Source organism: Peromyscus maniculatus, chromosome 4, assembly GCF_049852395.1.
Source record: "Peromyscus maniculatus bairdii isolate BWxNUB_F1_BW_parent chromosome 4, HU_Pman_BW_mat_3.1, whole genome shotgun sequence".
Taxonomy (NCBI): domain Eukaryota; kingdom Metazoa; phylum Chordata; class Mammalia; order Rodentia; family Cricetidae; genus Peromyscus; species Peromyscus maniculatus.
In genome coordinates, this window is record NC_134855.1 from 130,346,921 (window position 1) to 130,408,521 (window position 61,601).

The window sequence follows — 61,601 nt, forward strand, 5'->3', positions numbered from 1 at the left end:
CATGCTGATTCCAGTGGTCTGCCTACCTCCTGGGGCTGTTTGGGTCCAGAGGCCACACTGCTGCTGGTGCCTGCCAATCTGGGTGGTCTCCACTGCCATCTGGGGCCATGGTGACAACCAGACCCAGGCTGCTGCCGTGGACCAGGTTTGGGTCCAAGGTCCTACCACAGCCGGGATCTAGGTTGATGTCTATGGCCAAAGGCCACATGAAGCCTGGGGTTTGGGCAGCAACCTGTGGCCTTGATGGTGTTCAGGGGCCACGCTGCTGCCAGAGCCATCCTGATCTGAGTAGCTGGGGTTACCACCTGGAGCTAGGATGTCAACCAGGCTGAGCTGCTACCTGGGGCCATATCTGGGCTACAGCTGGGCTCTGTGTTGAACTCTGTGGCCCAGGATGGCAGTAGAACCCACACAGAGGTCTGGGGTCTGGGCTGGAGCCTGTGGCTTGGCTCATGCAACAGCTCATGTGGGGCCATGCAACAGCAGGAGTCATACAGAATGGGTGGCCTGTGCTGGCATTTAGGGCCATGGTGTCATCCGGGCCCAGGCTGCTGTGGAGGGCCATGTCTGGGTCCATGGCCCTATCTCGGCCGGGATCTGTGCTCATGTCCGAGGCTCCTGTTACCATCGAATATCATCCATACACCTGAGATCGAGGGCCGTGATAGTGTCAGAGGGCCATACTGCTGCTGGGGCCTGTGTAGACCTGAGTAGTCTGCTCTGCCCCCTGGGGCAGTGGTGACATCCAGACCCAGCTGCTGCCAAAGACCATGTCTGGGTCCATGGCCCTACCGTGGCTGGGGTCTGTGCTGACATCCAAGTCCCAAATTGCCACCAAAAGTCACATAGAAGCCCAGGGATTGTTGGAGAGATGGCTCAGTGGTTAAGAGCACTGACTGTTCTTCCAGAGGTCCTGAGTTCAATTCCCAGCAACCACATGGTGGCTCACAACCATCTGTAATGAGATCTGGCGCCCGCTTCTGGCCTGCAGGGACACATGCAGGCAGAACAAAATTGTATACATAATAAATAAAAAAGAAGCCCAGGGATGGGGCCATGACCTGAGGACTTGGTGGTGTCCACCCAGGATGTCATCCAGGCCCAAGTTGCTACCAAGGGCTATGTCTGGGTCTGTGGTCCAGCTGTAGCTGGGGTCTGTGTTGACGTCTGTAACTCATGTCACCTCAGGAACTCTTAGGAACCATGTGAGATGAAATCAGAGGGCCATGAGCCAGGCCCACCCTTCGCTGGCCCTGGGAAAGCTGGCCATGCCTCTTGCTGGACAGTACAGCAAGAGAGCTGGCCCTGCACTCTGGTCCCTACCCCTCACCACAGGTGAGGGTGAACAGACCCTGAAGGCTGCATGGAGGGGAGCTGCCTTTATCCCTGTGCCTGAGGTGGGCGGCCCCAGTGGCCCGGACTGACCAGCTCAGGTACTACCGCAGCCAGGCCTTGGGTTGGCCCACCCACCCATCTAGGACCTGCTGGAGCTTGTGAAGGGACTGGTCCTGTGGAACGATACCCGCAGGAGCTCCGAGACTCAGGGTGACAACAGGATATCCCAGAGGAGTTTGGGTGAGGATCCAGGGATGAGGGTGTGCCGGAAACCAGAGGCCTTGAACCAGACCGGTGACTCATTGCAATGGGCATTTGCCAGTAAAGCTGGTGGGATAAAGGGTGTGTAAAACCTGGCACACCGAGGTGCCCAAAGCCACCAGGACGAACCAAGAGGTGCTGGCGAGGTGGGAAAGAAGGAGAAGCAAAGAGGCTTTTTGTTGTTTTTGTTTTGTTTTTGGGCTTTTTTTTTTGTTCTTGTTTTTGTTTGCTTACTTTGTTTAGTTTTCTTTTGTTGGGGGGTGCTGCAGGGGTGAGGGGAGGATATGGGGGGACCAGGAGGTGAGCAGAATTGGGGTGCATGATGTGAAACTCCCAAAGAATCAATAAAGAAGTTAAATTTAAAAAAAAAGAAAAGAAAAAAAATCATTAGTCACTACCATTCTGAGGCCACTTCCTCATAAGCACCTCTTAGTTCAGTGATGGAGAGACCAAAGAAAAGCTAACCCGACCCCCGTGCACGCACTCAGTTTAAAATGACATAAAGACAGAACAGCAAGGGCTCTATCTAAAAGGGGAGGAAGCAAAGACACAGAGCTTCAAAACTCCCAGTGGGCGGGTGTGAAGATGGGCCAGACCTGCAGAAAGCATGGGTTCTCCAAGGAAAATCACACGTCTTCCCTATTTGCTATGGTGCAGGGCTCCACAAAGTATGAAGTTCCACTTTGTGTCCCTCTTGCCTACATCACAGATTGGGGAGCAAATCTCCTACCGAGGGGGTACAGCCCCGAGAGCACCTGACTGACATTACAAAAGGCAGAAACATTCGAAGCTGCCCATGCTACCAGGTGAGAATCAAGTGGGTTCGTTCAGCAAAGCCCCTCCTGACTCCCGCTTTGCCTAACTCTCGTAGAAGAATTTCTGTGCTGACATTGGGTTTCTGAAGTTAGCTCCCACTTCAACAAAGCTTCTGAATAGCTTAGTGAAAGCGATTGTCCAAGGTGCACACTGCCTTTAGTGTCCCGGGAGACATGCCCACAACACAATTAAAACGGTGTCACTAATCAAGGGCTTCTTCAGAAGCTGAGAATTTCAGGCTGAATGGTGAGTCCATCTAATTATTCAAATGAAAGTTTCATCACTAAATTGAGATGAGTTTGATGGTTGGAGCTAACAGATCATTGTGACTGCTTTGGCGTGACGACTGGGGATGAGCTGGAAAGAGAATGCCTTCGGTGTTTCTGGACAGAGAAACAGGACAGAGTGTGGGTGCGCATGATTGGGGAAGATGAGGAAAAGGCCAGGCGGGACTCTGAAGATCACCTGGAGCATTTTGAGTCTGAGACAGAAGAGAAACCAAAGAAAATATAGTGAAATACAGTCTGGTATGCGGCTCTGGAACCAGCATTCACTCTGGGTTGAATATGTGAAAACAGAATTAAATGGGACTCTGGGTGTACTGTCAATGACCATGAGATACAGAATCTGCCCAAGATTCCCTAGCTTCTCAGCAGTAATGGAAGAGACAAACCCTTCAGACTCTGACTCTGTCCATTTGCTTTGTCTAAGATGAAAAGAAATCAGAGAAGCAGGACTCTGAACTTTGAATGAAGAATTCCACAAATTTAACAAATTCCTGCCCTCAACTCTGCCTGCCCATCTGGTTCTAGTTCCTCTTAAGGACATTGCATCAGACAAAGTGGCCAGTGTGAGTCCCAGGGAAGACTTGTTGCTATAGCTTGGCTCTTTGAGCTTTCCTAAGAGGATATCATGATCTCTCCCACGTGTTCACTGCATCATCTGGAGTCAATCCGATTGTTCCAGCCCTCCTACAGCCTTCAGAATGAGGTCAAGACAGGACATGAAAGTCAGCCACTCTTTTCTCAGCAATTCTTTATACCCCACGACGTACCCTGATGCCCCACCTGTGTTCTCTCTCTCTCTCTCTCTCTCTCTCTCTCTCTCTCTCTCTCTCTCTCTCTCTCTCTCTCTCTCTGTAGATCAGTGTTCTCCCCCATACTCCAAGGCCACCCAGATTCCAGACCAACCTGTCCTGGCCAGTGATGGCCACTCACAGAGAGACACACGTGAGAAGGAGTGCATTTTTATGGGGGAGAGCATTCCAGAACATGGGAAAAAATTACTACAAGAAGGGACGATGTTGGTGACATTGGAACTTGAGAGTAGCTTGAAGCATTTGTGGTGGGCAAGCTAGACTCCTTCACAGAGTCAGAAACTGGTCATTCCCTCAGGGAATCTGAGGCAGCACTTTCTGTTCTTTGGGCAGGTTGAATACTGGATCTCATATTTCTGGCAGGAATTTCTGCATATGCCCCCGTAAAGCTCACACGGAATCCAGGGCACTCGCCTCTTGCCTCTGCCGAATCCGAACAGGCCACCTGGGAAAGACATAGCCATGCTTAGTTTCTGTGCGGCAGCCATGCTAGAGGTGAGAAACCATGATGGACATGAAGCAGTCCCTTTGAGCACAGCCCCAGGGTTAACCTGAGCTCTGCCCTCTGCTAGCTCCATGCTTGTGTGGCTTCCTTCAGCCCCTGGCCCTCCTCCGCATCATCTTCACAATGGAAGAAGCAACAGATCCAAGTCCCCAAGGTTTTTGTGGTAATAAAATTATCACATATGGAATGTCCATCAAATCATCAAGTGTTTAATAAGTAGTTAAACATTTTAATTATATAATTATATGAATAATTTATATTGTAAATTATTATATAATTTATTATTAAATGTAATATTTATATAAATATATAAATTATAAATATTATACAAATTACTAATGTAATTAAATTATTTATTGTAATTAAATGTATGGCACCATTGATGCAAACATTTTTCCTGAATACCTTGGATCCATAGCCTGCACCATGGATACATACCAGACATGCTCTGTGTGCCTCTAGTGATATGAATTCCAGAAGGAAACACATGTTTGAACCTATGGGTATGCATGACTTGATGTTATGAAATAGATACAAACATGTTCCATACATGTCTCTGCACATTTCCTCAAAGAAACAGGTATAGTGCATGCATAAGCCACACACTGGTAACAGACACAGGGGCCTACTGATTTTACTCATGCGTTTCCTCCCTGAAAACAGTATATAAGGTGCCGTATATCTTAATAAACTTGCTTAGCATAAGCATAAGACAACTTATGCAAGACCTCTTGACCCGGATTCCCATCTTCTTCGTCTTCTCATCCCTGGCCCTCCTGCTGAAAACCCTGTCACTGAAGAATGACCTGCTGGTCTGGGTCACAGAGGGATGGCTGGGGACATAGATACTGAGGACTAGCAATCACACAAGCTGTCTTATCTTATTCTCTCCTCTTCACCGTCCCAAGAAGATTCCGCCTATAGTGGCTCAAAACGTAAGTAATTTGGGCGATAAAGGTTTACTCACAGACACGCACAGCCTCCCACCCCTGCTCTTTCCCGACGTTGTCCTTCATCACCACAGATGTTCACATGCTGTCACATTCAAGTCACATTTAATGATCTCCAACTAGAGCCACAGGAGCGGGCGGGGTTGGGACCCGGCACTGCCTTTGAGCCGCTGGGACAGTGCTATGTCCCAACTCTCTAAATGTAGTCTTGCCTCGTGAGAGATGGGAAAGGGGAGATTCACATCAGGTCAGAAAACTTCGACTATGTTTGTGAAGGAGGCTAAGGAGGTCTCGCAGCTTGGGGATGACTCCCAGGCCCCAAGTGTAGCTGATTCCGTATGCCCTTAGCTGAAGCCGGAGCAAGGGCAGTTTATAGTTGCTAACACTCGTGGGCTCCTGCCTGAAATGAGAGCCTAACCCTGGAAGCCCTCCCCAAGTTCAGCCACAGACGCTGCCAGCTGAAGTGTTTTAAGAGCAAAATAAATAGTCATAAATCAAAAAGCGAATGACACAAGGCCGGTGGCTGTTGCAGAGGATGCGGGGGTTTGGCTCTCATCACCCACGTCAGGAGACTCATGGCTGCCTCTAACTATAACTCTGGGGGATTTGTCCTTCTGGCCTCCATAGGCCACACACATGAGTTATGCACATACATATCCGTAAAAATAAAAATAAAATAAAATGTTCTTAAAAAAGCAAAAGATGCGCTCTGGACCCTTACTTTTTAAATTTTTATTTTATTTTTAATGTGTTATACCTGTGAATTTGTGCATGTGTGTACACGTACCTTCAGAGTCCAGAGGAGGGCATCTGAGCCCCTGGAGCTAGAGTTACCGGTGGTTATGAGCTACCCAGTGTAGGTGCTGGGAACTAAACTTGGGTCCTCTGCAAGAGCAGTGAACATGGTTAACTGCTGAGCCGTCTCTCAGTGCTGATTTGGCCCTTTTAACAGCTCCCCATTGACCCCAAATCAATATGACACATCATTTTTCAACCATCTGTGTGCCCGGACATAGCCGTCTTCCTAAGGTTCTTCCTAGCCACGTAGGTTGGCCATAGGTCATTCACATTTCCTTCATCCATTCAACCAGACATTTTCTCCATCTGCTCTATGCAAAGTCCTCAGCTCAGGGCCAGGAACACTAAAAACAGTCTCGGCATCAAACAATCCAATTTGATACGCATGTTTGGGAGCGAAAAAGGAAAAGATGCCTTTGATTGTCCTGGTGGAAAGGGCTGCCAGGAACAGCTCCTGCTCACAAACCCTGCCTGGTGGCAGTCATAAGGCCGCGAGAAGCGGCACTGGGTACGGCTTTTGAAGCATGGCGTGCTGTCCTCACGTATCATTTCCCACCAGCACCCCTGTGTTTTCTACCACTGTTCCAACACGAGCTTTACTGAAGAGGAGGACAAGGGTCCTCTGTAAAGTGGGTAGAAGAAGGTGGGAAGTAACCTGGAGGAGGACATAAAGAAGAAATAATAAGTGAAGGAGAGGAGAAAAAACGCTAAGGCAGGGCAACAGCTCTGGACACAGGGACTCAGAACTCACTCAGAATGAAGGAAACCACCCGCGAATTCCACAGTGCCAGGTCAAAACTGCATCCAGTGCCTCTGTGTGTGTGTGTGTGTCAGAGCTTGACAAGAGACACCTCAAAAACATCCCCTTTGCCAGGCATGGTGGCACACGCCTTTAATCCCAGCACTCCAGAGGCAGAGGCAGGTAGATCTAGAGGCCAGCCTGGTCTACAAAGCAAGTTCCAGGATAGCCAAAGCTGTTACACAGAGAAACCCTGTTTTTGTAAAAACAAAAACAAAACTAAAAATCCCTTTCTCCTGGCGTCATGTCTTCATGCCTAGAGTTATGTACTGCTCTTCACTGTGGCCGAAATCCACACCCAAAAACCTTCCTCCACATTGGAAAACAGTAGATACTTTCCTCCAATTTATTCTTCCTCTTTATTTCTAAAACCACTTGGCTGGGAGCATTATTGTTCCACAATGAACTGTACATATTTAACAATACATCTTGAGTTTGGAGATAAGCATACACCCATGAAACCATCGCTAGTCTCTATTATCAAAGATTTCCTCTAACACCCTTATTTAATATTCTTTTTCTTTATTAATTATTCCTTATCCCTTGTGATCTTCTCTAAGCCATCTTATTTATTTTGTTTTGCTTTGTTTGATTTTAAGACAGGATCATTCTTTGGCTGCCCTAGAACTCACTGTATAGACCAGGCTAACCTCAAACTCACAGAGATATGCTTGCCTCTGTCTCCCCCATGCTGGGATTAAAGATGTGCATCCCCACTCTAAGCCATTTTAAAAATAGACTATGTGATGTAAATACTTTCTGTCGTTTGAGCACCTATTTACAAGAAAATAGTCTCTTTGATGAGATGGGAAAACTGTGTATCTCCACATAAAAGAACAAAGTTAGACCCTTATGCCACAGACAAAACGCAACTCAAAATGGACTGAGGAATCGAAATATAAGACTTCCAGAAGAACACACAGGAGGAAAGAATCTTGATATTGGCCTTGGCAACAGTTTATCTTCGTGGATCACAAAAGCACAGGCACAAAGACAAAAATAGAAAGTGAAGGCACATCAGCCTAAAACCTGTGCAGTCAAGGGCATTACCAACCATGGAAACAGCAACCAACAGCCACCAACAGCTCATTTGTGAATCTGCAGCTCTCCATATCAGTAACAGCTACAGTCCTACTTTGATGAATTCAGGGTCTTACTGAAGCTTAAGAATCCCCCCCAAACATAGGCTGAGTCCAGATAAATATATCTGACCTCAGTGAGACAGACACCTACTGCCATTGGCCATGTAACGTCAATCAAACTCTTCCCATCCACTAACCACTCAAGTCTTGCTTACAAAACCTAGCACAAACAAGCACAATAAAAGCCATCCAACGCCCATTCACAGCATCATCCAACAGAGTCAAACTACAGACCTTTCTCTATCCCAATTCCTAGTTTCACTAATCTCCTCCCAGCTCCACTCAGCAGCAAACACCACTCGCTCTCCAGATGACATCGGAACCTCAGCCAAGCCTGAGTTCATAGCAGAACTGCTTGTTTCAAGCTCAACCATACTCACTTTCTCAATCCTCCTCTTTCTCTATCCATGCCCAACCCCCGACTCACTATCCCATATACAACTTATCATTCCTCCTCTCAACCTCCCACACCCATACCATGAATCAGGTTCCCATCCCAGTTACAGCCATCCTGATGCCCTTCATGCTTTGAGTCTCCATCGCGCCAGGAAAGCAGGTCAACAACCTTAAGTTTGCCTTGAGAGAGAACAAGGGGGATATTGACAGAGCTGATCCTGTGTCATCTATAACCTTCCTGAGATATTTACCTACTCTATTTGACTGTCTCAGAGGTCACTGAGACACCAATAGTTCATGTGAGATCCCAGAACGTTAGAGACCTGAGTTACCTGTAGTCTTGTCAGCCAGGATCAGCAGGATGACCATGGTCATGAAGTATGGCTTTGCGGCTGACATGCTGAAGGGCATGAGGGCTGTCTTGCAGGTGACTGGGTAGGGTGGGGTGGGGCCCCGAGCCCTCCCTCCGTCAGTGTTGGAAACGGGCCAGGGTTAGTGGTGGCGAACTGAAAGGGATGGTAAAAACCGAGGTCAGTCAAGCAGAAGGATGCCATGCCTCAGCAGTCCCCGCTGGGAGTGTCGTGTGAGGGCAGGAGATAGCCCAACAACACTCACAGCAAAGCAGGCCCACCTTCCAGACACATGAAGACAAAGTTCAGCCGGTTGACACCTTGCGTGAGATAGACGGGAACGAACGAGTCACTTACTCGATGAGAAAATTAACAGTTTTAACAAGTAACCTCCAGACTTCTACGTGTCTTTACTAGCAATTTCTCTGCCAGAAAGAAATGAACTAAATGGCATCATAAAAATGCAAGAAGGAGCCGGGCGTTGGTGGCGCACGCCTTTAATCCCAGCACTCGGGAGGCAGAGGCAGGCGGATTTCTGTGAGTTCGAGGCCAGCCTGGGCTACCAAGTGAGTTCCAGGAAAGGCGCAAAGCTACACAGAGAAACCCTGTCTCGAAAAAACCAAAAAAAAAAAAAAAAAAAAAAAAAAAAAAAAAAAATGCAAGAAGGTCTAGGATTCCTTACATGAATGCTCAATCACTGTCAATTTTACCTCAGTAAAGCTGGACGGAGGGACTGGAGAAATGATTCAGTGGACAGAGCACGGGCTGCTTTTCCAGGGGACTGGAGTTCAATTCCCAGCACCCACATGGTGGCTCACAGTCATTGGTAACTCCAGGGGATCCTCTGGCCTCCGTAGGCACCAGGTACACACATGGTGCACAGATATGCATGCAGGCAAAATACTCATACAGCATCAAATGAATCATACCAAAGCGATATTTGGAAACAAGTAAACAAAACCCCCAAACAACAACAAAAAGCTGAATGGGACAAAGGACAAAGGACTGAGTAGACGTGTTGCCGAAGAAATATATGAATGGCCAATGAGAGCGTAAGAAGATGCTCCCGGGGTTGGGAGAATGGTCCATGGGTAAAGTGCTTCCTATGAAAGTGTGAGGACCTGAATTCAGATCCCCTCCTGTGGGGTGTGTGTGTGTGTGTGTAAGCAGTCGATGTCAGGCGTCCTTCTCAATCACTTTTTACTTTGTATATTGAGGGGAGGTCTCTCACTTGGACCCCACCCACCAACTTGGCTAGTCTAGCCAGCCAGCTTGATCCAGTTATCCCCTGTTCTTGCCTCTCAAGCTGGGATTGCAGGTGGCTGCACATCCTCCTGATGTTCACAAGGGTGCTGGGGATTCGAACTCGGTTCTCACACTTGTGTGGCAAGTTTTTTACCCACTGAACCATCTCCCCAGCCCCAGTGGATGGCTTTCTCCTGTGGTCAAACCAACAGTATCACTTAAAAAGAGCAAAAATCTTGGAATCTCGATACATCTACAGTTAAGAATCAAATAATTCAGGGCATAATGGAAATACATGCTATTTTTAGATAGCAAGCTAAATATTGGCAGGCTTGAAGGCATTAGGGTCAGGCTCCTTCTCTCCCCCCATAACCATTGACTTGTAAAACCAAGAACAGCAGCAGCAAGACTCTAAATGGTTAGTGGATGGGATCTGAGTCTTATCACCAGCCGTGGGAAGGGACATGACATCCCGAGGGCTGTTAATTGATAACTATCTAAAACCAGTTCCAGGAATCTAAACATAAAGTTCCTACCTAGCCTCAGGTTTTCTGTGTCTTTGCTCACTCTCAAGAGTGCTGGTCCGAAGGTGCCTGTCAATCACTGGACAGGAAAGTGCTCCTCTAGAAAGCTGTCTGTTCTATAAACTTTAGAAATAGTGTAAACCTACCTAAAAATGGAGGTTAGCTCAATGCTCTCTCTGGCCACTGTCAGCTCTCACCCTGTGGAAGTCCTCTGCTCTTCACTGCTTCCTTACTGCTCTCTGGCACCCCTCAGGTGACCCCATGTTCTGTGATAAACTGCGTCCTTCTTCTACCCTACACTGTGTGTCTCATCGGCATGATTTTAACAAAGATCTCAGCGGCCCAGGAGCCGAGACTCTCAGAGTGGGAGGCCAGCAGCACTATGGGACTCCTTTAAGCTAAGCCAAGGAGTCCCCAGGGGCAAGGCCTCCTGGGACCTGGAGAGAAATGCACATTTTCCCCCTAAAGTTTAGCAACAGAAGGTAAGGAACACTGTATGGCACCTGTATGCCCGAGGTCCGCTTTATGATGTCACATTCTCAAACCGATGGTGACCGAGGCCTTAGAGAATTATATCTGCTACACCTAGCCCGTGCTGTGCCATGAGGAAGGAGAGAGACGATATTTGTGGGTTCCAGAGATTTTTATGATTCACCACATAAGCAGGTCACTGATCGATCAGGGCCGCAGGATAAGGACTCAGGAGCCTTGTTTCTCCTGACAGCCCAGAGCAGGGGCAGAAGCGGGGTTTATAAACACAAAATTCAAAAACTTTTGTTTCCAAGTTACAGTTACAATTTTCACCAGTCAGAAATCAAAGATTAGGGACTTTTCTTGAGTGTTTCATCGTTGTCAACCGACATACAACGCAAGCCTTTCAGTCCAACCAATCAGATTCATTTGTTCCTTCTGTTGTTAGGAACAGCCATGATGTTTCTAGAGAACTAAAGGTGTATAACGACTACTTCCATGGTTTAGGGAGGAAGTGGGCCAGCCATTGGAAAGTTCTCGGCTCCCATGGGGCTTGGGAACCTGAACTTTATTTCACCCTACAGGCAAAATGGAGTCTGAAGTCAAAATGTCAGTACTCAGGCCAAGGTGGTTTAGCCTGCTCCCTTCACATCAGGTCAATCTTTGGAATTCTTGCACAGCAGGAATTGTAAATGGGACTCTGTTTCTACAGCAAATCAAGAGTTCAACGAAATCCCACAAACATCAGTGATATCCTATGGCTTACCGTCTCCAGCATTTTGAATGAGGGGGGTGAATGACTTAAAGCATTATTTGGCTAAGTTAAATCGAGCCAGAGCGTTATTGCTAATTCTATGAAGAACTAAGATCGACTCCCTTTGGCAAGCATGTCTCTCCCTTTGAACTGATGCCTGATCTAGTGAGGGAGTGCAGATTTTCACTGGGTTACAACTGAAAGGGAAGCTTCGTTATTCCATGGGCTCATCACACCATCGTGTGGCCTTGTGGTGGAATAACAATCCTGAGGAGGTGTCTGGTGGATAGACTTAAAGACGGCATAACTTTCCAGCGGGAGGCAGGAGGATTGAGAGTTTGAGGACAGCCTGGACTACATTGCAAGGTCCCGACTCAAAAACACAAACAAAATAAAAAGTCAAGTGACTCAGTCCCACAGAATTTTTGTTCTGCCTGTGAAATCTCTTCACCTGTCTATAATGTTCTGACCTGAGTCTGTGGTTAATATTTAAAGACAACAGAACATTTCAAACCTTTCCCACAGATAGAAATAAGTATTGCTTGAATACTAAATAATACATGAACTATCACCTAACATTGGGTTTGAGAATGTACCAGTTGGGAGGAATTGTTAATTAATCAAACTGAGCATAATTATACTAATTAGATCCCATGAGACTCCAACTGTAAATCTTTCGGAGCTCTTGGAGCCTCTTAGTTTAACAAAACTTAAGACAGATCTAAAGATGAGGAAAAATATCTAGGCCAGAACAGTAGGATTGGTTTCTATGAAAGTCCAAAACATAACATAAGAGCCTGCTGGTCAAGCATGAGGACCTGAGTTCGATTCCCAGCTCCTACATAAGATCCAGCTGTGCCTGTAATCCCAAGTGCTGGACAGGCAGAGCCAGGAGGATCCCCGGGGCTGGCCGTCCAGCCAGGCCAGCTGAATCGGCCAACGTCAGGTTCTGTGAGAGACCCTGCCTCAAACACCAAGGAGAAGAGTAAGTGTAGAAGACAGCTAACATTGTCTGCATACACACATGCATGCATGCCCGTACAACACATGCATGCACATACACACACACACACACACACACACACACACACACACACACACACACACACACTTATCCTGTTTAAAAACTAGGAATTAGGTTTTTACTCTCCTAGGAGAATTAGAGATAAATATTCCGTTACAACTACTAATGTCAGTCTATTATTTACACACAGTGGGCTTTTCCATTACAGAAAATCATTACAGAAGGCTCAAACTAGGGCCATGGCTGGGGGCTGTGGAGTGACAGGAAAGATACATACTGTGTTGGACAGAATCAGAACCAGGGCCATCATTACAAATCTTTATACAAATACTGAGGAGGTAGCACAGGGGTCAGGAGAGCTGGCTGTTCTTTCAGAGGACCAGAGTTCAATTCCCAGCACCTGAAACTCCAGCTCCTTCTTCTGGCCTCTGAGGGAACTTAAAGATGTGCACACACAGCCAGGCAGTGTTGGCACACGCCTTTAATCCCAGCACTCGGGAGGCAGAGCCAGGTGGATCTTTGTGAGTTCGAGGCCAGCCTGTTCTACAGAGCGAGATCCAGGGAAAGCACAAAGCTACATAGAGAAACCCTGTCTCCAAAAACAAACAAACAAACAAAAAAGATGTGCACACACACTCATACACATACATCAAAAAACATTTTTTAGGGTTTTAGAATAACTTAATCCATAAATCCTCTCTTAAACAAAATATACTCTTTTTTTTTCTTGCCAGATATGATGATACATGTTATTAATCCCTGTGTTCAGGAGGCAAAGGCAGGTGGGTCTCTGTGAGTTTGAGGCTAGCCTGGTCTCCAAAGCAAGTTCCAGGCCAGTCAGGGCTACACAAAACAAAACAAAATCATATCTGCTTTCTCTCTCTCTCTCTCTCTCTCTCTCTCTCTCTCTCTCTCTCTCTCTCTCTCTCTCTCTCTCTCTCTCTCTCTCTCGTGTGTGTGTGTGTGTGTGTGTGTGTGTGTGTGTGTGTGTGTGTGTGTGAACCATGTGACTTTGCTGCTGGCCCTCCTCTGTTTTGCAGTCCCGCGGGTTAGATTAAGCCCTCATGCAGGCAAGTGCTGTATAACTGAGCTATATTGTTATTGTTTTATATACCTAATAGTCACAATTTAAAACAGCTAATGGACATAGTGCTTGTGCTAACAACTTTTAAAAAATAACTATCCTATTCAAATATACAAACTGTACTTGGTAAAATGCACCAGTCTGAAGTATGCAGCCTGGGAATTACCCACGGTAAACACGCCTGTGGAGTTTCCACTCGGGTCAAGAAACAGAAGTGTTTGTAACTGAGAACCCTTGACTCTGTCCTTGCCTTGTAGCTACCTATGCTTCCCCTTTCTCAGTGAGCCATTCTGAGTTCCAGTCTGACCCCACGGGTTTTTCCTGCTCCCGGCTCTCCAGCTCACCAAGATGCTTGCTTGTAAGACTCATGTGTGGAGTGAGCAAGTGCCCATTTGTTTTCATTACTGCGTAGTATTCCATTACCATCACAAATTCACCCACATGCCGACCACAGACTGGTGTCTCTGAGACTTATGGCCATTACAAACACATGCAGTCCAAGCAGCCTTGCTCATGACTTTTTCTGCACTTGTGTGAGCATCTCTGTGGGGAAATGGCAGGCCTTACATGCAGGTGCTCAACTCTTGTACCTGTCACAGTTAATTTCTCAAAGTGATGCCCTGTTTTAAGGCACACCCGCTGATGCTGTCTTTTGTTTGTTTGTTTGTTTGTTTTGTTTTTGGGTTTTTTTTTTTTTGCTGTTGTTTTTGAGACAGGGTTTCTCTGTGTAGCTTTGCGCCTTTCCTGGGACTCACTTGGTAGCCCAGGCTGGCCTCGAACTCACAGAGATCCTCCTGGCTCTGCCTCCCCAGTGCCGGGATTAAAGGCATGTGCCACCACCGCCCGGTCAATGCTGTGGTTTTAACGTGTGTTTCCTTAATGACCACTAAAACTAAGAAGGCTTTTCTGTACGAGGACTTTCATATATTTCTTGGCCATTTAGATGTTCAATCCAAGACTTCCTTTTTTTTTTTTTTAAATTGTTTCAGGCCTTTGCCTCCTTTTTTTTTTTTTTTTTTTTTTGCATCTGAATTTCCAATATTAGTGTGTTAGTCGGGGTTTTCTAGAGTTGCAGAACTTATAGAATGAATCCCTATATGTATATAAAGGGGAATTCATTGGAATGACTTACAGGCTGTGGTCCAGCTAATCCAACAATGGCTGGCTGTGAAGGAAAGTCCAAGAACCCAGTAGTTGCTCAGTTCCACAAGCCTGGGTGTCTCAGCTGGTCTTCTGCATATGCTGGAATCCTGAAGAAGCAGGCTCCAGTGCCAGTGAAGGAATGGATGTGCTAGCAAGGCCAGGGCAAGGAGGCAGAGAGCAAAACCTTCCATCTTCCATGTCCTTATATAGACTTCCGGCAGAAGGTGTGGGCCCCATGAAAGGTGTGTCTTCCCGAGCAGAAAATCTCTCCCAGGTGTGTTCTCCATTGCTGGATTGTAGTCCGTTCCAGATACAGTCAAGGTGACAACCAAGAGTAGCCGTCACAATTAGTAATGATGTAATGTGTCCAAACACTGTCCTTTCCTCCGTATTGTAGCCTTGTCATCCACCAAAGTCACGTGACTGTGTGTACGCCGGTTTCTTTCTGGGCTCTCTTCTGTTTCATTAGCCTGCATGTCTACTTTTGTGTGAGCACTGCACTGTTCTGCTGGCTTTGTGGGGAGTCTTTGTTGTTGTTCCAAAGTAGACTCAAAAATCCATGTTTTTATTCCATCATTTCTATATTCTATGCCCCCTTTTTCTTTTCAGAGATCTCTGAACCTAATTTCTCTCGTTCAGTTTTTTTTTCCCGACCATGACCAATAACAATTTGTAACCAACCCCCCTAAACAATGACAAACATCCATAGCCTTCTTGAGGTGAACGTCTGGAGTTCTTTTACCAGTTTATAGAAATTCTTTATATCTGGGACTGGAAAGAAGGCTCAGGGGTTAAGGCTGCTTTGCTGCTTTTCCAGGGGACTAGAACTCAGTTCCTCGTCACCATGCCAGACTGGTCACAACTGCCTGCAATCCAGCTCCATTGTTTAATAACTACATTATTAAAATAGAATATTTTTAAAATAAAAATATACTTAAAATATTCTTGGTATATTCAAAATGCCCTCTTCTGGCCTCCCTGGGCACTGGTGAATATGCGCGCGCACACACACACACACACACACACACAGAGGAATACAAAGTTGGGGGCAGTAGGGAGGTGGGGTGGATCTGAGAGGAGTTGAGGGAGGAATTATAGGTGAATAGTATCAAAATACATTGTATGAAATTCTCAAAGAATCAGTAAAAATATTTTTAAAATAAAAATATTTTAAAATTCTTGATGAATTAAAAATTCAAGATCTTTATTGGTTATATGCTTCTAAAATGGCTTACACAAATTTTATTTAATATTATTTATTTTTATGTGTATAGATGTTTTTGTCTGCATGCATGTCTGTGCACCACATGTATACCTGCTGCTCATGAGGGCCAGAAGAGGGCATCAGATCTCCTGGAACAGGAGTTACATACCATTATGATGTACCATATGGGTGCTGAGAATCGAACCCAGGTCCTCTGAAAGAGTCCCTTTAACCACTGAGCCATCTCTCCAGCCCCGTCCATAATCTTTCCGCTTGTCTTTTCTCTTTTCCAAGGGCATCTTTTTCACTCCTAATTTTAATCAACTCCAGTTTATCAGTCTTTTGCTTTACAGTTCCTACATTCTGTGCTTTGCTTAGCTCAAGGTCACAGACATGATCTCCTGTAGTCACTCCAGGAGCTTTTTAGTTTGGTCACTATTATTAAGATCTACAAAGCTCCATGGACTTGAGGTGTGAAGGAGAAACCCACCATTTAGTCTATTAAAATGCCACCCCTGTCCCAATACTCCATGGTGGCATGTTTCTTGTATAAGCACAGAGGTCTAGTTCTATTTCCACTTTGCTTCTTGTTTATCTCTGCATTAGAAGCACCCCTCCCGCCTGAGGATGTAGTTCAATGGTAGTGTGCTTGCCTAGCATGTGTAAGGTTCTGGGTTCAAATCCAAACACATCTTCCTCATTACTACTGGTAATCCTAGTGTTCAGGAATAAGTCCTATGCTGAAATCAAATTAGCTATTCTCTGACCATTTATACCCATAAACCTTTGAATGAGCAGAGAGCCACACTGTACTTAGCACTGTGATGCTAAGTACTCAGAGTACTGGTAGGAACCTTGGTTCCCTCTTTAGATTTGAAGGGAAAGGGCCTAAAATTTCTTTCAAGGCTTAGTTTTGGAATGTTTTTGTTTATGACAGTTTTGCTTGCATGTACATCTCTGCACCACATTCATGCAGTGCCTGTGGAGCCCAGAGGAGGGCGCTGGATCCCCTGGAACTGGAGTAACAGCCAGTTGTGAATTGCCGTGTGGACCTGGGAACAGAACTCAGGTCCTCTGCAACCTCTCAGCCATTTCCCCAGCCCCACCAGATTTCTTGAACCCATTCCTTTGCCATATGGCGTTCAATTTCCAGCATGCTCGGCAGGTTCCTCTTCTCAAGTAGATAAATTATTCCACCATGATTGGCTTCCAAAACATAACATCATTTCCATATGATCTGAGGCAACAGGGGCGGGAGGGAATATTCCTCACCCTTTGTCTACTGAGGCAGAGAGATGCATTGTTGGATTTTTCTGGCATAACACCATCCTCACACATTTAATACATATCCCAACTGGTTATAGCGTATTAACCTCTGGTCAGCTGTGGTTACCCACAGCTTTAGTTAGATTTTAGAGGAGATATGGTCCACTGTTTCCTGTGGTGATATTGTGTCCCCCAATATATTGTGCACCCTAATAAACTTATCTGTGGTCAGAGAACAGAACAGCCACTAGATAGACATAGAGGCCAGAAAATGGTGGCACTCACACCTTTAATCCTAGTATTTCAGAGGCAGAGATCCATTCAGATCTCTGTGAGTTCAAAGCCACACTGGAAACAGCCAGGCATGGTGACACACACCTTTAATCCCAGGAAGTGATGGCAGGAAGCAGAAGGGTATATAAGGCGTGAGAACCAGGAACCAAGCGTGAGAAAGCCTTTTTAAGCTTTTAGCTTTTAGCAGCAGTTCAGCTGAGATCCATTCAGATAGGACTCAGAGGCTTCCAGTTTGAGGAAAACAGGATTGGCTGAGAAGTTGGCGAGGTAAGGTTGGATGTGGCTTGTTCTATCTCTCTGATCTTTCAGCGTTCACTCCAATACCTGGCTCCGGGTTTGTTTTTATTAAAAAGACCTTTTAAGATTCATGCTACCATTTCCTAGTTCTTCTTGTTCTTTTTAATAGAATATTTATTAATTCTTTGAAAATTTCATACAATGCATTTTGATCATATTCACCATCAACTTTTCCCAGATCTCTCCCCATCTTCCTTCCCAACCATCCCCCCGTGTCTTTATAAAAATAACCCATCAAATCCAATCCATGTTGTCTCTATGCTCCTGGGTGTGGGGCCGTCCACTGGAGTGGAGTCAACCTATGGCGGGGGGGGGGGGGGGGGGGACGGACGACACGACCACATCCTTAAACAAAACTGACTCATCTCCCTCCCCCGGAATCCATCTGATCTCAATAGCGTCTCACTAAGGGGTGGGGGCTCAGGAGCTCTCCCCCTCTTGTACTAAGATGTTGATTGGCTTGATCTTGTGCTGTAGACTCAGCTAGTGTGAGTCTGAGTGCGACTGAGAAGGCACTGTTGCATCTCAGCCCTCCTCAACCTCTCCAAGCCCTCTTCCTTCCTGAGGCTTGGGGATGGTGAGGACAGAGGCGTTCCCACTTGTGTCTGAGCACCCCCTGTCTCTGAGTCTCTTCACTCTGACCGGTTGTGGGTAGAGGTACAAAACCGGACGGTGGTTTGACACTAAGACTGTTTAGCAGACCCGTGGTTGTAGGTTCACCCCTGGGGCCTCTCTGTTTTTATCTGTCTCAGAAATCGCAGTAACACTAACCTCCCACACCCACCGGGCAGCTTGTGCACTTGCCCTGTGTTCCGGGACAGCTCGTTCAGCACAGGAATTAGCCGTTCCTTCCAAGTCTGCTAGATCTGAGGTGATCACACAATTTATCTACGGTTTATGTAACCAGGACACAATAGAGAATAAATGAGCTGGGGGGGCGGGGAACCATGAGAAAGAGAGACTTTTCTCTCTCAGCTAGTATTCAATGTTAGCCCTTCACGCGTCTGGTGCCTAATGGGGGAGCAGAGGCCTCTCTCGGGGCCATTTCTGTCTCTTCTGTGGTGATAACTTGGTGGATTGCTTTTCTTTGCTGTGTTTTCTTTTCTTACACGTATTTACTCACCATAGAGATGTTTGTTCTTCGTTTTGGTTGCTGTCTAGATATTTTCAGCCTTCTGCTGTTTTGAACTTTGTCTTCATTTACCTCTTGGGGCAATGTCGGGAATCTGTTCATTTTATTTACATTTAGAAGGAATCACAATTCTGATTTTGTTACTCCCTTTCTGGAGTACCTGCAGTTTTGCAGACAACTTCTGTTCATTGGTTTGGTTGCATTAAAGTCAAGTGTCTAGGCTTAATTACATCTTACACTGCTATTTTTCTGATGTTTAAAATCTAACGCCCATGTCATTTTCAAACAGTGGTTTAAAATGCAATGTATGTATTAAACTACAGCCAAGCACAAATGAATACACCACTCCCTATAGCCCAGACTTCACCAGCCAGCACCTGCTGAATATTGCCAGGTAGCTCTTCCTATGCCTAAGTTCTCCTGGGATGAAATCTTACTATATGGACTGTTTTAGAATCTACTTTAGTTAACTGTTTCGTCTCCTTCAGCTTTACAAAGTTCGATGCTAACATACATCGTGAACTGTTTCGTATAATCCAGATGACAGCCATTTACTCTCTTCTTTTCCTCTTCCGTTTTGGGGGGTGAGAATGTGTCAGACTACCAGCACATTGCAGGTCCATAATGTTGCTGTTATAATCCCCATGCTTTGTCCCCAGACTTGAGAGCTTTTTTCACCCCGCAAGGCTGAAACTTTGTGCCCCTGACCAGGTCTCCCCACTTCCCCCTCCCTGGCAGCCTCGGAGTCTGCTTGACAATAGATTCCACAGATAATTGACACCAGGAGGTCACTGTCCCTGCCTGGCTTGCTTCACCTAGCACGTTGTCTTCTGAGTTTATCTGTGTTGTCACAGAGGGAGGCTCTCCTTCTTCTTCTTAATGGCTGGATAGTATCTCAAGTTAATCGTATTCTGTTATTATATACCACAAGCTTACCCGGGTTTTTGATATCAGATCATCTGCAATAGACATGTGGGACATTTGTCATGCCTTGGCTACTGTGACATGAGAGAATAAACGTCTTTAGAAGACACTGGCTTCCTTTTCTCCAGGTAAATACTCAGCACTTGGACTCCTGAATCATACAATAGCTGTTCTGAGTTTTTCTAAATATCCCAATAAATACTCTTTCCTACAAGGGCTGCACCAATTCGCATTTGTCAAACTGAAAAAAAAAATAGTATAATCATTTAAAACACACACACACACACACACACACACACACACTTGTCCTTTGCAGTTAGCACGAGTAATCATGGAAAGTTTGGGGGCGGGTTGGTGTATTTTTAACTGATACACAAAAGCACATAGATAGTCATCTTGTGGGGTCCATGTGGTGTTCTGATGCAGCTGGGCTCTGTGTAGTATTTAAATCAGGGGAAACAAATCCATCTTCAATTTTCAAGCAATCACCATCTCTTTCGTGGTGAAAAGCTCCAAACCCCTTCTTCCAGCTTTTTGAAATGGGACATGTATTCCTGTCAGAAGAAATCACTGGAAACGACAAACTGCCCCCTTCTGCTGTGAATGCTTCTGCAGCACTTCTCAGTACCCAGCCACGTGCAGACACCAAAGGGAGCAAAGGGTGGGAATGAAAAGGGGAGGGAGATAGAGAGGGGAAGAGGCACGGGTCTGAGTGCCCAGTGTCGCAGATGCAGGGGGCGGGGCTCAGGAGGGCCGTGTTGACTTGGGGGGCGGGGGGACAGCTCCAGAGAAAAAGCGCCGGGCATAGCTTTATCTTGAACAACATACATTTTCCTCACCAAGACAGGAAACAAGTGGTACAGTTGTACCTATATTTTCTTTATAGTCATTAAGAGTCCAAATGTGCTTAGCTCTGGACTTAGATTAGAAACCTCTGGGGTCGTTTTTCTTGCTTCGTCTGTGTTCTACAGAGGAATTGGAAGAGCCGGTGAACCTCTCTGATTTTTCCATCTTCCAGAAAAGATAAAACATCACAAATACTATCAATGTGACAACATCTTTTGATTGTCTTAATGGAAGGAGATGTGGGTTTAAAACTTGAAATATAGGCGGGTAGTGGTGGTGCACATCTTTAATCTCAGCACGGGGGTGGGGAAGTGGGGTGGGGGACAGAAGCAGGTGAATCTCTGAGTTCGAGGCCAGCCTGGTCTACAGAGCGAGTTCGAGGCCAGCTAGGTCTACACAGAGAAACCCTGTCTTGAAACAACAGCAACTACTACGGCAAAAACAAACTAGAAATAGAGAAATAAACACAGATTTTTTTTTTTTAAACAATGGAAAACTCAGAGCGTCACCCTGACAACGTTCCTCCCTGTGGCCACTAGGTGGCGCTGTACCTCAAACTTGAATTTGCAGTAGCGGCTTTGCTCCAGATTCCTCTTCCCCACGTGCTGCGCTCTACTGGAATTTGCCGAGGCGGAATTTTGTTGTCTGCAAGTCAACAGATGTTTGCAGCCGTCCCTAAGCATCGCTGCTGGAGTTGTCTTTTCAGCACCCTCGAAATACTGTACATATTAAAGACAAGAAAGCACAAACTACGTGGAGGGCAAAACTCATGGGCAGGGTATAACGCTCGTCTGGAAAGTCTGACCACTGAGCCTGAGTTTGATCCTCATAAGCCACGTAAAAGTGGGAGAGTGCCTAGTCAACAAAGTTGTCCATGGTGTGTGTGCATACACGCTAATCTCTCTTCTCTCTCTCTCTCTCTCTCTCTCTCTCTCTCTCTCTCTCTCTCTCTCTCTCTCTCTCTCTCTCTCTCTCTCCCCCCCTTCTCTTCTCTTCTCTCTTCTCTTCTTTTTCTCTTCTCTTTTCTCCTCCAGGGAAACTCACTAGTAGTGGAGAATGACTTTGAACTCTGATCCTCCTGCCTCCAGCTGTGGATTGCAGGATGTACCACCACACCTGATTTATGTGTTACTGGAGATGAAACCTGGGACTTTGTGAATGACAGGCAAGCAATCTCTCAGCTCAGCTACATGCTCAGCCCGGTTGGACTTTTTTCTATTATTCATTGAAAATATCTTCCGAATCTTTCCTTGGGCCCAGCCCACCCATCAGAGCCCATCCACACTTCATCCCCTGCTCTCCTTTTCTATGCTCAAGACTTCCTGAGAACACTCTGTCTTAATCATCATCACCATTGCTCCTATCACTTTTATATTCCACTCTGTCCAAGAGAGTAGTCCCATAGTTAACCGTCAGGATGCTCATTTGGGGTGAGAATTTGTAAACTGTGGGTTGAAGCTACCCATCAGCGGCAAAACTGAAACCTCTCAGGTCCATACGCCGTGAATTAACAGCTCATGTGTGGATTCAAAAAGGAAATAGTGGAGGGCTGGAGGGATGGCTCACCAGTCAGCAGCACTCACCAGTTGTCTTGCAGGGGACTCGGGTTCGATTCCCAGTACCCACATAGTGGCTTGCAACCATCTGTAACTCCAAACCCAGGAGACCCAATGCCTTTTTTTTGGGCATCAGGCAGGTGCAGACAAAACACTCATACATACAAAATGAAAACCAATAAATCTTATAAAAAAGAGAGAGTGGAGTAGGAGGCCTCGTTTTCCTAGTCACACAGTGCAATCTTGGTCACGGCAGCTACGCACTTTCTTCAGATTACCCACCAGATCTAAGAGGTCAGCTCTGAGAGGTTTCCATCTTAGACTATGGCATGTCCTGCCTTCTAGAGTCCCCAGGAGGACTGAAGCATTCACTCCCTTGGCTGCCAGGGCGCACGCAGTTTCTAGGAAAAGCACCCTGTGCTAAAAATGGCTGCCACTTCGTGTCTCATCCTCCATCCTGGAGGAACCCTGCCGCCAGTGCTTCTCAGAGAAGGGGACCAAGTCGCCTCTGCATCTCAACTGAGGAGACCCTGAGGGACCCAGATCCAGTCAGGGTCTCTGTGGCATCTGCACTGCTGTTCGCTATAAGTTACAAAATACTTCATGTGCGTGAGACTCCTCGCCGCTACTCTTTGTCAAACAAGAAAACACACTCGTGGAGGGGTGAGACCCGCTGGCCTGGGCAGCGCCCCTGCACCATGGGCTGGTTCCCTGCTCATGAGGAGGACTTCACAGGCCCAACTTTTTCTTTAAAGTTTGTTTGTTTGTTATGTGTCTGGGTGTCCGTGTGATTGGTTTACACATGTGTCAGTGCTCCACAAATGTGCCCCGTGCCCAGGGGGACAGAGGAGGGTGTCAGAGCCCAGGGAATGGAGTTACAGGTGCTGTGAGCCCCCATGTGGGTACTGGGAAATGGACCTAGATCTTCTGGAAGAGTAGCTAGTGCTCTTAACTGCTGAGCCAGCTCTTGAGCCCCAGATGCAACTTTACTTTTGCTTATCTATCAGTTCTTTTTCCTCTATTAATTCACATTTTATCAATAGTTTTTATATCTCTTTTATATATACATATACTACATGAATGAAGCCAATGTAACAACTACAGATATTACTTTATCTGTTTCTCTACATTTAAATTTCTATAAAGGTATCAAGGCAGATTTTGACCCAATTATTAAAACACTCCATTCTCCTGAAGATCTTAAATCAATGATAGATTTTAGAAGATATCTTTAAGTTAACTCTACAAGACAATAAAATCAAAGTTCATAACAATAATTTGGCAGAGAAAAAAGGACATCATAAAACTGTCCCCAGAGCCAGCAAGGCGGCTCACATATGGAATCGGCCTCAGCAGGCGTAATGAGGACCAGAGCTGTAAGTTCAAGGGCAGCAAACCCCCTACTCTACCCAACGGTATAAATACCCAAATTAATAATGTGTGTATAGATGAAATGCTGCCTAAGGATTATGAGGACCAAGTTCATAGACACTGTATACTGAAATTATGACTCGATTCACTCAAAGACCTGTTTATGTTTGTGTTTATATTCCTGCACTCTGAGAATTTATTATAACTAGCAAAAACCTGTCCAATCTACAAGCCACCTGTGAGCAATATGGGGATTTACTTCAACCAGTTTGCGAAATGATAAACACCTTAAAAGTCTCTGGCAAACTAAAAATCTCTTATTTGTATTCCTCTTTCCCACCGAGACAAATTCAAAGAGAATAAATTTAGACTTCTTTTAACCCACACTTTATCAAACAATAAAAATAAAAATACTTCCCCTGCTTGGGAGTATTAATGGGAACTCACTATCACTATAAAAATCTCTCAACCGTGTATTCTTACAAGGGAGAGCGTGATGGCATTTACAGTTCCTCATAAACCTAGTGATGGCTGGTCCCTGTTCCTCATGTCCCCTCCAGAGGAACACAGTGAGGTTATTAACTAACAGATTTCTCTCTCATCTGAAATCTCTTTCAAGCAGACACCATTAAAATGATTTTGAAGGTCTTTGAGATTTTGATCGGGCTGGCACATATTTGTTATTTATATATTTGCTATTTCACTTCTGAAAGATCATAAAATGCCCTCATTTCTAGCAGAAGTAAACTCTTCATGAAAAATAAAATTAAGTCATTTTTATAGCCTTTTGTGGTGTAAATTTAGCCCACCACATCATCTTTTTAAAAAAGAGCAAAACTTTGAGTTCTAAGTATATATTTAGGGGCTGGAGACATGGCTCAGCAGTTAAGAGCACTGGCTGCTCTTCTAGAGGACCTGGGTTGGATTCCCAGCACCCACATTATGGCTCACAACCATTTGTAACTCCAGTTCCAGAGGATCTGATGCTTTCTTCTGGTCTCCAAAAGCACCAGACATAATGTGGTAAACAGACATACATGCAGGCAAAACACTCATGCATACTAAATAAACAAAGTTTTTTAAGTGTACATTTTAGTGCTGTGGTGCTTTCATACAGGAAGGGATTATATGATTTTAAACAATTAGGTAATTTCTTTACTTGCAAACTACTTTCTCAAGTAGACACCTGATTCAGTCCTCTGAAGTCTTAGTTCTTTAATTGACTTGCTGTGTTTGCATGTCAGAAAGCATACCTGGTCGCTCAATTCCTCAACTGCTTACCACCTTCCTGGGCAGGAGAATTTTTCCATGAATTTGTAACATTTGGGATGCGTTAGTGTGTTTTCTGAGTCAGTAAAATCTTTAAACCCTTTCTAGTAACCCAGTAAAACAGTCTGGAAAAGAAGTTCTTTACACAGAGTTAGCATATATGTGCAACCTCCAAGAACGGAGGCTTCTGCAACGTCCAGTGCCTGGCCAGGCAGCCTCGGGGAGACAGACCGGGGTTACACACTCTTCGTGCATCCTGCACTCAGTCCTTCAATTCTCAGGTTCACACACAGAGAAAGCCTCACAGTCAAGCAACAGAAGGAAACAAACTCTCTCAGTAAGTTCAAAATTGCTTGAAAACTCCTGAGACTCAAGAAGAGTTTAGAGGCAGCATGTTAACCTGAGCGTCCTGTGATTCCGAAGACACCCTCTAGGGGGCAGCAGCTCCTCGCGCTGGACCAGGCAGCGGAGGCACGGGCTTTATTCACTAATCCTAAACTGAGAAGACTCCCTTACCCGAAAGCAGATAAAATCCAACCCCAACCATCACTCAAACCTAGAGGGATTACTGTAGGATGACACAAAACAGGGTTCCCTTCCTGCCACTATGATGGGAGTCCTCAAATAAAAACACCGGGGACATACATCAGACCAAAGCCGTCACACCACAACAGCTACAGCGTTTTAAAATCCTCAACACTTCACAGATCCCCGGAGAAACGGCGCTGTTAGTGTTCTCAGAGAATTAATCTTGCTCTCTTTTGATGGCTCACTGAGCTGGGCTCTGTATCGTTCACTCGGCTTAGCCAATCTATTGAATGGCATCATTTGTTAGGTGATTAAAAGCTCTCAAAAGTTTGTTGGGGAAGAAAAAGGGGGGGGGGAGGGTTTGTGTTCTCTGCATTCATGAGGAAAGTAAAATGCCAATCAATAACCACCTTTGTATAGAATGAAGACAGCTCACACTAGTCATGATATTGATGAAGCAGAGTTGTCATTTTAGATGGAAGCTTCCAGAAGATATGAGTCAGGGTAAATGGATGCAAGGACCAGCTTGAAAGGAACTGCTGTTCCACGCAGTCTGAGCACCAAAACAAGCTGAGCATCAGAAAAGAACTTTGTTGCTTCAGGTATCAATCATTGTGGCCTAGCCTGCTGATTAAAATTCTCAGCCCTAGACAAGAAGCAAATGTACACGGAAGGTAAAGAGTTAAAACAACTGGTGGGAGGCTGGGACATGGTTCCGCTGGTAAATACTTCCAGTGCAAGCCTGAAGACCCAAGTTCAGATCCCTAACACCCACATAAGAAGCCTGGTGTGGCGGCACACACTTCCAATCCCCATGCTGGAGAGACTGAGACAGGAGGATTCCTTGAGGCTCACCGGCCAGCCAGTCTAGCTGAATCAGTGTGCTCCAGGCTCAGAGGAAGATCCTGCCTCAAAATATATGGTAGAGCGCGACAGATGAGGATCCCACCCACTGAGCTCTGGCCTCCAAAAGCATGTGCACACTCACCTACATGTATGCACCTTCTAAACTCCCTATAATCCCACTGCCAACTCATGTGGGTTCTGGGAATCCAACCCAGGTCCTCTGGAAGAGCAGCCAGTGTTCTTAACCACTGAGCCGTCTCTATGCCCTTATGTATTAATGTTTGAAGTTGGCATACAAACTGATTGGCTCTATTCTGTGTTTATCTCCTTTGTTCTAATGAGCTGGTCTCTCCCACGGCCTCCGTTGAGCTGCCTGTCCCTGCAGCCGGCTCCCTTTCTCCCCAGCGGTGTCCTCTCTACTTTGCTGTCGCTCACATTTACCCTCTTTTCCAACCCTTAAGGTTTCTTTTCCCCCCAACTCTTATGATTCCTTTCTAGTTTCATCATAGAGAGAGAGAGAGAGAGAGAGAGAGAGAGAGAGAGAGAGAGAGAGAGAGAGAGAGAGAGAAGAGAACTAGGTTTCCTCACGTGGAATATGCCTGGGGCTGGCTTGTTTCATTTAACATCATGATTTCCAGTACCCCCTGTTTTTCTTGCCCTGTTTTATGTATCCTGTGTATGTTATGATTTAACTTTTCCCTGTGGCAGAGTAATTCCATTATGTACATGAGTCACATTTTCTTTCTTCATTTCCTATTGATGGGCATCTAGGCTGGCACCATTTCCTAGCCATTTCCCCTGGTGCAGCAATAAACTGATATTTGCACTTGCTTAAACTCCCTTGGAGATACACACACACACACACACACACACACACACACACACACACACACACAAGAATGATACAGCTGGGTCACATGATGTTTCTACATCTCGTTTTTATGTATTTTTTTTTTTTAAGAATGTGTGTGATAATTGCTATTCATTGTCAGGTTGGATTTAAAGTCAAACCACTGGGCATTGCCTGTGCAGATGTTTCCAGAAAGGTGTAACTGAGGAGGAAGCCTGCCTGGAGGTTGCATCATCCAACGGGTCTCAGACTGAATAAAAGGAAAACAAGAAAGGAATTTGAGGGGACTGGGCTCTTGTGGCTTTTGTAGAGAACCCAGGTTCCATTTCCAGCACCAATATGATGGCTCATGACCTCCCATAACCTCAGTTACAGGGACCCAACACCTGCTCCTTGTCTCAGGTTCCAGGTACACAAGCAGTGATACACACATGAAGGCAAAGCATGCACGCACATAAAATAAACCCCAACCTCTCCATCCCTGACTACAGCTGCTCCATGCTCCTGCCGCCACACCTTCCCCTTCACGATGGAGTTCAGTCCCTCAAACCCTGAGTGGAAAGTTCTCTCCTTTCTTAAGTTGCTTTCATTGGGTATTTAACATTTAACATTACAGGCAATGTGCCACCATGCCTGGGTATCATTTGATTTCCTGATGATGGCCATTCTGACTGGGGTGAGATGGACTCTCAAAGCAGGCTTAATTTGCATTTGTATGATGGATTCTTTTAGAAGTTTTTGGTCACCGTGTCTCCTCTTCTGAGAACTGTCTGTGAGGTCCCTTAGCCTTTTACTGAGAGGATAATGACAAGTCACAAGCCCCTATCTGTAGGTCATCTCTTCACTCTGGTGACTGTTTCCTTGGCCATGCAGAACCTTCTAGACTCCATGTAATGCCTTCTGCTAACTATTCAGCTTATTCCCTGGGCCACAGGGGTCCTTTTGAGAGCCCCAGCCTCTGCCTACGTCTTGAAGCAGTTTGCCCAAGCTCTCCTCCCGTAGTTTCAAAGTTTCAGGTATAAATTAAGGTCTTTGATTTGCTGAGTTGGTTTTTGTGCAGGGTGAGGGGTGAGGATCTCGTCTAATCTCACATTAAAAACACAAATAAAATTTAAAATCAAAACAGTCTTTACAAACTCAAACACATTAAAATTCCAGTCTTTTTAAAATATCCACTCTCTCTAAAAATCCCAAATCTCTTTTAAAAGTTCAAAGTCTTTCAGCTGTGGGATCTTGTAAAAACCAAAATTATATTAAACACCTCCAAGAGGGAAGAACCTGGACACTGTTACAATCTGAACAAAGCAAAACCTATCTCCTAATGGTATAAATATAACCCAATCTACAATTATCTGGGATTTATTCACGATCTTCTGGGCTCCTCCAAAGGGCTTGAGTCACTTCTCTGGCTCTGCCCTCTGCAGCACACACAGCTTGTCTTCCAGTCTCCAGCTGGCCACTCTACAGCGGCTGCTGTTCTTGGTGGTCATCCCATGGTACTGGCATCTCCAAAATGCTGGGGTCTTCTCGGCAACTGGGCTGCACTTTCACCACTGACCAATGGCCTCTTCTGGCCTCTCACAGTGCCAAGCCTCACCTGCTCTCCATGACCCCTTCATGCCCTGAAAACCAGTACCACCTGGGTGACTCTTACACATTACCAAGTCTGGCTGCCAGCACGAGGTATAACCTTGGCTGCCTCTGGAACACAGCTTCTCTGTGCTCTTAGGAAACACTTCCCGGAAGATTTCACCTCAGTAATGCTGACCACTTTTTAACCACCATTAGTTTCATAGCTCTAGCTGCCAAGCCATCAAGCACGCCAGAAAAGCAAAGTTTTGCTTTAGTAGTTCTGGTTTCTTGTTAATCACAGCTGATTCTTCAGCCTCAGCTGACCAGAACCACACAATCTTAATTCAAAATGACAGGTGGCCCAGACAGTCTTTAAATGTCCCTCTGAAACCTCACAAGCCAGGCCTCCATCATCTGCTCTCAACATTCTTATCTCCCGAGCCTCCACAGAATAACCCACTGTGTTCTTAACTCAGTGGTTTTTCTGCCCAAAGTTCCAAAGTCCTTCCACAATCCTCCAAAAACATGGTCAGGTAGCTCACAGCAATACCCAACCCCGAGTACCAGTTTGTCTTAGCCAGGGTTTCTATTGCTTCAGCAAAACACTATGGCCAAAAAGCAAGTTGGGGAGGAAAGGGTTTATTTGGCTTACACTTCCACATTGCTGTTCATCACTGAAGGAAGTCAGGACAGGAACTCAAACTGGGCAGGAGCCTGGAGGCAGGAGCTGATGCAGAGGCCATGGAGGGGAGCTGCTTACTTTTTTCTTTTTTTGACTTGCTCAGCCTGCTTTCTTATAGAACCCAGGACCACCAACCCAGGGATGGCACCACCCACCATGGGCTGGCCCCTCCCCCATTGATCACTAATTGAGAAAATGCCTTACACCTGGATCTCATGGAAGCATTTCCTCAACTGAGGCTCCTTTCTCTCAGATGACTCTAGCTTGTGTCAAATAGACACACAAAATCAGCCAGTTCACGAGAGGACGTGTGGCAAAGTTCTGAGCTAAGAATGGGGGAGGTGTGCCGGGTGGTGGTGGCGCACACCTTTAATCTCAGCACTCGGGAGGCAGAGCCAGGTGGATCTCTGTGAGTTCGAGGCCAGCCTGGGCTACAGAGTGAGTTCTAGGACAGGCTCTAAAGCTACACAGAGAAACCCTATCTGGAAAAAGAAAAAGAAAAAGAAAGAGAATGGGGGACGTGACTGGGGTGGGACAGAGGCCATCTCCCTGGAGCCAATGGAAGTCCACTCACTAAGAAAGGAGATGGACATGGATAAAGAATGTCGTATCAGTTAGCTTTTCAAAAATTCTGACCAAAATACCTGACATAAACCCTTAAAGGAAGAAAGATTTAATTTGACTCACAACTTCAGAGGGCTCAGTCCATGGTTGCTTGGCCCTAAGTACTTGGGAAGACCCCCATGGTATTGGGAGTGTGTGTAGAACAGCTCTCACATGCTGGACAGGAAGCTGATTCTTCTATATTCTCTTTTTATTACAGCCAGGTCCCCAGCCCATGGGACAGTGCTGCCCACATTTAGGTTGGCTCTTCCTGCCTAATTAATCCTCTCTGGAAATGTCCTCGTAGAGCCGTAGAGTAGAGCCGTAGAGCCGAGCCTTACAAATCTCCTAGGTGATGCTAAATCCATTCATGCTGATAAGATTATCCATCTCCTGCAGTGAGCCATGCTTCTGTCCCTGTTCCCCATTCCAAAGTCTGTAAAGGTTTTCACTCCCTGGAAATCTCTGTTACCATCCACCAGCAGCCAACACACACTTTTCATCCACATAAAAGAACAATTTCCAGTTCCTCCTGAGGCTTAAGGTCACTATTGCCTCTGTGGCTATAAAACTGCGACCTTGCGAGGTCACAGCCGAATCACGCGGCCCAAACACGCCTCACCCTGAACCGCAGATACTGTCACTTTAAGTCACTAAGATATTGATGTTGGTCATAAGACAACAGTAGAGAGGACAGGAAGGTGTCTCAGTTGGTAAGGTGTTTGTGGTACAAACCCGGGGACCCGAGTTCAATCCCCAGAACACACATTAGAAAAAAGCCAGATGTCATGGCGTGTATTTCTAATCTCAGTGCTGGAGAGGCCCCAGTGCGGCGCTCACTGGCCAGCTGAGCTAACCAAATTGGTGAACCCCAGGTTAATGAGAGACACTGTCTCAAAAAGCAAGGTGGAGAGTATTCCTGAGAAATGACACCTGAGGTTGGCCGCTGGCCACAACACACACACACAAACACACACACACACACACACACACACACACACACATATGATAAAGAAATAAGCTAAATGATTAATTACGTTTAACAAGACAGTAGTAAATGCTCAATATGTTTGTCATACCCCAGGTATCAGAAGCCTCAGCTTGGTAAGGCATCATACAGGTGAAGGCATGGCCTGGCTATTCACTCCCCTAACTAAGAGAGGAATCTGGCAGAGGAGCAATCTCTAGTGTCTCCATACAAGATGGAGTGCGCGTCTGTGGTTTGTACAACTGTTCATGTCAATGTGCCGCAGTGGTCTATTAGACAAAGAGCGGTATCTCGGGCCACATACTAAACATCAAAAAAGATCATTATTCGATTAACTGAACAGGAAGCTGAAGTTCAGCAAGGAAATTACTGAAACGTGTCACAAAATGCGTAAGCCTGCACAAGAACTCTGGGCTCCCCAGATGTCAGATGAGGATGAAGAGCAGAGAAGGAATCCTCTCTGAGAAAGGGAGAGAAGCAGTGGAGAGAAATTTGAAACCAGGAGAGGAAAAGATGATTCATGAAACAAAGGCCCAGTGCTGCTGGGAGAAGCCGTGGGGAAATGCTGCCTTGGGAGGGGGCTGGCATTCTCTTTTAAAAAGTGTGTGTCACCGGAAGTGTATCAGTGTCATAAACCTCTGAGGACAGATGGTGTGGGTCTGAATTCTAGCCCTTAGCCCAGGGGAAGCAGTGGCAGTCACCTGTTTTCAGTGGCCCCCCAATGCACCCTGATTTGTATTTGGGTGATTATCATAAGGGATAAAGAATGAGACTGAAGATGAGGAGACCGTAGCTCTGTCTCCCTGGCCCTCTAGGATGAGGGCATGTAATCACCAGTCTCTGCTTTTCCAGCTCAGGACGCAAATTCCAGACTCAGCCCAGCCGTCATAGCGCCTGCGCCTCCCTGGTATTTTAAGAAGCCGTTGTCCGGTGATTACCAACTCCCACAAAGGTCAAGGAGTGCAGACAGAGCCCATTTCTTCACTCCTACTCTATCCTTGATGAAGCAACACTAATGGAATAACGAGATGAAAGTTTAGATGTCGGCATGACAACGACTCTCACGGAAGTACAGGTGGAGCAGAAGAAAGATCTTCTAGAACTCAAAATCAGGTCAAAGTCACAGGAAGGGGAGACAAGGGTGCTAACAGGAACTAAGCTGGTGATGTATAAAGCAAATGGGAGGGGGCCTCATAGTGGCTAGCGAATTATAAGGTCTCGGGGGAAGGCTTCTTACACCTCCTCATGCTTTTATTTGCAGAACTGAAGAAGAGGTAAATATTTAGATTGAAAGGGTTCGCCAAATCCCAGGTATACTTGTTTAAAAGAAAAAGCATAAATATGGCACGAATTCTTTTTTTTAAATAACTTATTTATTTTCATTTTATGTGCATTGGTGTTTTCCCTGCATGTATGTCTGTGTGAGGTTGCCAGATCTTGGAGTTATAGACAGGTGTGAGCTGCCACATGGGTGCCGGGAATTGAACCTAGGTCCCCTGAAAGAGCAGTCAGTGCTCTTAACCACTAAGCCATCTCTCCAGATCCCCCCTCCCAACTTTTTTTTAAAGTCTCCACCCAATAAGACACAATCTCAGGACCTTCCACTCACTTAGACCGAAGAGGTAGAAGGCGTGGTCTTAGTCACTTTCCCGTTGTTGTGATAAAATGCCATAACCACGGCAGCTTATGGAGGGAAGGGTTTGTTTGGGGCTTACGGTTCCAGAGGGTTAGCGTCCATCACTAGCGTGGCAGGGAAGCGGAGCAGCAGGCAAGCAAGGCAGCTGGAGCTGGAAGCTGAGAGCTCGCCCCTTGATGATCCACAAACACGGAGCAGAGAGTGAACTGGGAAAGGCATGGCGTGAGTTTGAAAACCTCAATGCACTTTCCCAGTGACGCACTTCCTCTAGCAAGACCACACCTTCTAGGCCTGCCCAGACAGCTCCACCAACTAGCACCAAGTACTCAAACACCTGGGACTACACGGGGCATCTTATTCAAACCATCATGGATGTATACAATGAAAACTGTAGAACACCGATGAATAAGAGTGTGGAAGATAAAAAAAGCGGGAAGACACTCCGTGCCCATGGTGTGGATGGCTTACTGTTTTTAAAGGTCCGTACTACCAGTGTGAATGAGGATATCTGTCACAGGTTCATGTTCTTGAACACTTGGTCCCTAGTTGGTGGTACTGTTTGGGAAAGTTTAGTAGGTGTGGCCTTCCTGGAGGAAGTATGGCACTAGGGGACAGCTTTGAGAGCTTATGGTCTCATCCTATCTGTAGCTGGCTCTCTCTGCTTCGTGCTTATGGTGATGGTAATGGGTATGTTTATGGTAAAGGATGAACACTCTCAGCATCCTGCGCCTGCACCGTGTCCGCCTGCTGCTCTGCCTCCCTGCCATGACAATGATGGAACCAGAAGCCCAAATAAACCACTCCTGCTCTTAGGTGCACAGGACATGGTGCAGCAAGAGAAAAGTAACGAATGCACTATCCAAAGTGGCCTGAAGAGTCAATGAACGCCCATCAAAATCCCAGCAACACTGCTGACAAGAAGAAAAAGCCAAAAATGTCTGTGGAAACACACACACACACACATACACACACACACACACACACACACACACACACACACACACACACACACACACTCGTCAAGGCAAAACAAAGCAAAAAAACAAAGCATGAAGCTTCAAAACATATTACTATCTGACTGCAAAACATGCTTCAAAGCTGTTATAATCAAAACAGCTTAGTCCTGGTGTGAAAATAGACCCATGGAACGATGGGATAGAACATAGAGTAGAGCAATAAGACCCCCTCTCAACAGCATGACCATATATGTCTTCAACAAGGGCCCTGAGGACACACATTGAGGAGAAATTGGTCTCCAGCCAACTGTGATGGGAAATTACACGCAGAGTATGAAAAGCTGACCTCATGGAATGGAGAGTAGAGTGGTCTCCGGAAGTTATGGAGGGCAGTGGGGCAGGAGGGGCTGGAGAAAGGCTGGCCACAGGGAATTCAGACACAGTTACAGGAAGAGTGCATTCTGGGTTTCTTTTAGCCAACATTGTATAAAAATGTGTTCCTTCATGTCATTAAAACATTCTTTCATGAGGCATCTCTATCCTTAGAAACGAAGTAAAGAGACAATTTCTGCCCACAGTGAATCTTCAGCGGGCCTCCATGCAATGTCACACATGTTGCTGTACAATGACACTCCCAGGCATGAAAGGAAGACTTCCTGGCATGCATGTCCTCTCTGTGTATACTTCCACGGTTTCGAAACTTCTCTTCCAGCCTTCTGCCTCCCCTCCAAGTACCTAGAACACTGTTTGGAGTAGTGAACAGTCACTTTCCGCTGTTTGCCAAGAACCAACGCTCTTTATATTTCTCTCTGCATCACTCATTACTCATGGCTCACTCTCTGGACTCCACCCCATGGAAGCAAATAAAACCTGAGTCCAGAGCCCCACCACAGAATGTTCTGGACTCTTGGATGTGCCACATCCTTCTCAAAGACCATGAAATACTCGCTTCTGACTCTTATGGCATTTTTTATCCTGTTCCAGCTGTTTCCAGGTAAACAGAACCATGGAAAATATTGAGAGAATTAGGTTTGGTGAGTTACTGGTGGGAAGTTTGTTAGGCTTCCACTCTTGTGGGCATGGTTCTTTGGGGTAACTGAAATCTGCTGGACTACTTGACCTGAGCAGAATGCTTGGGAGTGTATCTGGCCAGTGCCCCTGGAGCTATGGGATTGAGCAGAAGGTCTTTTGAGAAGTCTTTTTCATTTCCAGCTCTTTCCCCTGCTACTTGGCTCCAATCAGTGCCCCACTGATCTAGCCGAGGGCTGTCTTACTTCAGCGATTTTCCCAGTCTCCACCAGTGGTGAGCCCTGAAGCCTTCCTTAGATGCTGAGTCCTATTATTGCTTCCCATGAAATTCCTGTTTTCCTGTTCTGAGATGAAAGCGACCACGGAGCAGTCATGTGGAAGAGAATGTAGCCCTCACTGCTTCCTTCCAGCCGTGAAAGTCTGTTGTCTGGTTAATGATTTACAATATAATTTCATAAAGAAATGGTCAGAGTTTTGGAATTACTTTTCATACCAGCTTCAGCGCCCCTCTTCTGAAATATGAAAACCTTTTCTCTGTGCATATATAAATCCATATAAATATGTATGCAAATGTAGTTCCTTTTGGTAAAAAAATGTAATTGCATTGCTTTTAAAATATTTATCTCGGCAGTATATACTCAACATTTTGGTTGGCACATGGATATCTGCCCTGATGCTTCTTGAAGTTGTATGCTATTCTATCATACAGATAACTGAAAGTATATACATCTATTCCCTATTGGGGGGAAATTAAATATTTCCAGATCTTTCATAAAACAAACAAAAACTACCATTGAGTTTTGCAAACTTGGATGAAATTTTCTAAATAGTTTTCTAGAAATCAACTTGCTAGACCAAGAATAACTTTATGATTTAAGTTTTTCTGAGTACTGTTTTGGAGTTTCCTTTGAGCCATACACATCTAGAAGAACTCATTCCCTTCCGAGGGTTTAGAAGATCTGAAAAGGCATTCATCATGCACACACCATTCTGGAAATCTATTGTGCTTCCATTACAAGTCAGTTTTGGCTTTTGCTGGTATTCTGGTGGCTGTTCAGCCGGCTGCATTCCAAAGTGTACTCAATAAACCTTTTTAATTAGCTTTCAAAGCTCATTACAAATTTTATTTCTTTTTGCTTTGTTTTTTTTCTCTCTCTTTTTTCTTTTCTTTCTTTCTCCCTGCCCGCTCCTGAGACAGAGTTTCTCTATGTATCCCAGGCTGGCCTCACAGAGGTCCTTCTGCATCTGCCTCCTAAATGCTGGGATTAAAGTGAAGGACTTCGCTGGTGTGAACCGGCATTGTGTACAGTGGCTAGACATCGATGAAAACCTCTGTGATGACTCTGGGGGTGCTGCAAATGGACGATGATGCTGAATGTTTTTTCTGATTTAGTTATTTCCTTTTTCTTAATAAAAATGTGTTTCATTAGAAAGTCCATTTATGTCCAATTAACAATCAACATCCAGACTTTCAAAGAAAATTTAGATTCATTTTATTTTATGTAAATGGTTGTTTTGCCTGAATGCAAGTATGTAAAGCCAAGAAGAGGGCATCAGCTCCCCCAGAACTAGAGGTACAGACGGCTGTGAGTCACCACGTGGGTGCTGGGAACTAATAATTTTAACTGCTCAACCAATTCTCCAGCGCAACAATAGACAGATTTTAACAGATGGGCTGCTGATAACAACTTCCATGAGACCTGGAGCGCTGGGACTACCCAGGTGTTTCCTGTGGGGTTACCAACAAGCTTTTCACAGACCTGTTTCTATCTGTGGTGGTTTCAACCTTCAGCTCTTTAAGAAGGGTACCCTCAACCGAGAATTTACTATTGTGTAGATAGCCTTCCAAAGATGCCAAAGGCTTCATTTACAACACAGAGATTCTCCCAGCCCTCACACCAACATCAGCTGTGGAATCATGGAAGTACCAGCTTGCAAGTCCATTTCTGATTGGCTGAATCCAAAGCTCTCTAGGTCCCAACAATCCGTGATTTAGCAAATCTTAAAGTGGGGATTTTCTTAAAGTGGGGATTTTCTACAGCTGTATTTCTAGGGTATCTCATGCTGATTTAATTATATTGCCATCTCATTTTTGAAGCCGCCTTATCAAGCTATGATTGATGTATAGGAGCAATATGTATTTAATATGTGCTAGTGGGTGGATTTGGAGGTGAATATAAGATCATTATTGCAGTCCATACCTGTCTTGGTTACTTATCTATTGCTGAGAAGAGATACCATGACCTAGGCAACAGATAGAAAAAAGAGTTTATTGGGGCTTACAGTTTCAGAGGTCTAGTCCATGACCATCGCGGGAGAGCATGGCAGCAGGCAGGCAGACATAGAGCTGGAGCTAGAGCTGAGAGTTCTCATGTTGAGACAACAGCTATGAAGGGAGATGACTAACTAAGAATGGTGTGGTCTTTTTAAACCTCAAAACCCATCCCCAATGACAAAAACCCTCCTCCAACAAGGCCACACCCCCTAATCCTTCCCAAACAGTCGCGCTGACGGGGAACCAAACATTCAAACATATGAGCCTACGGGGACCATTTTCATTCAAACCACCACAGCACCATAAACCCCCTCATCGCCTCCAAAAGCTTCCTTCTCCCTGGAGCAACAGTTAGTAACAGGTTTCTGACAACTGTAGAGCCTAGCCCGATGGTGGTGGTGCAAGCCTTTAATCTCAGCACTCAGGAGGCAGAGGCAGGCGGGTACTGAGTTTGAAGCCAGCCTGGTCTACAGAGCTAGTTCCAGGACGGCCAAGGCTATACAAAGAAACCATGTCTTGAACAATAACAACAACAACAACAAAATTGTAGAGCCTGTGGGAGTTAGAATTCTGTATCTGTGGAATAATAATTCACCTGGCACAGAGAGAAGTTAGCCTATTGTGCACATAATTTGCATAATCCCAGCTTCTTACTAAGTAATCCCAGCTCCCACCAGCTAGTGGGTTCCTTTGGTGTTGGCAGTGAGATCTTTGAGAATACGTCATAACCCAACTTTTTGCTTTGCTTGCATAATTTCCTCTGATGAGTCCAGGGCCGTTGTGGAGATGACTAAGGCAATGAGTGACCCACTAGATCCTTCAGAGGAGCCCCCGATTCTTGAATTAACAGCTTTTCTTGATTCTTGTCAGTCTGCAGGTGCCGCAAAGCTTGCTGGGTCATCAGAGGACACTGCAGGAAATACTGCAAGTCTGGGGAGAAGTTGAAAAAGCCGTGCAGCAATGGGGACTACTGCTGTACCGCAAGCAAGGTGGACGCTCTGCCGCCGCAGGCACCCATAAAGCCGCTCAGCCCGAACTCCAAAGAACATTCCAAAGCCAGGCCAGTAATAGTCTCTACGAACAATAATGAGTTAGGGTTAAGCTGAAAATGCTTTGGTCCTCGGCAGAGCAGGGCTTGCCAGCTCAACTCTGTCCCATGGGCCCATTAAACCTGTGACCTCCTCCTTGCTGTCTTTCATCTGTGCGCTCTCAGGGCTGGGGGTAGACCTCGAGGTACCAAAGCCCGGAACATTCCAACCGTTAGATGGAAACAGAAAACTTTCAGTGCTCCGCGGAAGTTTCCTCACACATAAATGTCCAATTGTTTCACCCAAGACAAACCATTTCCCTACACCTCCTTGCTCGTGTCCTCTGTCTGTGGCCCCAGCTCCCCAGCCGAGCGTCTGCCTTCAAAGGTGTGATGGGGAAGCCTGTAAGGACACTCTTGTGTTAGACCTGTCTTCTAGTTCAGTGTGAGGAGCTCCTTGGTGTTGTTTGTTTGTTTGGTGTTGCCCACATCTACCAGGACACAAGAGTTCTTGTCATAACATGGGGATACCTGTAATTAGTCCATCCCATGTGTCACTTTCATCCTGAGCTTTTGTCTGATGTCCTGCCCGAGTGACATGGGGCTGAGGAGTCCTTCTGCCCACTGCGTAAGAAAAATGAGCTGGAGAATGTCTCAGTGACAGAACTCTCACCTGGCTTGTGGCTTGTGGCTTGTGTGAGACTTCCTGTTCAGTCCTCTCTCTGCGTGTGTGTGTGTGTGTGTGTGTGTGTGTGTGTGTGTGTGTGTGTGTGAGAGAGAGAGAGAGAGAGAGAGAGAGAGAGAGAGAGAGAGAGAGAGAGTTTCTTTAATAACTGATGCAGGAAAACTGGAGATAGATACAAATAAATAGAGACATAAGATACAGACAATATGGATTGATGCCTAAGAATAAAATTTGACTTTGCCTCACATCACTTACAAAGACCAACTCCACACAGATCAAGCATCAGTCTGAAACTACAAAATGACTACCAGAAAGCATGGTAGAAAAAACACAGTCCCTAGTCTAAGCCGCAATGCTTTAAATTTTGCTCAAAATATCAGGAAACAGAAGCAAAAATAGACAGGGGGATTACAAGAAACGCACGGGCTTCTGTACGGTCAAGGCAACCACCGGAAGCCTGAGGTAGCAAGCTACAGACCGGCAGAAGGTGTTTGCATTCAGACTACAAAAGAAAAAGAAACTCTATAGAAAGAAAAGAGTGAATGGGGGTTTTAGCTGGAAAGGGGTCTCAACAGACAAATGCCCCCAAATCAGCAGAGAAATGCAACTCAAACCACACTGGCACCTGTTAAAATGGCTAATGTCAAAAATAAGACAGATATCAACTTGAAAGGAAGGGGTGGGTAGGCAAATACCTCATACTGCAGCTGGGAACCTAAGTTAGGATGGCCGTAACAGAAAACAGGCATATAGAAGTTGGGAGGGACAAAAAAATAACTAAGACTAAAAATCAAGTTACTGAATTTATCCACCGACTTAGAATCTGTCCTCTCCACCGAGAGGCTGGCTTTTAGAAAACTGCTAAAAGCAAATTTGACATCCCCACCCCACAGCTGTACCTGCAATAACACAAGGTGGGCACTTATGGTGGGAAAAGGGATGTAGCTAAACACCCAGCGACGTCTCCCCAGAAGATGCCTGAAAAGGGGCGCCCCAAAGCTAGCAAAACGTCAGGAGAGAGCAGCCGTGGAGTTGAGAGAAACTGGCAGGGAGGGCTTAAGGAGGGAATGGACAATGGTATGAAGTCAGCTGCCATGCCACCCTCAAATGGCAAAAGAGGACGCTGGTTTAAACAAACAAACAAACAAACAAAACACATAGTCATGAAGGATTTGAAGGTGACCATAGCCATATAGCGATAGGCTGAGCATTCAGGTCAAATTCTGGTAAGACGAGCAGAAATGAAATGGAGAAGGCTAGAGTTACCCTGTTAAAATCTGTAGACGTAAAAAGGAGGTGAGGTGGGGAGATGTTTAAGATGGTGCCATGGGCCGGCGTGGAGTCCTCATCACAGAGGCTGGAGGACTTTCAGAGAGGAAACAACAATTGTCAACTCCGGCCCCACCTAATGCTAAAATGGTCTCTGTGGAAGCACCATCTCCCCTGCTGACCAATTCCCTAAGCAACCACTGAGGTGTGGCAGAACAGAAGCCGAGGATTTCCAGAAGGTACACGTCCACCCACACACCACGCCAGACACCTGAATGGATCCATTGAAAACTAGACCAGAACAAAGAAAAAAGCCTCCCTTTTGCTCCGGGTTTCATTCTCATGGGTCTTGATTCCAAAGCCCATGCGGTTGTTGTTGTTTACATTGGGAAGGGTGGAAATCAGTAGACTCAGGCTGGTGGGATGACTCAATGGGTAAATGAGCTTTCTGGCAAAGATAAGGACCTGAGTTTGACCCCCGGATCCCAAGTAAAGATGGCAAGAGAGAGAGAGAGAATTGACTCCACAAAGTGGTCTCAGACCTTCACGTGTGCACCAAGACACATGCACCCCCACACACCCCCTCATACACAGATGCGTACATACAATAATAATAATAGTACAGTGAATTAACAAATATTTTAAACTATTACAAAAAGGAAAACACCAGCAGACTGTAGAATCTGGTCCCATACATATTCTGCAGGTCATGCTTAAAGCAATGAGCAGGCTCGTAGCTCTTCTGACACAGAAGTCTGTCTTCCAAGGCCAGGCTTTGCCACCCTCACCGGTAAGCATGCTCAGCTCTGATGCTCTGACCCCAGTGTGGTCCAGCAGCCCTATGGACTATTGGAATGGGTCTAAGAGAATAATCATCAATTTACAAGGCTGATCTTAGGTCAGGCAGCCACGGGGAAAGCTCTCAGGCAAACTAACTGGCTTCTAGACCATAAAGATTGCAAATTCTCCATTTCATTTGACTCCACATACCTGCTGTGTGTCAGGGTCTCATCCTTCATCAAAGCTTTGGTTTTCACATGATCAAACAGTTGGTGTGGAACGCTTATGCAGACGTTCTACAAACCACAGAATTAAGAGTCTCGTGCTTTGTGGACTGAGCTAGCCTCAAGTCCCTCCAAGCTGCACAATTAAATCTGAAGTCTGGGGGTTGAAGAGATGGTTAGGCAGTTAGGAGCACTTGCTCTTCAAAGAGACCACAGTTCCCAGACCCTGCCACCGGCAGTCACCATCACCTGTAACTCCAGCTCCAGAGCTGATGCCCTCTTCTGGCTTCCTCAGGCACTGCACCCTTGTGCACTAACCCAGACACTCAAAATCCAGGTAATAAGTAAAAATAAAAATATTTTTTTTATTAAATCTGGAGTCTGATTTTTAACAATTGTGGTCCTCATGATCCTATGATCCCTACTCCTGCTGGGAGATCCCAGTCCTGAGTGTGCCAGGGTTTTCTGGGGGCCGCATTAAATTTAAACAGTGTCTTACCTCATAGTCTCTATGGCCAGCTTTTCTACCAAAACCATTGAGGTGGCCAGATTCGGTTTGGACTCAAAGCATTTGCTTCTGTAATTCAATCTCAAGCCACCAAGGTCACAATTGAATTAATTATAATGTCAATGAACTGCCCACTTACCACTCTTCCATTGGCAGGAAGTTCAACACCATCTTCAAAACCAAGAGCAACACAAACCCAGCCTCCACCTCCACAGCTTTGTAGGTTAACACAGAGCCATAGTGGAAGTGACTAAAGGCCTGTGGGACTAGGCTACCTCGAAGACTAGATCAGTTTTCTGTATCCCAAAGGCATATCTAGATCCTGGGGTCTTTGCAGATAATGCCCAGTGCCCTCATGGTACCCTTGTCAACAGTAACATCCAAAGCCACTGTGAGTGCCTTTTAGAGGGAGCATTCTTAGCAACAATGGATAACTTTGTATGGCCATCTCTTGAGTCACACTATACATTGAATTTCCCACACTCTATCGCAAGTCAACTCTATTATGAGTCACTTTCCCTGTTGGAATGTAAGTGAGCACTTCAGTTTCTATGTGAACACATGTTCATTACCTTTTGTTTCCATAAACCTCCACTGAGCGCATGCTTTGTGCCTCAGGGTCTCTGTCCCTACCCATAGCAACCTCACAGTCTATGTAAGAGGGACACTGATAAGGAGAGATCTTTTTGAGGGGGTAAAGGGGTTCGAAACGGGGTTTCTCTGTGTAGCCCAGGCTGTCCTAGAACTTTCTCTGTAGACCAGGCTGGCCTTGAACTCAGAGATCTGCCTGCCTGTACCTCCCAAGTGCTAGGACTAAAGATGTATGCCACCACACCTGGCTGGAGGAGAGATCTTGAAAGCAGACTTAGACTAGTGTGAGTTCTTCCTCTCCAGACATGTCCTCAAGGCCTGTGACTCACAGGCTTCCCATGTGCTCTCAGGACCTGTTCCAGAAGCTCAAGCCCCACACCAGCCAAGGGGCTGACGTTTTGCTTGGATACACTTTCACATCTCTCTCTGGCTCAATGCACACCCCTCTGCCCCCACTACGGAAAACCCAATAAAACTTGATGAGATTCCCACTGTACCCAGTGTTCTGGATGCCTGGCTCTACCACCTACTACTTCCCAAGAAGCATGCGACTTCTGCTGCTGGCCCTGCCTGCCCTTGCTCTTCTACCCCAAGTGATCCCAGGTAACAGAACCCAGGGAAGCGACCAAAGTGAAGGTCTAATGGGCCCCGCCCGACCTGTGGGGTCCAGCGTATGGCTGTTCTCCCTAACACAGCCAGCACCACATTTTCCTCACTGACACTGTCTCTGGCAAGGGTGGGATGAAGTTAGGTCAGGCCATCCTCAGGGCAGCCTACACAGCCAGTTCCCCCAGAGCATGTTTCCATCAAAGGAGGAAGGTTAGACCTTCATCCACGTCCTTCTCTTTCTGGCCTGTGCAACTCTAGAAAACGCCTCCCAACGTCCACAGCCCTATGGCATCCTGGCCTTTTAAAAGTCTTGCTATCACTTTTGAGAAGATCCTTTGTCTTCTCATGGTCTGGAATTTGGTGAACAAAATGTCTGCCCAGTTGTCACATGGATGACAGAGCCGGCTTCCTTCTTCCCTGTGCCCTGAAAGTCCAGAGAGTGATCACTACTGCTTTTAAAAGATTACCCAAAGGCATGGCCGGAACCCTGATCCTATTGCTCCAGAAAACCCACATCCTCTACTCTTGCACAGATCTCTCAAGGCACATTTCAGAACATAGTAAACTCATGAAAGTGACCCACATAAAAAACTAAATATACTGTCCCCATGATTACACAATATTCTTGTTTCATTTAATATTTTGTGGCCACCTAGAGTTCTGCCTCATTGTTTACAAATTTAAAAAATTCTATTGTAATAAAAACTATGGTGGGGCATAGTGGTCCACACCTTCACTGCCAGCACGTGGGAGGCAGAGGCAGAGGCAGAGGCAGAGGCAGAGGCAGAGGCAGAGGCAGAGGCAGAGGCAGAGGCAGAGGCAGAGGCAGAGGCAGAGGCAGAGGCAGAGGCAGAGGCAGAGGCAGAGGCAGAGGCAGAGGCAGGTGATCCCTGTGAGTTCCAGATCAGCCTGGTCTATAGCATAATTAGTTCCAGTATAACCAAAGCTACATAGTGAAACCTATATCTAAAACAAACAAAACAAAACAAAAAACCCCAAACCAAAAAACTATGAATTTATACAAAGGCATTTAAAACATCCCTTCACCACCAATGAACAGGGGTGTATGAACATACTTACCTATATGGGCAAGGATTTACCTAGGATAGGTCCTGAAAGAGAAATGGTCGCGTTAAAGGTAAGTTGACTATTTTTTTTTTCACTTCACTAATTCCTCCTTTTTACACCTGTCAGGACACCACCAGCGGGAGTCACTGGCTTTCAGAGCCTTGAGTGGCTCTCAGTTGAGTGGCAGACAGAATCAGGGACAATTCTTTGGGATCTTTAGGAGAACCAGTTGTGTCTGCTCTGCATTCTGATAGGGATAACGTGACTAGAAGAGAGAGGCGTGAGAGATTCTGAGAAAGCAGTTCACGGGCCCCAGAAACTCAGGGCACGCAGTAAGAGAAAGAACTTCGTGTGATACACCTTGGGGTGCCTCTGCCAGACTCTTGAAGGTGAGAGTCAGGACAAGGAAGGGGGTATGAAGTCTTCGTTGTCCTGGACACCCTCATACTGGTGACAGGAGGACCTTCATAGCTTTTCAAGGGCAGGGTACAAGGGTTTGCCCATCACCACAGTCCCTACCTCACCTGGTGTCATTTCTACCCCTCTGGTGGATAAAAGTGTCTCATGCTGTTATTTCAACCTGCATGTATTCTCCAGTGATGAACACAAGCAAACGGCTTCCCCTCAGGACCTTCAGTTCCCCTTGTGACTTCAGCCTCTTACCCTCCACCTAACTGATTTTACAATCACCATAGTGACCTTGCTGGGTTTTGGAAAACTTCAAGGTCAGCCTGCCTCTGGCCCTTTGTGCTTGCCTTTCCTCTGCCTGACATACTCTCCCCTAATTACACTCCCTCTCTCATGACCTCTCAATAAAGTCTCCCCACTTCCCTGCTGATCACATACATCCTACCCCCACAATCTGCTGGCTAATTATTAGACACCAAGTATTTTTAACATTCTTCTCCTACTATCATATTAAGGTCCAAAAAATCTGAACTCCCCGTGAGAAGGGCAAGTTTAATCTGTTTTGTTTTTTTACCGGTTGCCATCTTTTGCATCTTAGACAGTGCCTGGTACACAGTCTGCTTCCGCAAACAGTTGTTCAGTGTTTCAACAGATGCAGAAAGTCACCCAAAGCAGCGTCTCCCTCTGTTAGCAGGCTGCTTCTACCCCTTGCCTGGTGTAGCATGCAGGCAAGCGTTTTTCCTGTATTTGTGATTATTATACCCTAGTCGGCTCTAGCCACTGGATGTACTGTCTACAACCTGTCACCTCCCAGCACATTAACTTTGCACAGGACAAGTCCTCTGCAAGAGAGAAAAACACTTAATTCTGATCTTACAAGTTCAGTCACGCCATGCCTCATGCACAGTCCCTGGTGTTTTGCTAAAGGCACCTCCTGATTCTTATACCCAAAAGGATCCTCTGACGTTTTTTTCTAACATTTTAATTTTTTTTCCACACTCCGACCTTTAAGCTAGCAGATGTGGTGATCAATCTACTTTATTTTCCTTAAAGACTGAGCTAGCTCCCCCAGTACAGCACGTGGAACAGTTCACGCTTTCTCCCTTCATCTGGGGACTCCTTACTGCATGCATCCGAGTGTGCTAGTCCATCTGCTTGGGCTAGTTACCCTTCTGACAATACCCATATGTGTCAAAATACCAGGGCTTTACAGTGAGTTGGGGTGAAGATGGGCAGATTTTTGTTTTACTTTAAAGAAAAAGTGTAACTTTGGTCACCACTGGTCATTATTTTTATTGTAAATTTGAGGTGAAATGCTTGAGCCTCCCAAAATTCCCACTGGAATTTGAACAGAATTACACTAAATGCGTGAATACATTGGGGAATAATGAGTCCTTATAACAATGATGTCATCCCATGGGAGAGAGATTACATCTTTATGGTTAGAGTTCTAACATACAGAGAAGTTGTGTGCAGTCTTAATTTAAGAGAAAATGCCTCAGAGCCAGGGCTTGGTGGCACACGCCTTTAATCCCAGCACTCAGGAGGCAGAGGCAGGTGGATCTCTGTGAGTTTGAAGCCAGCCTGGTCTACACAATGAGTTCCAAGCCAGCCAAGGCTACATATTGAAACTATGTCCTCCACTATCACCACCAAAAATAAATAAATAAAGAGAGAGAGAAAGAAAGAAAGAAAGAAAGGAAGGAAGGAAGGAAGGAAGGAAGGAAGGAAAGAAGAAAGAAAGAAAGAAAGAAAGAAAGAAAGAAAGAAAGAAAGAAAGAAAGAAAGAAAGAAAGAAAGAAAGAAAGAAAGAAAGAAAGATAAAAAATGATTCCTCATAACTGTGAAGAGCATTTGCTACTGCTGTTCATGCAGGGCAATACTGTTAATTCTTGTAAATAGTTTTGTCTGGTTTAACTGTTATTAATTACAATTGTTTATTTGTTTTTTTAAAATATTATAATCATGTGTAATGATTTTATCTCTACTTCCAATTCTTACACTTTTTTCCCCTTTCCTCTTAATAGTGACACGTCCCACTACTATTATTTGGACAATAGTGATAATAGAGTATGTTTTGTTTTTCTATTTTCAATAGAAATTAAAGTTTCTCCATCAGATTTGGATTTGATATACAAACTTCACTAAATGAAGGAAAATCCAGCTGGTTGTGGTTTACTCCTTTAATCCCGGCACTCGGGAGGCAGAGGCAAATGGGATCTCTGTGAGTTCGAGGCCAGCCTGGTCTATTAGCAAGTTCTAGGCAAGCCAGAGCTACATAGTGAGACCCTGTCTCAAAAGAATAAAAATTTAAGAAAAATCTATCTTGTCACTCTGTATCCAGATAATTATATGACTTACCTCCTTAAGTCTACAAAAGATAAAAATTTAAGAAGAATCTATCTTGTCATTCTATATCCAGATAATTATGTGACCTTAATTCTACAAAAGTAGTTTCTTTAGTAGATTTTCTAACATTAACTCTATTTGCATCCAGGGTTGAATCCTACTTGATGGTGCTATATTAATGTATTTTTGATACACATTTAAAAAAGTTTAAATCTGTATTAATAAAGAAAATAGATCTACAACTTTCTCATTTTAGAACAAAGACATCACAAGCCTCATAAAATAAACCACATAGCTTTTTTTGTTTGTTTGTTTGTTTGTGGGGTTGTTTTCTAGTTTCTGGAACATTTTACACAAAATACCATCTAAATTTTCTTTGAGGATTTTTAATCCTAATTTTATTGCATTTGGCCAGAAATCAGAATTGGGGTGCTGAGTCCATGGAACTTTTCGATGTTTGTTTTCAATGTCCTAAGATAGGTGTGGTCTACAGATTAGAAATATTGACACCCTCTAGATTTTTCTTAGAAAAAGAGCACACATGCTCTGCCCCACCTGCTGGGCCAGAACCCGCATTCCAGCAGCAATTCTGTGGGCCCCGCAGGAGCACATTGGAGTTCTAGAGCCCCAGTCTGTTCAGCCCCAGCACAGTCTCCTCACAGGAAGCCCTGCACTAGTCTAAGCTTCCGGTGAATGTTCAGTTTGTCAGTCGGGGTGTAGAGGCACAGCTATCCACTCCATTATTAGTCTCTAAAAACACAAGTGTGTTTGATATGTGCCCACGAATGTGGTTTTAAAGTAGAATGTGTTCGAAGAAATTAGACTCATGCCAATAACATTGCAATTGCAGTCATGAGGTGAATTGTTTATAGAATTCTTTCTATGTATTTATTTACTTATTTTTATTGGTGGCGGGGAGGGGGGCGGGGAGCACTTGTGTGTGTGCCGCGGTGTATTCATGGAGGTCCAAGAAAAAAACCTGCGGAAGTCGGTCAGGCCTCTCCCTCCATTGATAGGGCTGAGGGCCAAACTCAGGTCCATCAGGCTCAGAGGCAAGTGCTGTGGCGTCATCTCACCAGGCCCAGGTGAGTTTTTGATATGGGTAGCTTGACACAGGTCTGGGGAGCTTTGTAGTGGCTGTCCCCAGTGCCTTATAAGTAAGTTTTTTTTCATTGATGAGTGATCAATCACACTTTGATCGATAGCTAAACATGGGCGGGAATAGCTACTTTGAGAAGAAACCCGACACGCTGGCTGCAGTGAGGAGCCTAGTCCTCCCACGCGGCCCAGAGTTATTTGTGGAATGCCAGATCTATGTAGCCCCCAAGCAGCAGTAACTTGAAATCACTGGTCTATCCTTTGATTATTTAGCCTACAGTGGTGAGAAAAAATGCTTGAACAGTTCGGGGAACTGCAGGAAAAACTGCGAAGATGGAGAAACGATACAGGACACATGTAAAAATCACCGAGTCTGCTGCGTTCCGATCATGAGGGCCAACAAGCCAAAGGCCTCGGTCAGGGTCAGCTGGACAACGGAGGAAACCACGACAATGGAGTACGATCTAAACTCAGAGTTCATGGATGAACTTAACACAGAGATTGATTCAGAATTCGTGGATGTAAGACACGAGGAAAGAACAGGCCTGAGAGGTGGCTGGAGAGCTCTGTCTCTGGAGTCTGAGAGCTCATGACTTCTCAGATGTCACTCGCTCGTGTCCCAAGAGTGACAGACTATGTTGTATATCTAAGGCACTGAAACGCCCATAAGCCCCACTCACTCCCCATGAGTCTATCATTCTAGATAAAGAACCACTGTGTAAAGCATCCAAATGTTTCCAGCGGTGAAGTCTTTGACGCTCCTGACATGTTCAGGGATGGTTCTGGACGACTGAATTTCCCCCGTGTTTCTTATTTGCTGGTGATCTCTCTGCAAGCTGAAGCGCTTGAGGAAGAATTAATTTCCACCCTGGGGTTTCCTTCTGTCTTCTGTCTTCCTGACGAGAGTTTGTGGAATAGCTCCCAGGTATTAGTTTCCCTTCAGATGAAAGCAACGTCAACAACAAAATCAAAATCCTAAATCTTTGCATTTATGACATTAGCTGTTAGGATGTCAAAGCTTGCTTCAGGGACTGGAGAGATGAAACTCAAGTGCTCTTAATCCAAGACTATTTTCACTGAGAAGATCAGACCTATAGTCTTCCTGACTCCAGACATAAATCTGGAGCGGGCACTTTCTCCAGATCATTGGCTCTGTCGTATGAGGGGACAAGGGGTAGCATGGAAGGGACTCTGGGGACTTTCCCTAAATACGGGTGTGCCACACTGAGCAGACGTGGGGCCAGCAACCAGAGCAAAGAGTTGCGCCTATGTAGCTCGGACGAATTGTGTTGGTTACAGATGTGGGTTGATGAGTGTGTGTGTGTGTGTGTGTGTGTGTGTGTGTGTGTGTGGTGTGTATGCACTGGTGAACTCAGAGGCCACTGGGATGTCATTACAAAGCATAATGCCACCAGGGACTACTTGCTTTCAGAGGTGAGTTCACTCAAGAAACTTCCCACTGAGCAACGACAAAACTTGAAATGGTTCAGGGAGTTTACTTGTCATCATGGATGTAGAAGTTTCAGCCTTTTCTGAGAAAAGCAGAGAGGTTTTAATTCTCAGAAGAGAGAAGTAACCCCAGAGGACTACAAGGGCCAACTAACAGAAAATGAAACTCCATGGATAACGCCCCTCCCCCCCCCGCGGGCGGGCATGCGGCGGGGGGGGGGGGGGAAGGGGGGGGCAAGGGGAAAACCAACAAAAAAACAGCAGGAGTATAAGAAGCAGAGACAGGACAGTCTTACACAGACACACATCATATACACACACAATAAGAATGGATTATCTAGAAATATAGGGTTTTTTTAAAGCCCTAATGTGACAATCCACAGTGGTCTATTATTAATTTATTAAGGGTGACAACGGAGATGTAGACTCACTGATACAGAACAAGGAAGACGTCACTGCTGGTCCTGCTGTCGGGGGACGGGGAGGGGATGGGGACCAACTGCACTTGACCCCAACTCCACACTTGACCCAGTCCTGGCCACCCAAGAGAGCACAGGACCCCTCTCTCTCAGCTCTTAAGGAGTCATGTAAGCAGCCAAAGCCACGCCCTAGGGCTTGTACCCCAAAGCCATTAGCTAAACAGAACAAATTCCCACAACAAAGATTTCTAGAATTTTAGGAATTAAAAGACCTTAACAATCATGGTGAAGGGCATGTATTGTTCAAATTCCTTCTGCAGTAACCACCAAGCTGATCCCAGCCTCGTAACATGATCAGACAGCTCACTCCAAATCCAACAGCTCTTCTAGGCTTAGAAGCTCTTCCAGGCTTAACCAACTGTGTGTGTCTGCAAGACTACACACCTACCCCATCCCTCCTGTGAGTCCTCCATGGCACAGACTGTCATGACTCATCCCAAATCTTGCCCTCCTGGCTCTCCACGGCACGCTCCCACCTTCAGTGGCTGCTCGGGCGCCTCTCTGAAAGTCATTCAGGGACCTGGACCCTTCTCCCACAGGGTTGCATCCAAATGGGACAGACATCTCACCACGCAAAGCCCAATCTCTCTCCAGTGACAGAAGGACACACAAGCCATGTCAAGTGCATTAATTTTAATAAGGAGGCGGGCAGCAGGGAGGGCTTCCCTGGAAGATCGGGCACGGCGCTCACCAGCATTCACGGTATTTTGGGCCACTGTTTCTCATGAGACCAGGCGGTGTTGTCTTCTACACTGGTAAGGCTGATCCTCACGTAGGGCTGGAGGCAGCACGTCTGATAAGTTCTGCAGTAGAGGTACGGATGCTCATCCTTTCTGCAGGAAGACCTACAGAAACCTCTGTTACCCATGCACTGAAGGACAGGATTTTTGCCTGGCCAAAAAAAGGGGGGAAAAAAGTGACGATAATTAATTTCTGCTCACCAGTGACATAGATCGGAGAGTCGGGAGGACAGAAAAGACCTCAGGGTGACAGTGAGCACCACAGTCAAGAGGGACAGAGTCAATTTCCTTCCCTCGTTTGTCCTGCTCCATGCAGCTGAAGGCTCTGGATGTTCAAGTGAGAAAGACAACATAAAAATAGACGGGGCGGGGGGGGGGGGGGGGGGGGGAATGGAGCAGAGCACAGGAGCCAGAGGCAAAGCCACACAGCTAGAGACACCTTGGCCAAGGGCTCACAAACATCGCTGGGAGAAGGCTTATTCAGTAACTGTGCTGCTGGTTCTTAGTGAGAAGCGGCCGGAACAGAAGCTACATCTGCATCTCTCATTCTGCACCAAAGTCCTTTCCAAACAGATCAGGGGCCTTGGTGTACAACTAGAGGCACTGAAAGCGCCAGGAGAAAACACTTGAGGATATAGGCACAGGAATTTCCTCAGTAGGATGCGAACCACACAGGAAGTAACCCCAAGAATTAACAAATGGGGTTAAATTAAACGAAAAGGCTCCTGCATAGCAAAATAAACTATCAGCAGAGCGGACAATGACGAGAGAGCAATCTCTGTCAGCTAAACCTCAAGCCAAGGGTTACTATCTAGACTATATAAAGAGTGGCCAGAACCGACTCCATGGGCTAGAGAGTTGGCTCAGTAGCCATGAGCACTGGTTACTCTTCCAGAAGACCCAGGCTTGATTTCCATCACACACATGATGGTTCACAACCATTAGTCACTCCAGTTCCAGGGGATTCAGCACCCTCTTCTGGCCTCCACAAGCACTAGGCATGCATGCGGTGCAGAGGCAAACATGCAGGTAAAATACCCATAAACATAAAATAAAATAAATAAATCTTTATTTAAAACTGCAGACACCAAAAAGCAAAACTGCCAATCAGTAAATAGGCCAATGAGCTTTTGATAACTGACAAATGGCCAGTAAGTCTTTTTGTTTGTTTGTTTGTTCGTTTTGTTTTTGAGACAGGGTTTCTCTGGGTAATTTTGTGCCTTTCCTGGAACTCACTCTGAAGCCCAGGCTGGCCTCGAACTCACAGAGATCCGCCTGGCTCTGCCTCCCGGGTGCTGGGATTAAAGGTGTGCGCCACCACCGCCCAGTTACCAGTAAGTCTTTGTGAAAGTATTGGATATCCATAGCCATCATGGAAATGTGAGAAAGGGGAACCCTTGTCCACGCCTGGTAAGGATGAGCTGGTGCAGCCCCTGTGAAAATGAGCCTGGAGGCTTCTTGAACAGCTAAAAACAGAGCTGTCATGTGACTCGGGTCACCTGGCATATACCCAAAGGATCATGCAGCACTTCCAGGGCCACCAGGCCACACAGTGCCACTGGAGGACACACAGAAGAGAGAATGCCCCTCCCAGCTAGGGTGGCATCAAAGGACACAAACTTGGGAGCTGGAACCTCCAAGCACACTGTAGCAAGGAGAAGCCACTCCCCACCCCTGCCTCCACGTCAGGGCAGAGCCCAGAATCTTTATACTGCACAAAATGCCCAGGCCTCGATCAAAAATCACTCATCAGAACCAGGATAATCACGAGCCAAATTTTAAAAAGACCATCAACCAAACCTGTGTTCAGAGCACCAATGGTTCGTGCCTGCTCCTTCTGAACTGTACTGTACCCCCCCACAGACGCACATAGCATAGTCTCTTTAATCATTCCTATATTTAGGAGCATTTTTGTTGTCCCCAGCTGTGTGGAGGGGCGTGTGTGTGTGTGTGTGTGTGTGTGTGTGTGTGTGTGTGTGTGTGTGTTTGTGTGGGTGCACATGCATGTTTGTACAGGTGGAGGCCAGACATCAACCTTGGGTGTTGTGCTCAGACGCTGTCTACCTAGTTTCTTGAGACAGGGTCTTAGTGGAACCTGACCTGGGGGATTTGGGCTGGAAGGCTTAGCTGGACCCCCAGGGATCCTCCTGTCTCTGCCCTCCCAGCACTGAGATGACAGACTCGCCAGCATGCTCAGCTTTATGTGGGGTCTGGGGATCTGAACTCGAGACCTCGAGCTTGTACAGCGAGTGCTTTATCCACTGAACCGCCTCTCCGCCCACAGATTGGAGTCATTAAAACACTCCGCTTAAAACCATGAGCTCGGGGGCTGGAGGGATGGCTCAGTGGTTATGTGCACTTGCTGTTCTTACAGAGGACCTGGGTCCAGTTTCCAGCACCCACATGGTGACTCATAACCACCCATAACTCCAATTCTAGGGGATCCAAATCCATTTTCTGAACTTGGTAGGCACCAGGCATGCACTGGTACATATGCACACACACACACACACACACCACAACACACACAGGCAAAACACTCAGACACAAAAATTTTAAAAATGAGCTCCAGAGTCAAAGACTCTGTCTCAAAAAGTAGTGTGGAGGAGCCGGAGAGCTGGCTCAGTGGTTTAGAGCACTTACTGCTCTTGCAGGGGACACCGGTTCAATCCCTAGGGCCACATGCTGGCTCACAACCATCTATAACTCTACTTCCAGGGGATCTGATGTTGTCTTCTGGCTTCTGAGGATACCTGGCATGCATGTGGTGCACAGATTCATAAAATAAAATTTACAAATTTACAAATAATTTAACAAAAAAATGTGGAGACTTGATAGAGGAAGACACCTGACATGTCAATCTCCGGGCAAGCTCACACGCATACATTCACCATGTGCACATAAATGCACACTCACACACATGCACAATATGCATTCATCATGTGCACACACACACACACACACACACACACACACACACACACACACACACACGGAATGGCAGTTTGTAAAATGAATCAGATCTTAGTTTGGAGAAAAGCAATTATTAGCCTACAAAGATCAGATCAAAATTTTGGGGAAAATACAAATAAAGTCCCTTACACCGTACGTCTGGATACTTAAAAGTGATTAATCAAGCCAGCAAGAGGAACACATAAGTAAAATATATTTTATGCTCTTTTGTGAAACAGCCCTCTGGGATGACCTAGTTAGGATTCATAATTCTTGGACTCCTCAGAGTTCCTGTAGAAGCACGGCAGATCTTAGGGCAGCTGCCCACCCTCAACCCAGCACTCCCCTTCACATCTTCAGATCTGCACACACTAAGGAGTCGCTTGCTCATTAGAACATGTGGTCCAAGCCCGGCCGTGGCCCCTGAAAACAGAACATGACTGACCGCTCTGTCCCTGCCTAGTGGTACATCCCAGAAGGTTCTGTGGGTGAACCTAGGGAACAGCCCATGTAGCTTCAGGAAGTAGCCTCAAGGATTCTCTGGACAGACAGCACCAGACCCCACTGATCAAAGCACAAGCCTGGAGGCAGGGTGGGCATCACTGGCCCCATATCTCCTCACCCAGTTGGGAGGAGCTTAGAGGGAGCCCAGAGGAAAGGCAGGGTCAGGAGTGGGGGGGAGGGTGTCTCTTTTCCTACTCTCTTCCTGTATCATAGTGAACTCCCATCTATCTCAATGGCATGTGTCATGCTTCATAAAGCACCCCTAGGTCCTTGACCTCACCAACAGCATAGCTCAGGGGAGAACAACTATGCTGTATAGATGAGGCCCCAAGACATCCAGTCCCGCAGATTCCGCATCAGGATCCTTAAATTGCGCAGTTCTAGTCTCCCCCATGTTAAATTATCCATCCAAGTGATGTAGACGTCTGTCCCTTGCCACCCCCTGACAGTGCTTACTCTTCAAAGGCCTGTGGAAACTGACAAGATGGCCATAGATGACATCTACTGAGCCCTTGGACCCTGTGCTCTGTGCCCGTTTAACAATTTTTTTATATAACTTATTTGTTTTTATTTTATGAGCGTTGGTGTTTTGCCTGTATGTATGTCTGTGTGTGAGAGTGTTGGGTCCCCAGAACTAGAGTTAACCAACAGTTGTGAGCTGCCATGTGGGTGCTGGGAATTAAACCAGGGTCCTCTGGAAGAACAGTCAGTGCTCTTAACCTCTGAGCCATCTCTCCAGCCCCACCCATTCAATTCTTATTGTAACCCTGAGCTACATAAGGTTGTTGTTCGGCTTTCCCCCAAACAAGATGCTGGAGCTCTGACAGGGTTATAAACAGGATCCCTTAGTGGTAAGAGGCAGAGCTGGGATGAACAAACAAATGCATGAGAAAACGTTAAAAATGGAGCATGAACAAGTTCATCAATGTCTGAATAAATGGTATTTTTCATATTTGGAAACTTTCTGGCCCCTGGGGCTATGAGCTCTGGAGCATTACAAGGTATTTCAGCTGAAATCCAAAGATTTAGCTTCCACTCAGCCCCTGTCCACCCTTGACCAAGATGAACCAACACTCTAGGCACCCAGGGTTCCTTTAAGTCTATGGTTCTGCCCACCCCATGCTCCCCTCCATTTATCTATGTCTCAACAGCCACTCCTGGGGCTGGCAGGTGACACCCTCCCCAACACTGTGCTCCTCACTCCATTACCAAGGCCCAGCCCTGACGGCTCCTCTCTACTGCCTCTGAACCCCATCCTTCCATCTCCCCACCCCACCCCATTATGACTGACGGACACAGAAAACAACTCTGCGAGTTTTAATGTGGTGTAGAGGCTAAGGGACAAGAAGCACTGTCCTTTCTATCAGGAGTAGGAACTTTTCTTCTTTGTATGGATTTCTGTGGTCTGGTCAAGGATCCCATCAATGGCGACAGTAGGGGAGTGTTAAGCAACGTTCAGGAACACAGCGGTGTTTGTGATTTTGGAACATATGACACTTTCTTCATCATCCTTGCACATCACCACAGTGTCCGTCCTTCCAACATGCATCTTTGGGGCATAGAACAATTGTTAGGCGTGTGTTAGTATTGCCCAAGTGACAGACAAGAACCAGCGGAGGGCGCAGAGGTGACTGCTCTTGGAAAGCTTTCAGGAAAGTTCTTTTATATTTTTGAGACAGAATCTCAGCTCTTGGCCTGAAACTCTCTCTGTAGACCAGGCTGGCCTCAAACTCACAGAGATGCCCCACGCCTCTGCCTCCAGTGCTGGAATTAGAGGTGTGCACCACCATGTCCAGCCAAGGAAAATTTTTTTTCAAAGTTTCTCCCCATCTATCATCCTGCACCCCCCCCCTTCCTAGTCCTTCCTCCAGAATCTGTGTGTGAAGGAGGGTTCCACCTGTGGAGCCTGGGAATGATGGGAAAGGAACAATGCCCATCTGTGCATGAGTGGACTGAGGAGACTCAGTCACATTACAACAAAGCCAGCTCCCTAAGAGTTGGTGACAGAAGCCAGCAAGCCCCAGCTCCAGCCACAGCCCACTGTCCAGTCCGCCTGACCTCATACTCATCTAATTAAAACTCAAGACCCAGATCAACGCTCCTGGAGGCCTCACTCCAAGCCAAACCCAAATCCAATCAAGTCATTAGCCCAAAGCCCAGCTGCCCACCACCAAGTGGGCACCCTGCATACCAGGCGCTTACCCCCACCCTCAGCCCAAGTCCAGATTCATGCCAGCAGCAGCTGTATTTAAGCCACCCCCCAACCCACCCCCACCCCCGCTCCATCTTGTACCAGGCCACCAGGAAATGCAGGTCCTCTCCTCCAGTTCATGTTGACACTATCACCCCAGCCCCTAGGTGCTCCCACATCAGGAATCACCCCTAACCAAATCCCCAACCTGAACCCAATCCTTCACCCCTCATCCATCTCCTAAGTTCCCACCAGAATTCCACTCTTGCCCCAAGGTATCAGACCCCCAAAAACATCCTTCATGCAGCCACTTAGCAAAACAGAGAGAGAGAGAGAGAGAGAGAGAGAGAGAGAGAGAGAGAGAGAGAGAGAGAGAGAGAGAGAGAGAGCAGCATGCATGACAGCATCTTGGGGTACCCTTCGAAGCTGTGTGAAATGGGAAATGACTTGGGTGTCGCCCCTGTGAGAGTGAAGGAAAGAAAGCCAGAGACAGACCCCGGAATCCTAAAAGAACCCGAGTTACCTGACATCACCAGTTCCGTCGACACAGATATGGCGAGAAGCAGGAGAAACAGCTTCATGGCAGCAGTGCCCAGGGGAAGGTGGCAGCTGAGCTGCAGCGTGCCCTGAGACGGGGATGAACCTCCTTTTATCAGCAGGGCTGCGGGTAGTGACTGAGAACAGGAGGCATTTGTACAAGGTCAGCCAGACTGAAGGACAGTGTGCAGCAGATGTCTCAGCACAAAATGGGAGTGTGAGGAAGCTGCCGCCGCCTATACCAGGCATGACTTCCCTCCTGGGAAGGACGAGAGTGAAGTAGATTTGTCTGGACTTTTGAGATCCATGATTAGTTCATTAATTCACACGTGAACACACGTGAAGAAATATTCAAGTTTTTCAGTTATTCAGTCTTAGCTCTCTTCTCTCTCTCTCTCTCTTTTTTTCTCACACACAGATGTATGTCTCATGAAATCTTTAGCCTTCCCGTACGTTCCACATCAAGGCCTCAGCCTGCATCTCCCTCTGCAGGCCTCCGAGCTCCCTCGGATGGCTGCTGCCTCTGCTGTCATTGCGGGTGACTCTCTCGGGTGCTCTGAAGGACAGCAAGCTCTCCTGTGGCCTTCATCGGTTCATGTGGGGTTCTCACATCTACTGTCCATGTGTCATCTTTATTTCTCTCACTGAGATGCCAGGAACTTGGCTCGAGCTGTGCCCTTCAGAAGATGGTGGACTAGAAATTCCTCAGTGTGGGGAGATGGCAGAGCCTTTAACAGGTGGAGCTACCTAGAGATGGGCAGATGGCTCAGTGGGTAGAGTATTTGTTGTGTAAACATAAAGACTTGAATTCAGATCTCCAACACTCATTTTAAAAAACAGCCAGGCTCAGTAGCAAACATCTGTAATCCTAGACTGGGGAGGCCAAGACGCAGTGACCGTAGGGCTCGCTGGCCAGCCTGTGTAGACAAATCAGTGCATTCCAGATGCATTAAGAGACTCAAAAAATAGGGTGGAGAGCAAATGGGAAAGACACCTGACATTAACCTCTTACACACACACACACACACACACACACACACACACACACACACACACACACACACACACACACACCAAGGCAGGACTTGGTGCAAGGTAATTAGGATTTCAAAGCTAGAAGATGTGAGGGATCTGCTTAGATCCCAAGAAAGCGGATCATTGTAACAAGAATGAGATTGAGTTCTGGTCCTCTCTGGATTCCTGCTTTGCCATGTGATCTTCACTACTGGGATGCCACCCACCACGAGGCCCTGCGTGAGGTGGTTCAGGTGAGCCTGCCTAGTCAAGGAATTTCCGTGAATTTGTTTTCCAGCCTTTGATATTTTTACTAGCGACAGAAAACAGACTATTAAAGTTTACAACCCTAGCACAGGATTTCACCTGCCATGTTAAGATGTTAATTCAGCTGTTTTAGTAGGTGTTGCTCCCGAACAATATTCCCAAACACACTGATTCTGTCTCTTGTCCATTTCTGTGTACAGTGAAGTACAGCAGGTTCGCAGTCAGCAGGGAGCTTGGGTCCCTCCACATCCTCTCAGACGGTTTCATCTGCTGACTCGGGAGCACTTCCGGTTCCTACCATTGTGGCGTGTGGGTGGGAGTGGGGTGAAGTGTGATGCTATTTCTTTGAAGGAAACCTTCAGAAGAAAGTGGCACACGCTGTTTTCAGTCCACTGGCCGGAACCCATTCCCACCAAAGCCAGCTCCGGGATATGCTGGGAATATTTTCCTTTATTCTGGGCAATGAAGCCTTGCTCAAAGTCAAGGTCTGACTCATTAAAGGACCCGACACTGAGGAGAACTAGAGATTTTAGAACCTAGCTTTATATACAGAATAATACTTAATAAACATCTGCAGGCTTAATAAATAATAACGATTACTCCACTGAGTAGATGATTATAGAAAATCAATAGCTCGCACTGAGTGATGCTATGAAAGTGGTCACGTGGGAGGGCAGTCAGCGCCCTTCCGAGGGCCAAGCAGTTCACCAGATTTGGAGATAGCGAGGTCTGTCTCCTGGTTTGCTGTGTTCTTTTTAATTCTTAAATTATGTTTTGTGAGTGTGTGTGCTCAGATGGTACCCATAGCCTGTGGGTTACATATGTAGTGGATGTGGGTGTGTGCGTTCATGCTGCCAGTGTGGTCCGTGGCTGAGCAGGGGTTTGCAAACCTGTCAGCCCTTCAAACACGGTGTCCACTCTCTCAGTCCTCCCTACACCCTGTGACCCTGGAACGTGACAGTGGCTTGGGAATTCTCCTACTGAGCTGGAGATGAGGGACAAAGCTAGGGGGAGTGGCTGGCGGGGATGTGGGGAGCTGGGGCTGCCACTGGAGGCAGGGCCTGGGGTGATGAGGGAGGAGGGGAGCTTTGGCCAGAGGGCCAACTTGAGAGCGGTTGCTGTGTGGTGTCTGTGGGAGACAGGATGAGGACAAACTGTAGTGACCAGCTTTAAAAGTCTCCCACACAGGAACAGCCTGGCCTGGCCAGCTCTGTAGGCCTGCCCACCCTCCACCCTTCCAATCTGGGCAACTACGAATCCCACGTGGAGGAGAAGAGGGGACGCTGGTGATCAGGGTCCCACCAACGGGCCTGCATAGGGCTTCAACCTGATCTCCTGGGCTCCTCTCACTAAAGCTGTTCAGCCAACAACAAGGTCAAAGAGGTGGGAAACCCCACACACCGCGAAGTCTTTGACGAAGGCCCTTCTCCTCTGTGCATTCACACTCCATCTGACCGAGGGCCTGTGGGGCCTGTGGCCCAGGGGGAGGCAACATGGATGGCCAAGGTTTCAGAAAGCATGGCGAGAGTATCACGGAGAGGCCAGGAGCCGAGCCAACCCTCCACATCTCTATAAGAGATGCAGATGCCAGAGTGAAGTATGTCATCTACAGATTTGTGTGTGTGTGGTGTTGAGGGTTGAAGCCAGTGGCTGGTACATGCTACACACGTGTTCTACCAACCAAGCTACATTTCTAGTCCTTTTTTCTGTAATTCTTCAAAATAATAAGATCAAAATCGCATCACCCTCAGATCTCAGGAAATGCTGTCTGATTTTATTTACTTTAACCTGGTGAGATGTTCATTGTCCATTATTATTGGATTCACGCCATTCTGTTCTCAATTTGATCCTTCCAGGACCTCCTGTGTCTAGGAATGAGGGTCCCAGTCCTTAGCCATGACCTTGTGTATGGAGTCAAGAATGCCTTGGGTGAGTGTGTAAAGATGGAATGAAGTCCTGAGTGAATACACATTCACTGTTTGACATGGGCATGGCCACATTAAGGACCAAGACCTCGGACCCGCAGAAACTTAGAGAGGCAAAGCCTTTCTCTGGTCCAAGCAGAAGTGTTTACAAAATTGACCAGTGTGTGCAAAGAGAGGCAGCTGCAGCTTCCCCCTCCTGGAAGTTTACATTCTGAGACTGCTCACCTACAGAGACCTCCCAGCAGACTAGCCAACCCTTCCCCCTGTGCTAAATGTAATAAACGTGCGGAGATTCCAGGTTGGTGAGGTAGCCGATGCCACTCCATCCAAGCGCACAAGGCCCGCCTGTCCCGTGTTTCTGTACGTGTCTGTGTATCTGTCCTTTCTCCACTCCCTTGCCGCCACTAGTCGGTTTCCAAAGTCAAGCCTGTTGGGATGCAGCAACTTTGGTCTTTGCCTCTTCGGTTCTCGGACCAGAGGGTGGCTAAGGCCCTCTGGCTGCTCCCTGGGTGGTTCGAAGCGCTGCAGAATTGCTGTTCCAGGGAAGTCTCACCAAAGCCCAGGCTGCTCCCTCTTGCCACAGCACTGCCGTCCACATGCTAAACCCATCTCCTCTCTCATCCCAGTGAGGCCCAGCCTCCATGTATTAACCGGGGTGCTCCAGAAACCAAAAAGAAAGACAAATGTGCAAGTTCGTCTTTTAGATGTGGATTTATTCTACTGGATAACAAAATGTGGTGGAAAGAATCCAACAGCACGTGTCCTGCTGCAGAGAGGGGAAGCCAGAGGTTGCTTGGTCCACGAGGTTGGATGACCACTGGTACCAAAGGCCTAGTGGGTTCCCGGAGAGTCACTAGTCCTCAGTCCATGCTGGAGGCCTGAAGAAGCTGGGTCCAGTGTCAGCAAAGGAATCGGTAGCAGCGATGGGTGCATGAACTTGGTGGAGGCCCACAAAGCAAACAGCAAATAATCGTCCTCCCCCTTCCTTTTGTCGGTCTGGGTTGTTACCAGACCATGTCATTCCCATCAGTCAAGAACATCCCCCACGGATGCATCCACAGCCCACAGGCCAACCTGAAGCAGGCAATTCCTCTCTGAGGATCCTAATCAGGTGGACATGCCCGAGAGGACAGCCACCTGAAATGGCTTCCTTGGGCCTAGATCTCCCTAATGAAGACAGCGGGCAGGCAAGGCAAGGAGCAGTCTTCTTGGCTGCTCCCAGAACATGTGCACACACCACACACACACACACACACACACACACACACACACACACACACACACACATTCAGTTTCCCAATTAAAAAAGGAAGACCACTCAGCACACAAGGTCTGACTTCTCCTTCAGACAGAGCAGAAAAGTATTATGTTTTCACAGATGCCCACGCAAATGAAATAGAGAAAAATTATGCCTAAGTACTACATTGAAGTCTTGTGAAGATCTACTTATGCTTGTTTTATGTGTGTAAGTGTTTTGCCTATATGTACATAAGGGCACTGTGTGCTTGCCTGGCACCTGGCGTCTGATCCCCGGAACTGGAGTTAACAGAGGGTTGTGAGTGGCCATGTGAGTGCTGGGATTGGAGTCCAGGACGTCTGCAAGAGCAGCAAGTGCCCCAATCCCCCTAAGAACCTTCAGCCCCTATGTTAAGTTCTTAGAATGTCACTTCCACACACTGTTTTTTAAGCACAATAAACACATGTTTATGTTCTTATTAATACACACCAGTCTTGAGAGCAGGTCGTACCCCTCTCGTATGCCATGTGGTGGCATGTGGTGGCATGGGTGAGGGACAGATGCCCTGCTCCCCTCACCCGTTGCCACCTGCAGCAGGTGGGGGACCTGATTCAACCCCTCACCAGCTGCAGCTCTCAGGAAAGCAGGCCCTGCTCCTCGCCTGGGCCGCACAGCGGAGCTGACCCTGTCGGCAGAGGCTCGGGGGAGCTGGCCCTGAAGGTGTGAGTGGGATGGCTGGCCGCACCCCCTTCGTCCGCCACTTGATGGAGAGGGCAAGGGAAAGATGCCCTGGCCCCTACCACTGTGGTGGTCTAGGGAGCTGGCCCTCCCCCTCCCCCCTTAGCAGCTGCAGCATCTCTCCTGGGCAGCACA

At 46.5% G+C, this 61,601-nt stretch overlaps 4 protein-coding genes and 1 long non-coding RNA gene across 5 annotated transcripts; 3 read left to right on the forward strand and 2 right to left on the reverse strand.

Moving 5' to 3' along the window:
- Positions 1–3,642: 3,642 nt before the first annotated feature.
- On the reverse strand, positions 3,643–8,914 carry Defb116 (defensin beta 116). Its single transcript, XM_016003922.3, has 2 exons — positions 8,431–8,914; positions 3,643–3,953 (listed from the first exon to the last, which is right to left on the reverse strand). The coding sequence occupies exons 1-2, from the start codon at positions 8,507–8,509 to the stop codon at positions 3,784–3,786; spliced, it is 249 nt and encodes an 82-aa protein (XP_015859408.2). The 5' UTR covers positions 8,510–8,914; the 3' UTR covers positions 3,643–3,783.
- Positions 8,915–17,457: 8,543 nt separating this feature from the next.
- LOC143273029 (uncharacterized) lies at positions 17,458–24,671 on the forward strand. Its single transcript, XR_013050869.1, has 4 exons — positions 17,458–17,724; positions 19,841–19,938; positions 21,196–21,377; positions 21,691–24,671. It is a non-coding gene; the product is annotated as an uncharacterized LOC143273029 (long non-coding RNA).
- Positions 24,672–34,063: 9,392 nt separating this feature from the next.
- LOC143273030 (defensin beta 118-like) lies at positions 34,064–37,999 on the forward strand. The gene is made up of 2 exons (XM_076570857.1): positions 34,064–34,507; positions 37,688–37,999. Exons 1-2 carry the CDS (start codon positions 34,408–34,410, stop codon positions 37,921–37,923), a joined length of 336 nt encoding a protein of 111 aa, XP_076426972.1. The 5' UTR covers positions 34,064–34,407; the 3' UTR covers positions 37,924–37,999.
- A 4,412-nt stretch (positions 38,000–42,411) lies between these two features.
- On the forward strand, positions 42,412–48,026 carry LOC102911943 (beta-defensin 126). Its single transcript, XM_006985539.2, has 2 exons — positions 42,412–42,504; positions 47,707–48,026. The coding sequence occupies exons 1-2, from the start codon at positions 42,447–42,449 to the stop codon at positions 48,024–48,026; spliced, it is 378 nt and encodes a 125-aa protein (XP_006985601.2). The 5' UTR covers positions 42,412–42,446.
- A 1,953-nt stretch (positions 48,027–49,979) lies between these two features.
- Positions 49,980–56,483, reverse strand: Defb119 (defensin beta 119). The gene is made up of 2 exons (XM_006985494.4): positions 56,272–56,483; positions 49,980–50,252 (listed from the first exon to the last, which is right to left on the reverse strand). The coding sequence occupies exons 1-2, from the start codon at positions 56,327–56,329 to the stop codon at positions 50,059–50,061; spliced, it is 252 nt and encodes an 83-aa protein (XP_006985556.1). The 5' UTR covers positions 56,330–56,483; the 3' UTR covers positions 49,980–50,058.
- Positions 56,484–61,601: the final 5,118 nt, after the last annotated feature.

Bases quoted from the DNA above. Each gene is read 5' to 3' on its own strand.
- Defb116 (XM_016003922.3), bottom strand. From the start codon at position 8,509: ATGCCCTTCAGCATGTCAGCCGCAAAGCCATACTTCATGACCATGGTC. The intron at 3,954-8,430 runs GTAACTCAGGTC...TGTCTTTCCCAG, and splicing joins CCTGGCTGACAAGACTACAG to GTGGCCTGTTCGGATTCGGC.
- LOC143273030 (XM_076570857.1), top strand. From the start codon at position 34,408: ATGTTCTGGACTCTTGGATGTGCCACATCCTTCTCAAAGACCATGAAA. The intron at 34,508-37,687 runs GTAAACAGAACC...GATTCTTGTCAG, and splicing joins CCTGTTCCAGCTGTTTCCAG to TCTGCAGGTGCCGCAAAGCT.
- LOC102911943 (XM_006985539.2), top strand. From the start codon at position 42,447: ATGCGACTTCTGCTGCTGGCCCTGCCTGCCCTTGCTCTTCTACCCCAA. The intron at 42,505-47,706 runs GTAACAGAACCC...TTGATTATTTAG, and splicing joins TCTACCCCAAGTGATCCCAG to CCTACAGTGGTGAGAAAAAA.
- Defb119 (XM_006985494.4), bottom strand. From the start codon at position 56,329: ATGAAGCTGTTTCTCCTGCTTCTCGCCATATCTGTGTCGACGGAACTG. The intron at 50,253-56,271 runs GTAACTCGGGTT...TTTTTTGGCCAG, and splicing joins GACGGAACTGGTGATGTCAG to GCAAAAATCCTGTCCTTCAG.